This window comes from Zingiber officinale, chromosome 1A (assembly GCF_018446385.1).
Source record: "Zingiber officinale cultivar Zhangliang chromosome 1A, Zo_v1.1, whole genome shotgun sequence".
NCBI lineage: Eukaryota > Viridiplantae > Streptophyta > Magnoliopsida > Zingiberales > Zingiberaceae > Zingiber > Zingiber officinale.
Window position 1 is genome coordinate 138,069,574 of NC_055987.1, and position 70,867 is coordinate 138,140,440.

Here is a 70,867-nt window from a genome sequence, read left to right on the forward strand (position 1 = left end):
GAACCGATTCCAAAATAAAGCAATTTTGCTCATCCATTTTTCAGCTCGTTATTATCCAGAGGTAAGTCATTGCCATTTCTGACTATTCCCATAGAAAAGCTCTGAAGTAGCCATCAACTTTGATCAATGAGCTAGAGTTCTCTGCGGCCCACAAGTCGACGAGTTCCTCTCTGCTGAAATGGTGACCTTCTGAGAACAGAGATAAGAATGCGAAGCAATTGCAGAGTTTCTCAAATGGAAGACTATGTGGAGGGTCGGGGTAAGTCAATTTCTCGTATATCTGTTTCAGCTCCGAGGAAAGTCGAGGGAGGTCCATTTTCGACAGCTTCTGATCAAACGACATTGATCATGTTCGAAAGCGTGAAATTGGAAAGTTGGGAGGTGGCAGCTTCGCTGACCAGATGTGGACTCCGCTCCACTATGCAAAACAAACGACGTCAGTGCCGGGCCAGGGAAGGAGTCCTCGACATTGACCCTCTAATACTCAAGTCAATCACCAGAATGTGGAGAAAAGTGGACCAATAGTAGCTGATACGGATATGGCTAGAGGATAGAGAGGAATTAGGAGAGGGAAGGAGGCATTTTGGTCATTGTACTGTAACATCCCTTTTAGGGCACTGTTCACCGGTGGAAAAAGGGGCTTCTACGAGAGTTCTCTCCACCGCCAGAGGCACAGTGAAGGCAGGGGGTCTTCTTGGTCTCTCGCGGTCACCATCGAGCGATGGCCACCGCCGACGGCTGCCTCCTTCCTTCCCCACGCAAACGACGTCGGTCACCACCTCCTCCCTCCTACACGTCGACGTCATTCCTCTCGTCTTGCGGCCAACACCGTCGCCGATCATTTGTCAGCTCCTCTCATCGCACACACACAAGCAACCTCATCATCCTTGCCTCCTCATCTTCTCCCTCTCTCAAGTCCTCGCCGCCGCCGATCACACCGCTGCCCAGGGGAGGAGGCTGTCGCCTCCCTCTCCCACCTTCGCCATTGGCCTTCCTTTCTCCCCACCAATGCCGCTGCCTGGGGCTCTCTTCCTTGTGGGCGTCATTCACGCCGCACCTCCTTCCCCTGCAAAATGTCGCTGCTACAAAGACCTACATCACCTCCCTTGATGTGACACCACAACCCTCAACGTTGCCTTTGTCGCATCCACAGTGCATGATGCTTCGTCGGCCAGCATTACCCCGCTATGCTCCCCCTTTCTAGCGCTGCCTCTCTCCCTCACACCTGTCGGTAGCCCATACCCCTTCTCCCTCTTCGCAACACTGCCGATCGATACTGCCACCAACAGCTGACGTCGCTCACAGCCGATCGACGTCGTCCACAGTTGGGCAACACCGTCTCCAGCGGCTGACGATGTCCTTTGGACTATCCTCGTTAGTGCATGCCCCTCCGATCCATCCGGTCATACATGTCTGACAACGATCCAACATTCTACATGGTCCCTTTGATTTAGATTGTCTCCAGCTTGTGAGTCGTTGTTGTGTCTGGCCTTCGTGTCGTTATTGTGTTATGGCCTTTGTGCTGACCTGGCTTGTGCACTGTGTTACAACATATACGTTGATCTCGTCTATGTGTTGTGTTTTGGCCTACACGCCGATGTCTTATCCCGACCTGCGTGTCAATGTCTTATTCTGGCCTGCGTGCCAATGGCATATCTCGACCTACGTGTCGATGTCATATCCCGACCTGCGTACCGAGGTCTCATCCGATTTCGTGCCATCGTGTCCGACTCCACACAGTCAGATCTAGCTCTCCAGCCTGTTCAAAATCATCTACCCTTCCGGGTCAGGACAACGCAAGCAACATCCTGACCAGCTCACCGATCCATCCGAGAGCACCCCCTGGGCCAAGGTATGCCCTTCGTACTTACTCTACATTCATTTCATTATTATACGTCTTAGGTTGTTACTTATATATCGTTGGATCTGTCTCGAGACTCGGGGTATCATGGACCGGGATAACCCAGTCGCTAGCTGCAGATAGCGTTGACCAAAGGACTTTTGATGACTTTGTCAACGTAGAAGCCATCTCAGCATACCCCCTTGGGACATCGCGATTCGATCAACATTCCATCCACCTCACACGACGGTCCGTCTGACTCAGATTCCGGACACGATCAATTTGGCGCCGTCTGTGGCAATCTTCTCCACCTATTCTGGAATGTGAAGATGGGCGACGTCGGGAGGTTCTCTATCATTATCACAGTCCAGAGGATCCTAACAAACATACTATCTTCTCCCCTCGCTCCACGGGTATTCGGGACTCGAGGGATTGAGTTGGAGCTTCAACCGACCGACAAGTTAGTTTTTCCTTTATATTTTTTCCTTGACTCCACGGGTATTCGGGAGTCAAGGGACCGAGAAAAAATCCTCATCTGGTCAGCATGATTCCTCGATCAGGTCTGTTACAGGCTTTGCTCCCTTTTTACGGTTATAGGATCTGCTATAGCTCCCTGATAAAAGAGTAAGATCTTAGTTCCTTGATCAAAGACTAGGACCTTTGATCTTTGATAGGACACTAGGGGCCCAGCTCTCCGATCAGACATTAGGGGCACAGCTCCCCGATCAGACACTAGAGACACAACTTCCCAATTAGTGACTCATAGTACAGTTTCCCGATCAGGATCTAGGGGTCTCGCTCTTTGATTACAGGCTAGGGGCTTTACTCTCCAATCAGGGACTAGGGGCCTAGCTCCCCAGTTAGGTGTATTATAGACTCTGCACCCTTTACCATGAGGCTCTACATCCTCTTACTGTTATAGGATCTGCACCCTTCACCATGGGGCTCTGCATCTTCTTACTGCTATAGGTGCTGCACTTTATTACTACTATATGCTCTGCATCCTCCACCTCTTTTGCATCCTCTTACGTCTACAGGCTCTGCTCCCTTCACCCACGGTGCTCTGCTTCCTTCTATCACTATAGACTCTGCTCCCATATATTACCATGAGTTTCACTCCCTTTAACGGCTAGGGCTCAAATTATTATCTTCTCCCCTCGCTTCACGAGTATTCGAGAGTTGAGGGATTGACTTGGAGCTTCAGCTGGTCGACAGGTATGATAAAGGCTCTCCTCTCTCATATTGCTACGGGCTCCGCTTCTATGGATTTCAGGGCTTCACCTCCCCCATTCGGTGTTAAGCTATCGCCACTGGTCTCAGACCAGAGTATCGCCATCGGTCTTGGACCGGACTATCACCACTGGTCTTAGACCAGAGTATCGCCACCGGTCTAAGATCAGAATATCACTAACGACCTCTCGGTTGGGTTCCAGACTCTCGCCCCTGTGCGAGTTATAAGTGAGCATGCTCTCATGACCAATGACCTCCCGGTTAGGATTCTAGACTCTCACCCCAGCACGAGTTATAAGTGAGCATGCTCTCACACTTCCATACTCTCACCCCAGCGCAAGTTATAAGTGAGTATGCTCTCACGACCAACTACCTCCCGGTCAGGATTATAGACACTTGCCTCAGTGCTAGTTATAAGTGAGCATACTCTCACGCCTCCAGACTCTAGCCCCAACGTAAGTTATAACTGAGTATGCTCTCACGACCAATGACCTCTCGGTCGAGATTCCAGATTCTCGCCTCATCGCATGTTATAAGTAAGGATGCTCTCACACCTACAGACTCTCGCCCCAGCGCAAATTATAAGTGAGCATGCTCTCACGACTCCCAGACGCTCGCCTCAGCATGAGTTATAAGTGAGCATGCTCTCGTGATCAACGACCTCTCGGCCAGGATTCTAGACTCTAGCCCTAGTGCGAGTTATAAGTGAGCATACTCTCACGTCTCCAGACTCTCGCCCCAGCACGAGTTATAAGCGAGCATGCTCTCACGACCAACGACCTCTTGGTCGGGTCCCAGACTCTCGCCCCAGTGCGAGTTATAAGTGAGTATACTCTCACGACCAACAACCTCCCGGTCGGGATTCCAGATTCTCGCCCCAGCGCGAGTTATAAGTGAGCATGGTCTCACGCCTCCAGACTCTCGCCCCAACGTGAGTTATAAGTGAGCATGCTCTCATGACCAACGACCTCCCAGTCGGAATTCCAGACTCTCACCCAGTGTGACTTATAAGTGAGCATTCTCTCACGCCTCCAGACTCTCACCCCAGTGCGATTTATAAGTGAGCATGTTCTCGTGCCTCCAGATTCCCGCCCTAGCACGAGTTATAAGTGAGTATGTTCTCATGCCTAATGACCTTGTGGTCGGGATTCCAGACTCTCTCCCCAGTGCGAGTTATAAGTGAGCTTGCTCTCACGTCCAACGACCTCTCGGTCGGGTTCCAGACTCTCGTCCCAGTGCGAGTTATAAGAGACCATGCTCTAGTGACCAACGACCTCCTGGTCGAACTCCAGACTCTCGCCCTAGCGCAAGTTATAAGTGAACATGTTCTCGCACTCAACTACCTCTCGGTTGGGATTTTAGACTCTCACCCCAGGATGAGTTATAAGTGAGCATGCTTTCACGACCAACAACCTCCTGGTCAGGCTCTCGAGCACAACTAGTCGATCAGGTTTCCCTCCTGGTTGGTGTTAGGCACTCGCTTCACTCGTCGTTGTGCCCGACACTCACTATTCATGTTTCGCTCATCGCTATTGCTCGATCGACACTCACCGCTCACTCGGTGCTTTGCCCAACACTCATCACACTCGCTTCACTTGTCGCTTTGCCCGACACTCACCATTCACATTTCTCTCAATGCTGTTGCTCGGTCGACACTCACCGCTCACTCGCTGCTCTGCCCGACACTTATCACACTCGCTTCACTTGCCGCTCTGTCCGACACTCACCATTCGCATTTCGCTCATCGTTGTTGCTCGGTCGACACTCATCTCACTCACAGCATTGCTTGACACTTGAGTCTCACTCGCTGTTCGGCTCAAGGGCTCTGCTCCCGTTCACCTTCGATTTCATAGACTTTACGCTCGCTCTGCTCACGGGATCTGCTTCGCTCACGGGATTCGCTTCCGCTCACATGATCCGCTTTTGCTAACAGGATCTACTTCCGTTCACCATCGACCGCTTAGCTCAATCCGCTCGGCATACTCCCTATTGCCTGGTCAACATTTTTCGATCGCCCAATCGCAGTTATTGTCATTCGGTCAATGTTTTCTCAGTCGCGCGCTTGACACCGCTCGCCCATCGTCTTTCGACCCACTCGACATTCTCCTTATTTCCTAGTCAGCATTTTTGGGTCACTTGATCGCATTCTCCGATCACCCGGTCGACATTTTTCGATCTCCCTGTTGAAGGTTATTGTCGCTCGGTAGACATTTTCTCGGTCACGCGGTCTATACCCCGCGTCCATCGTCTTTCCACTCGCTCGACATTCTCCCGAGTGCTCAGTCGGCATTTCTAATTTTATCTCCCGCTCGATATTACTTGGTCTTTCGCTTTGTTCCGTTTATACACACGCTCGGCATCTTTTCGTTCGCTGGGCATTCGCTGGGTACCATTCGGAAGTCTGATCAAATTCTCTCGGTCGGCTTGCTAGACTCTCGCCCAAGAGCGAGTTATATGCGAATAGGGCTCTCGTGGCCAATGACCTCTCGGCTGGGCATAAGGATTAGCCAACCGGGTTCTCTCCTTGATCAGGTGTTGGTCTCAGTTGCCACTCTATTCGGCACTCATTGCCTGGTCGATATTCATCTCATTCAACTCTTGTGCCTCATTCATCGCTTTGCCATGCAGCCGCCGCTCATGCCTCACTCGTCGCTTTGCCCTGCATTTGTCGCTCGATTGGCACCTGGTTTTTACTTCTCGCTTGACATTCGCATAATCACCCGATCACCCTGCTTAGCGACGCCCAACCGTCTGCTCTATATCGCTTGATCTCCCGCTCGGCATCCAATTGATCGCTTGCTCGACATCCAATTGATCGCTTGCCCGACATTGCCGCAGCTTCTCATTCGATGTTATAAGACGAGACCAGTGATATGATTCTGCAGTGATTCTGTTTTACGATAGGCTTGGTCTAGTCAGTCGGAATTATACCTCCTTCGACTGGACTTGAGGGAGGGGTTTGTGATACGGATATGGCTAGAGGATAGAGGAGGAATTAGGAGAGGGAAGGGGGCATTTTGGTCATCATATTGTAGCATCCCTTTTAGGGCATTATTCAACCGTGGAAAAAGAGGCTTCTGCGAGAGCTCTCTCTGCCGCCAGAGGCATAGTGAAGGTGGGGGTCTTCTTGGTCTCTCGCGATCACCACCGAGCGACAGCCGCTGGCGACCACCGCCTCCTTCCTTCCCCACGCCAACGACGTCGGTCGCCACCTCCTCCCTCCTTGTAACGACCCACCTCCTACTGACTAGGCTGCGAGGCCGATCGCTACAGTTATGCTGTGCTAAATTACTATTACAGAAAATCTGGATTTATTAAAATTTTGCTAAACTAATTTCTGTAAAATCTGAACTTAACATTCTAAGTGTACCTAGGAGTTGTTCACATGCTAGGGAAGAGAATCTATGCCTCTCGGATGACCTGCTAGCTGTAATCAGGCATTTCAATCGATCCATGGATCGATTGGGCAGTCAGATCGATCCAGTGATCGATCCGCGATCTTGTCGCAAGCAACCCTACGGATCGTTGGTGGCCGATCCTCGCTTTGATCGCGCTTGTTCGGTCGACGACGCCGATCGCTTGGCCGATCGATGGTTGGAGCTCATCGATGGTCGGTGCTCAACCGGATGGGTCGATCGTGGCGCGGATCGGTATTGTGCTCGGCCGGTACACTGCCGATGATCAGAATCCATCCACTCGGTACGCTTCACTTGGGCGTGCCAAAATCTCACATTTCATATACAATCCATAGAATATATTCTAATGACATAAAGCTAGCATTCTAGCTGGATGTAAAGCATGGTTTTCTAGTTCATAGCATTTAACAATTAAAAGTACATGACAATAGAAATACTAAAGGTTCAATTGTTTAAGCTTGCTAGATCCCCTAAGGATCTTTTATTCCAGTTCCTGCCACACACATCTTGATCTGCATTGCCCTCCGGCCTCCACTAGTCCACTTTTCTTTTACCTGTATCTGCGGTATAAGAAAAGTAGCATCTATAAGCTAAAAAGCTTAGTAAGAAACCATCTACCTCACAAAAACATGCATACGATGCGGATATGATTTTCAAAGCATGCTATTTGCAATATACTGACTAGGCTAAACATGGCATGACATGTGATCATACAAGCATAGCAATCAAGAACTGAACACAAGCTATCATACTTGCGAAAATAGAGCTGAGCATGAAAACTGAAACTGAAAACAAATCATGGGCCCGAACTAAACTGATCATGATCATACTAAACTAAGCGGTGATCTTGAAATTGGTGAACTCACATGGCGATTGTGAATTTGAAAAGCTATACATATAATAAGTGAAAATACTAAACATCTTGCTTGGGCCACGACAAGCTGTACTTACTATCGCGCATCCCTATCAGGCTTAGGATTGCAAGTTCGAATCTAGTAGGGTTTACTAGGTTAGTTAAACCTAGGGCGACTATGAGTCCGGCCCGGTGAATATCTAATCGATGCAGTGCCGCTTCTTTGAAAGTAAAATCTTGAATGCTATATACTTATTTCTTTGAATCTATGTTATCTGAACCTAGAACTAGGTTATACGAACCTATGGGAGCCTACCCATTGGACTGTAGTCCTACATAAGTTGAAATAAACTAACTTGTTTAAATTCTTCTAGTGCATTTAATAAGTTCTTTAAAGCTGTCTATTCTTGAGCTAGACATTTAATCGAGCCCTAGGATGCTCTAACTCTTCTCCCCATTAGGAGACCACCTCTAGGCACCCGACAACGTCTAACCTCCTGCTCTGAAGAGGGTGCGTGCAGCCCATCTAGGGTGCTCAACTAAATCTATGAAGAGAGTTAAATACACCCTAGATATCGATAAAAATCCGCATACATCCTAACTAAAGCATAAAAACTCAAACGAAAGCTATTATACTGCAGGTGAGGGGTTTCTTACATTGTGTGCTAGATTTCTTACAAATCTAATCGCTAGAAATTCCGGTGGAGATGACTTCTCGACGATTCGCTCGCGTCCACGTGTTCTACTAGCAGAGGGGAACGTCCGTGTGCTGAAATCATCGCCGGAAAGTGACCTTGGGGCCCTAGGGAGAGAGCCCTAGGTCTTTTTGGTGTGGCGCCGAGAGAAGGAGGAAGAGAAGAGAGGTGTTCGGCATAAGGGTTTGGAGAAAGAAAGTGGCGTGAGGTTTTGTGAGGAGAGGGCTGCCGAAACAAATTAAACCAAACCCAACTTAAGTTCTTAATTTATATTAAGTGGATTATTGACCCAACTCTAATATAAATATAATTGGTTCCTCTTTCTTTCAGCACGACCCTGCTGGGTTCACCGGTTACTAAGGCTAACTAAAGGTTTAGCGGACCCGAGAGGTCCCGGGTTCGATTCCCACTTAAACCATTTTGCTTATCTAATTACTTGTGCTACTTCCGCTACTCGAAAAATTCCGAAAAAATATCTAAAAATTCTAGAAAAATCATAGAATAATTATAATGCAAGTTTGAGAATTTTCGGCCGTTACAATCCCATACCTTATAAAGTTCATCCTCGAACTTAGAACAATTCAAGGTACATCTGTCTCATTGGTTTTGTCTCCCAAGTTGCCTCTGCTTCTGTGTGACTTTGCCAAATGAATTTTACTAACGGTACTTCCTTGTTCCATGATGTCTTACTTTCGGTCTATTATCTGAATAGGTAGACATCTTGAGATCTTGCGGACTTGTACCTGTAGGCTTAATCACACAGGTGGCATGGGATATGCTTCTTGACATAGAGACATGAAATCGTTGTGTCTGGTGACATTTCACAGGGTAGCTCTAGCTCATATGCTACCTTGCCCACTCTTCTGCTAATAAGGTATGATCCCACATATCTGGGACTTAGCTTGCCCTTCTTCCCAAAACGCATTACCCCCTTCATGGGAGCTACCCTGAGGAACACTGAATCCCCAACTGAAAACTCTAAGGGTCTGCGCCGTGTATCAGCATAGCTTTTCTGGCGGCTTTGAGCTGTCTCTATCCTCTGGCGGATCTGCTGTATAGCTGCTTGTTAGGGTGTATACTAAAAGCCTAGCTTTTGGTATAAACATTTATCTAGTAATAAGAATCACATTGGTCAAATGTCTACATTTATGATAAATGTAGTTATTCAATTAATTTATATTGTAGATAACATGGTGTGTGGTGTCACACACAGAGGATCATGTTATCAGTACCTTATAAATTATAAACAGTAGCTCACGACCAAAATGGAAAGGAACAAACCATTAGAAGGTCGTAGTGTAATTAGGTATCAATTTATCTTGACTGTATAATTACACTAGTACACTTAGAGTGTATTGAGTAGGACCATTTGAGGTCGTTTCTTTTATACTGATTTTATAAAGAAACAAAGACCTCGGTTATTATGGAAGTATGTGCTCTTAATCCTAATATAATAACAAGCACATATATTTAATATTTATTTCTTTAATTTATCAATGGGTGAGATTTAGTTCGATGAATCAATAAGCCTGATAAGTTGGGAAATGGTATCACTTATAGTGTGTGTTGTTGATTATAGAAGGAAACTGTGTCCTAGAGATACTAGGTTGATAATGTCCTCAAGAGGAGCTCATAAGGATTGTCATGTTAAACCCTGCAGGTGGACATAGTGATAAGGTTGAGTGGTACTACTCTTGGACTAAGATATTAATTAAATGAGTTGTCAGTAACTCACTTAATTAGTGGACATTCGATATCTTAAACACAGGGAGACTAACACACTCATGATAAGAAGGAGCCCAAAATGTAATTTGGGATTGGTGCGGTAGTTCAATAATAGTTCTCTAGTGGAATGAATTATTATTGATAAAATTAAGTTGTGTGTTCGGGGCGAGCACGGGATGCTTAATTTTATCGGGAGACCAAAACCAATTCCTCCTCTCGGTCCCTATCGTAGCCTCTTGTATATAGAGATTTATACCCACCACATACCCACCTTCTTACCCAACCAATAGGGGCCGGCCAAGCTAAGCTTGAAGCTCAAGCTTAGGGCCGGCCAAGCCTAAAGGTTGGCCTTAAGGTGGTCGGCCAATAGCTTGAAGCCCAAGCTTAGGTGGCCGGCCACATCATATTAAAAAGGATTTTTTATTAAAATTATTTCTTATGTGGATATCATAGTTTTAAAAGAGAGTTTAAAAATTAAATCTTTCCTTTTAAAAGCTTTCTACAAAAGATTAAGAAAAGATTTGAAATCTTTCCTTATTTGTAGATTGAAAGGAGATTTTATTTTTAAGAAAAACTTTCCTTTTTAACCATGATAATAATTTAAAAGAGAAGTTTAAAAATTAAATATTCTCTTTTATTAGTTTCTACAAAAGATTAAGAAAAGATTTGATATCTTTCCTTATTTGTAGATTGAAAAGAGATTTTAATTTTTAGAGATAACTTTCCTTTTGGAAATTATCCACATGTTTAAAAGAAGAATTTTAATTTATAAAATTTCCTTAACCACCATGAAGGGAAAATTATTGGAGAAATTTTTTATAAATTTCTGGAGACAAATTAGGAAGTTTTAATTAATTAAAACTCTCCTTGTTTATAGCTTGATGGTGGCCGACCATGTAAATTGAGAATAGGAAAATTGTTTTTAATTAAATAAATTTTTCTTTTTCATGGCAAAAGAATTAAGGAAGTTTTTAATTAAATTTCCTTATTTGCCAAGACCAAGGATTATAAAGAGGGGGTAGAGGTGCCTTCATGGGTGATCAACTCTATTATTCTTCTCCTCTCTTTTCCTCCTTGGTGGCGGCCTAACTTCTTCCTCTTCTCTTCTTCTTATGGCGGCAACCTCTCTTTTGGAGCTCTTGATGGTGGCGGTTCTAGCTAGGAGAAGAAGGAGAGAAGGTGGTTTTGTTTCTTGCATCCCTTGGAGCTTGGTGGTGGTGGCGGACCTCTACTTCTCTTGGAGAATTGTGGTGGCGAAACTTGTAAGGAAGAAGAAGGTGCTTGGTGGTTCTCATCTCGGAAGATCGTTGTCCACTGGCGTCCAAGGTTAGAGAGGAATACGGTAGAAGATCAAGAGGTCTTTTAGAAGGTATAACTAGTAATTTTCCTTTCCGCATCATGCTAGTTATTTATGGAAATAATACCAAATACAAGAGCTTACGATTCTAGAATTTCGAATATGTTTTCGATGTTGTGTTCTTTTGTTTTTCTTTTCCTTGTGATTTGATTGTTCTTTTGGTTAACCTAAAGTTATTTTAGAAAATTAAATATTACCTTTCTATAAAGGTTTTGTCTAGTCGGTGGTGGTTGCTCCATATCCAAGAAGGTCATGTGCCTCGCCACGTCGATCTTGGGAACCAATTATGGAAATTAATATTTAATGGAATTAATAACTTAGGTGATTTGGATCAAGCGTGTTAAGTTCCGGAGATCCAAGTCTAAACCTTAAGAACAAATATATTAAGTTTTGGATCAAGCGTGTTAAGTTCGCAGGAGATCCAAATTTAATTTAAAAGAACACATGGTAGCTAGGAAAGGTTCAGACTTGTACAAAATTTTGTACAGTGGAACCTCTAGGTTTCAAGTAGCAACCAACACTGTGGTATCTGCTACTAGATGCATGCTGAAGCTCTAGTTCATACATTTACCACTCTCGTACATGATTGGAGATCTACACCTCCGCCCATAGAGAGCCTCGTGAGGTGCCATGCCGATAGTGGCACGATAGCTGTTGTTGTATGCAAATTATGCTAAGCTCGGATATTTGCACCAACTTCCCTTGAAATCTAGGGCACGCTCGGAGCATATCTTGATGCCTGGTTTACTCGCTCTGTCGACCATCATCTGCGGATGGAATCTTTGTGTTGAACTTTAACCCGTGCCCAATCTTGTTGTACACACTCCCGGAAGTGTGATGTAAATCTGCATCTCATGCGAAATAATGGTGCGTGGGACTCCATGAAGTCGCGATCTCACGGAGATACAAAGCTAGCTTCTCCATGGAGTAGGATATCTTGATAGCTAAAAGTGGGCTGATTTAGTCAACCTGTTGACTATTACCCAGATAGCATTCATGGTTACGGGTAGTCCTACTATGAAGTCCATAGAGATATCCTCCACTTCCATTCTGGAATTTGTATAGGCTGCAGAACTTCTCCTGGTCGTGATGTTCTGCCTTGACCCTCGGCGGTGAGGAGATGCTAACATATCTGGCGATGTCTCGCTTCATCCGGAGCCACCAAAAGCGTTTCTTGGTCTTGATACATTTGGTGGAACTGGATGCATCGCGTAAAGTCTGTGAGCCTCATCTAAAATCATCTCGGTTCCTCCTGATCTGGAACAGTCTATCACCAAAATACAACACCCTCCTATCGGACACTCTGAATTCTCTACTTTACGATTCTGCTAGGCTTGATTTTCTGAATTTCAGGGTCCTGCTCCTGGTGTTGAATATCACCAAGCAAGGTAGACTCTAAGGTCATAGTAGAGGCTGTCAACGATGAGCTCGAGACGAAATCTCGATCTCCTACTGTAGGGGCGGTGACATGACTGTAAGAGATAATAAGGTAGCCTGGATTTTCTGCTAAGTCGTCGGCTACCTTATTGGCTTTCACTGGATGGTAGAGGATGTCTATATCGTAGTCTTTGACCAGCTCAAGCCATCTGCTTGTCGCATGTTCGATCCTTCGGTGAAGAAGTACTTGACTCGATGATCTGTATACACTCTGCTGAGCTCCATATAAGTAATGTCTCCAATTTTGAGGGCGAACACTACTGCTGCAAGCTCAAGGTCATGAGTAGGATAATTCTTCTCATAATCCTTGAGTTGTTGGAGGCATAAGCGATCACCTTGCCGTTTGCATCAGCTTGCCCTAATCCCAACTTAGAGGCATCACTATAGATGTCAAAGCTGCTGGTGTTGTGCTGGTAGAGCCAAAATGGAACCTTGGTCAATCTCCTTTTTTTCAGCTATTCCTCATCCTCGGTCCATTGATACTTCTTTCTTTACGGTAAGAGGCATCGGTGGGAGACTATCTGGAGAAGTCCTCTGAATTTTGTAATAGCTGCTAATCCCGAGCTTGATCTCGCTAGCGTTCTTGGGTCTCTTCCAATTGCTCACGACTTCTATCTTCTTGGGGTCTACCATGATACCCTCCTTTGAGATGATGTGACCCGGGAAGGACACTGATCTAAACAAAATTCACATTTCGTGAACTTGGCGTATAGTCTTTCTTGAAGGCTGCAATACTAGTTTGAGTGCTCAGATGTTCTTCCTAAGTTCTGAATAGATAAGAATGTCATCGATAAACACAATAACAAACTTATCTAAATACTCACTGAATACTCTGTTCATGAGATCCATGAATGTGGCTGGAGCATTAGTCACGCCAAAGGCATGACTACGAACTCGTAGTGTCCGTATACAGTTCTGAATGCTATCTTGGGTATATCCCTTCTTTAACCTTCACGATGATAACTGATCGAGATCTATCTTGAGAACACTGCGCCCCTTAATTTGGTCGAGCAGGTCATCGATTACGGGAAGGGATACCTGTTCTTGATTGTGACTTGGTTCGGTGATCCGTAGTCTATGCACGATCGCATGCTTCCATCCTTCTTCTTCACGAACAATACGGGCGCTCCCCATGGTGAGTGACTCGGGCGTATGAAACCCTTGTCAAGCGGCTCCTGGTTGCTCACGAAGTTCCTTGATTCTGCTGGAGCCATGCGATAAGGCGCTTTGGAGATAGGATTTGTACCGGGAATGAGCTCTATCTCAAAGTCAATCTCCCTGTCTGGTGCTAAGCCTGGTAACTCTTCAGGGAAGACTGCTGGGTAGTCACATACGACTCGAACCTCTGCTAGCTGTTGGTTCTTGTCCTGACTGGCATTGACTATGTGTGCTAGGAATCCTGTACATCCTGAATCCAGTAGCTTCTGTGCTTTCATAGCTGAGAGAAACTTCTTGGCCTTTCTCTTTGGTTCCCCGCTGTATTCAAATTGCACTGCCGCTTCAGGTTGGAAGATAACTTTCTGTTTACGGCACTCTATGGTAGCACCGTATCTGATCAGAAAGTCCATTCCAAAGATAACGTCATAGTCGGTCATTTCTAGCACTATCAGATCACAAAAGAGCTCTCTGCCTGCTATGATGACCGGCACTGCTCTGAGCCAGTGCGTGGATGTCATGATCTCTCCTGAAGGTAGTGCCGTAAAAAACTGTCCACTGAATACCTCTGAGGGTATTTCTAATTTTTCGGCGAACATCCTGGCTATATATGAATGGGTTACCCCAGTATCAAATAGAATAGTAGCACTATACTATAAAATACTAATCTGACCTGTGACAACTGTCGAGGCATTGGCTACGTCCTCTCTGGTGAGTGAGTAGATCCTCGCATTCGCCATAGCTGGAGGGGCTTCTAATCTGCCCTGGCTGATAAGTGGACCTTCTAGAGCGGCCTGCATCTGATACAACTGAGCTGGCTGGCCTGCATACTGAATCTGCTGTGGCTGAGGAAGACCGGTCTTGTTTGGGCACTGTTTGGCCATGTGCCCTTCTTGTCCACATTCAAAGGATCCTCGTGTGTCCTTGCGACAAACCCCTGGGTGGAATTTCCCACAAGTAGCACACTTTGGATAGCTGGGTCGCTTGCTAAATGGTCCTCCTTTTGGGTCACTCCCTGATTTGCGCTTGCTGTTGGAGTTCCCTTTCCAATTAGAGCTGTGGCCTTGCTGTTTTTGAGTGTGAGAGTTTCCTTGGCCTTTGGACTCTGAGGAGACTTGCTTCTGCTGCTTTATACTGTTCTGGTAATGCTCTGTGGTCAAGGCACTGCTCACTAACTCCTCTGTGGTTTGTGGCCTATGTATGCCACCAGCCACGTTCACTGCTATCTCTGGCCTCAGCATCTTGAGCATCAACCGGATTCGTTCCTTTTCTGTGCTGACTAGCTCTGGGCATAGACGAGCCAACCTGTTGAATTTCTTCACGGCTTCCTCAACTGATAGGTTGCCCTGACGAAACTCAGTGAACTCGTCATAGTGGCGGTTTGTAACCCGTATGTGAAAGAACTCCTCGAAGAATTCTTTCTCGAAGTCAACCCATGACATCTGGTTCACTGGGTGCTTCGTTCTGATTCTTTCCCTCCACATGCGTGCGTCTCCTATCAGGCAGAAGGAGGCACACTTCACCTTCTCGTGTTCTGGCCAGTCCAGAAGCTCCATCGTGCTCTCCAGTGTTTTGAACCAGGCTTGTGCATCCTATGATTCACTAGTGCCTGAGAAGTTCTCTGGCTTGACTCGCTGCCACTGGATCAGATAGGCTTCCTTTCTTGGCTCAGCTGCTGGGGCTGCTGGTGCTGGTGCTGGTGCTGTAGGCTGAGCTGGTGGAACCTTTAAGACTACCGGAGTCGTCAAATTCGGTTTCGGGGTGACTGTGGGGGTATTCTGCTGGTTAGCCTTTAAGGTGGCTATTTCCTGTTGCTGTTCAGCTAGCTGCTGCTGTAACTGATCCACTAATGCTGTAAGGTCTGGAGGAGGCACTGAACTGCCTGCCTCTTGCTGGGGCTCAGTAGCTAGTGCCCTTCTAGCTGGGCGTCCTCGTGCCATTTCTAAAGAGATAGAGAACATAACATAACTAAGGTAATTACAGTTATATAACTACTGATATCATGTTTAAAACTATCACATACTAACAAGCAGTAGGCATATAAACATGAACTGTAACTAGAAATCAAGAACAATAAAGAGAGTAGAGGTATTCTTACTTGGAAGCTGCAGGTACAATGCTGATGTGTGTGTAGGAAGTATGGAACACGGCTCTGATACCACTCTGTAACGACCCGCCTCCTACTGACTAGGCTGCGAGGCTGATCGCTACAGTTATGTTGTGCTAAATTACTATTACAGAAAATCTGGATTTATTAAAATTTTGCTAAACTAATTTCTGTAAAATATGAACTTAACATTCTAAGTGTACCTAGGAGTTGTTCACATGCTAGGGAAGAGAATCTATGCCTCTCGGATGACCTGCTAGCTGTAATCAGGCATTTCAATCGATCCATGGATCGATTGGGCTGTCGGATCGATCCAGTGATCGATCCAGCTTGATGCTGGCACGGAAACAACCCTCTGGATCGGTCGGCTGACCGATCCATAAGCTGTCGCTCCTGTACACGGCTGGATCGGTCTGCCGACCGATCCAGGAGTACACTGATCGGTCGGCTTGACCGATCCAGTGGCTTACTGATCGGTCGGCTGACCGATCAGTAAGCTTCGGTGCTCACTGTTCGCAGGCGCTAACTCTCTGTTCGCGCATGGATCGGTCAGCTGACCGATCGAGTGGCACAACCCACTCTCTGATCGGTCTGTAAACCAATCAGAGTTCTGATTTCAGCCCGAAACTCTGATTTCAGCCTGAAACTCTGATTTCAGCCTGAAACTCTGATTTCAGCCTGAAACTCTGATTTCAGCACTTGGGCGTGCCAAAATCTCACATTTCACTTATACAATCCATAGAATATATTCTAATGACATAAAGCTAGCATTCTAACTGGATGTAAAGCATGGTTTTCTAGTTCATAGCATTTAACAATTAAAAGTACATGACAATAGAAATACTAAAGGTTCAATTGTTTAAGCTTGCTAGATCCCCTAAGGATCTTTTATTCCAGTTCCTGCCACACACATCTTGATCTGCATTGCCCTCCAGCCTCCACTAGTCCACTTTTCTTTTACCTGTATCTGCAGTATAAGAAAAGTAGCATCTGTAAGCTAAAAAGCTTAGTAAGAAACCATCTACCTCACAAAAACATGCATACGATGCAGATATGATTTTCAAAGCATGCTATTTGCAATATACTGACTAGGCTAAACATGGCATGGCATGTGATCATACAAGCATAGCAATCAAGAACTGAACACAAGCTATCATACTGTATCGAGCATGAAGAGCAAACTGAAACAAATCATGGAACTGAACTAAACTGATCATGATCTGTACTAAACTAACTGAGCTGGTACTGAAACTAAGCTGAACTCACATAACTGATTGTGAATTTGAAAAGCTATACATATAATAAGTGAAAATACTAAACATGCTGCTGATGGGCCCTGACAACTGTACTTACTATGCGCGCATCCCTATCCAAACCCGGGATTGCAAGTTCCGAATCTAGTAGGGTTTACTAGGTTAGCTAAACCTAGGGACGACTATGGGAGTCCAGCCCAGTGAATATCTAATCCAGTACAGTGCCACTGCTGAAAGTAAAATACTGAATGCTATATACTTATTTTGCTGAATCTAGGTTATCTGAACCTAGAACTAGGTTGTCTGAACCTAAAGGCGACTGTGGAGCCTACCCATTGGACTGTAGTCCTACATAAGTTGAAATAAACTAACTTGCTGTTTTAAATGCTTCTAGTGCATTTAATAAGTTCTTTAAACTGTCTATTACTGAGTTAGACATTTAATCGAGCCCCTAGGATGCTCTAACTCTTCTCCCCCATTAGGGAGACCACCTCTAGGCACCCGACAACGTCTAACCTCCTATCTGAAGAGGGTAGACGTGCCCGGCCCATCTAGAGGTGCTCAACTAAATCCCTAATCTGCGAAGAGAGTTAAATACACCCTAGATATCGATAAAAATCCGCATACATCCTAACTAAAGCATAAAAACTCAACCGGAAGCTATTATACTGCAGGTGAGGGGTTTCTTACCTTGTGTGCTAGATTTCTTACAAATCTAATCGCTAGAAATTCCGGTGGAGACGACTTCTCGACGATTCGCTCGCGTCCACGTGCTCTACTCGCGGAGGGGAACGTCCTTGTGCTGAAATCGTCGGCGAAAAGTGACCTTGGGGCCCTAGGGAGAGAACCCTAGGTCTTCTTGGTGTGGCGCCGAGAGAAGGAGGAAGAGAAGAGAGGTGTTCGGCGTGAGGGTTTGGAGAAAGAAAGTGGCGTGAGGTTTTGTGAGGAGAGGGCTGCCGAACCAAATTAAACCAAACCCAACTTAAGTTCTTAATTTATATTAAGTGGATTATTGAACCCAACTCTAATATAAATATAATTGGTTCCTCTTTCTTTCAGCACGGCCCTGCTGGGTTCACCGGTTACTAAGGCTAACTAAAGGTTTAGCGGACCCGAGAGGTCCCGGGTTCGATTCTCGCTTAAAACATTTTGCTTATCTAATTACTTTTGCTACTTCCGCTACTCGGAAAATTCCGAAAAAATATCTAAAAATTCCAGAAAAATCATAGAATAATTCTAATGCAAGTTTGAGAATTTTCGGGCGTTACACTCCTACACGCCGACGCCATCCCTCTCCTCTTCCTCTCTTCTTCACTGTGTCATCTGTCAGCTCCTCTCATCGCACACACACATGCAGCCTCATCATCCTTACCCCCCTCATCTTCTCCCTCTCTCAAGTCCTCGCTGCCAACGATCACACCACCGCCCAAGGGAGGAGGCTGCCACCTCCCTCTCTCACCTTCGCCGTCGGCCTTCCCTTCTCCCCGCCAATGGGCTCTCTTCCTTGCGGGCGTCGTTCACGCCGCATCTCCTTCCCCTGCAAAATGTCGTTGCCACAAAGACCCACATTGCCTCCCTTGCCGTGACACCGCTGCCTCCGCTAGCCAACACCCTCTAGAGTCGTTGCCAACCCTCGACGCCGCCTTCATCGCATCCACAGCGTATGACGCTTCGTCGGCCAGCATTGCCACGCTGCGCTCCCCCTTTCTAGCGCTGCCTCTCTCCCTCACACCCACCGGCAGCCCATACCCCTTCTCTCTCCTCGCGACACTGCCACTAGCGGCTGACGCCACTCACAGCCGGTCGATGCCGTCCACAGCTGGGCAACACCGTCTTCGGCAGTTGACGATGTCCTCCGGACCGTCCTCGTTAGCGCATGCCCCTCCGATCCATTCGGTCATACACGTCTTACAACGATCCAACATTCCGCATAGTCCCTTTAATTTAGATTGTCTCCAGCTTGTGAGTCGTTGTTGTTCTTGGCCTTCGTGCCATTATTGTGTTCCGGCATTCACGTCAATCTGGGTTGTGCACTGCGTTCCAACCTATGTGCTGATCCCGTCTATGAGTCGTGTTTTGGCCTGCTCGTCGATATCCTTCAAATTTGCCGTCTGTGAGTCGTGTTTCACCGTGGTTCACCATTTCAATCAGTTTCTTCTTGTCTTCGTCTCATCCTAAGAAATTTGCCGACATCACGTTGGGAACCACGTTGAAGGTGTTGGGCATTGAGAGGAGACCAAGGGGCGTTGCTTCCCCTTCACCTCCCCTTTGTGCAAACGTTAAGGAGACAAAGGGCGTCCTTTCCCCTTCGTCTTCCTCTTTCATCTTATAAAAGACGTCCAAGATAAGAGGTGAGCAAGAGAAAGGGAAGGTGATTAGAGAGGGCAAGCAAAAGTGTGAGGTGATCGTATGCGAGCGAAAGAGAACGTCCTGGGCTCTGGGATTTGGTTCGTGAAAAAGTTCGAGGAGGTTCCAAGCAGTGATCTTCTCGGTGACAACTGCAGCAACTTCTTCGCCGACATCTTTTGTGATTTCTTTCGGAGATCAATGTAAGTCATTTACAGTTTAGCATCTAGTTTTATTTCATGCTATCTAGATCGACAATGGTATCAGAGCCAAAATTATGGTTCTGAAAGCATGAAATTAACTGTGAAATGATGACATTGTGATTTCACAATAATCGTCAATGCTGTCGAAGTCGCGATTTCCTCTCGGATATATGACGGTAAAGGAGTGCCGACGATCGCGTTAAAATATCGGTGGAAGTCGGTTACGGGACGCCTCATGTTTATTGCGAGAAAGGTCGCGTTTTTTTTCTGTCGAGAAGAAGATGAATAGTACCTACTGTTGATTCGTCAATTGAGAAATTTTTTGATTGTACAAAATCAAAGAAAAAAAACTAAACGTTTTCATGCTATTTTGGAAAAACGTTGGTTTTTAATCGATTGAATTCTTAATCGATTAATGAATAGATTCGATTCAATTGAATCAATTAATGAATCGATTCGATTCAATTGAATCGATTGAAATGAATTTCAATCGATTAAAAAATGCGGTAAACGGTGAAAAAAATTTGTTCGTGCTTTGTTTTTGCAACATGCATGAACAGTGGTCTAAATTTTAATTAAATAATTTTATTAATTAATTAAATACATATAGATATACATTATTAATTAATTAATAAATATTTAATTAATTTATGGTTCAATTTACTGAAAATTGAACCAGACCAACTTGTCCAATCAAATCCAGGTCTGGTTTAAATTATTAGTTGATTTAAGCAGACCAGTTTGATTCAATGATACTTAGATCTGGTTCAAATTATTTGTTGGTTTAACCAGTTCGATTTATTATTGAATTAATTGGGGTGATTTTGATTACAAATGTTGGGCTGATCAAATATGACCAGATTAGTTCTATTGTGTTAGATTTGATAAAAAAAGATTAGATTTATTCTAATGAGTCAGACTTAATCCAATAGGCATTGGATGAATCAAACAGACCTAAGTTTGATCAATAAGTCTGAGAATGACTCAAATGAGCTTAAACAATAACAGAACATAAGTTTGAAATCTATGTCAAATTGGATTAGTTTTAATGGGGGTGATAGACTAAACTTAACATCCGGACTCCTGATCGACCGGTTCAATCTGTCAGTTGACTTAAACTCCTGAAAATCAAGAAGATTTGTTTTTCTTGATTTATAATGATGGTTGTATATCTATATAAATTGAATTAAACTGGTTTTGTATTGGTTAGTCAGTTTTGTACTAAATTATTTAAATTCAATTTTTCAGATAGCTTGGACGATTACCACATTGACTCGTCGCGAAGTGCATCGAAACCAGCTCCGGGAGGAGATTCAGGAGATAGAGTATAAGTCTATTTATGGAGTCGACGGACATGTTAGAAGGCTTGATAGACTATTCTAGAAATTTGAGCTTGAAGAGTTTTCAGTCCTGGACAGTTATAGGATCTGGGTATTGATGCATTCATTGCAAGAGTATCCTAGGGTAATAGTAGACTATGTATGGGGGGGCGTCATGAAGGACACGTCACATATTCAGAACTGTGTGAGGAACTACTTCACTATATGGGTGAAGAAGAGCCTGAAGAGGACCAGGACATGTTCGAGAAAATTCCAGAAATGGATCTGATGAAGAATCCTGAAGCTGCCCCATTTGAGATTATCCCAAATGAGTCCAGGTTAATAAGGATAATGTTAGCCGCTGCACTAGCATTTGTCTTAGTGGGAGCGGTATTGACCTATCTAATTTATTAGTGTTCTATTTACTGTCATTATGTACGAACAGTATTAGCCCATTTAGTTTTTCAGTTATGTAATAATTTCTGTCGTTATGTACGAACAGAATTATATAATGAAAAGTTATGTTATATGTTAACTAACTTGCTCATGATTAGTTCATGTGAATATGATTAGTTCATATATCCATATGATTAGTTCATATGAAAAATGATTAGTTCATTTTAATAATGATTCGTTCATTAGATGAGATATGTGTAATATGATTGATCAATGTTGATTAGATTAGAATATACAAATGATGAGTGGAAATAATATTATCACTTGATTTTGTAAACTAATTCTAATTTACACTGAATTAATAAATAATTGTATATATATGAATTACACCAAAATAATAAATAATGTGTTTATTTATATAGATCATGACAACTAAAAATATCATAGTTGAACCCAATAAGGGTGAGAAATTATATGGGGATAACTACAAAATTTGGCACCTCAAGATACAATATGTTCTTGAGTAACAAGAAATTCTAGAGGCTGTAAAATAAATCATGGAAAAACCAGCTTATGGTTCTACAACATAGCACAGACGTGACCTTGATGCCTATAAGGCATGGAAAAGGAAGGACTCTATTGCTAAGGGAATATTGATTAGTTCAATGGTGGATGACCTGGTCTTTGAGTATGAGCCATTACCGTCGGCTCATGCTGTCTGGGTAGCCCTTAGAGAAAAGTACAGTGGAGTTAGTCTTAGTAAGCTCCGTCAGCTAACAATTAAGTTTGATAGCTATAAAAAATGCTCGAATGTTGCCATGGCCCAACATCTCAGGGAGAAGGGTAACATGATTCGAGAGTTTAAGACTGTTGGTCATGCGTTGACCGATGAACAATAGGTTCAAGTGAGAGTATCAAGACTTTCACCGATGTCTCACGCCATGTTGAACTTGAGGCGGAGAGGATTGAATCCACAAGGATTTCTGGTCAAGCTTTTGTAGCTGAAGGTTCTGGTTCCAAGAATAAGAAAAGATGGTTTAAGAAAGGAAAGGGAAAAGGAAAGGAGGCTAGTGATGTTGTTGTTAAAAACCAAATCAAGAAGAAAGGAAAGAGATATGAACAAAGACCTATGAGTAAGTTGACATGCTTCAACTGTGGCAAGAAGGGCCATTTTGTTCGGGATTATATTGAGCCTAAAAAGGTAGATCTATTTTTATCTTCTTTCCACGAGCAATATGTTGCAAGTACAGTGTTGTTAGCTGATTCGTATCCTTTGTGGATTGTAGATTCAGGAGCAACGAACCACGTAGCACGTGATCGAGCTACATATGTGGAGTATAGTCGGGTACCAACTGGCAACAAATGGATATATGTAGGAAATAATGCAAGAATTGAAGTCAAAGGAATTGACACTTGCAAGCTCAACTTACGTGGTGGGCGTACCTTGTTTCTACATGATGTCCTGTATGCTCCTGAGATTCGATGAAATCTGGTTTCCGTCATTTGTCTTCTTGATTTAGGTTATAATGTAAATTTTTATAGCCATTGTGTGGAACTTCGAATTAACTCTGTATTAATTGGGTATGGTTATGTAACAAATGGTTTTATGGTTCTTGATGTAGAACCAAATAATAATGATGGTTGTTTTTCAAACATTGCTCTTACTAGTAATGCTGATGTTAATGATGAAATTTGGCATGCTACGCTAGGACATATAAGACAAGAACGAATGAATAGATTAGCTAAGGAGGTCATTTGGGCACTCATGCTAAGATTAACTTGTCTATATGTGAGCATTGTCTTGCTTGAAAGACGACTAGAAAACCATTTGGTAAGGCTATTAGGGCTGAATCATCATTGCAATTAATTTATTCGGACATTTGTGCTCTAATGAACATGAAGGCTAGAAATGAGAGTTCTTATTTCATTACATTTATTGATGACTTCACACGTTTTGGTCATGTGTATTTGATTTTTCACAAATCTGAAGCATTAGATTGCTTTATTCGAATGAAGTTGGGAATCAATTGGAACGTAAGGTTAAAACCTTGCGCACTGACCGTGGAGGTGAATATTTGTCTGATTAGTTCAAGACAATATGTAATGAGAAAGGGATTATTAGACAGCTAACTATCCCTGTAACTCCACAATAAAATGGGCTTGCTGATAGAAGAAATATGACTCTTTTTGAAATGGTTAGGTCTATGATGGCGCAGGCTAATTTGCCAATCTCCTATTAGGGAGATGCATTATTGATTACGGCTTATATACTCAACAAAGTGTCTTTAAAGTCAGTTCCATCTATCTCACATGAACGTTGGACATGCAGAAAGCCGGATTTAAGTAATCTGAGACCTTGAGGGTCAGCTGCCTACGTTCATGATAAGACTCACGTACATGGAAAATTATGACCCAGAGGTAAGAAGTGTATCTTTATAAGGTATTCTGAGACTTCTAAGGGTTATATTTTTATTGGTGAGCGACAAGATGGAATCATGTCTGAAATAGAGTCAAGAGATGCTACTTTTCTTGAAACTGAGTCCCCAACACGAGGTGAAGTTGATAAGACAATTTCTCTATATGAGATAGAGGAGAAAGATAATGTTCCTTTATCAACAAATCAGGAGATGCTTGAATCTAGTCAACCTAATGGGAGTAATTTGCCACTGACTGAGTCAGTTTCTCAAATGTCTAACCTTCGAAGAAGTAGTCGTCAGATTATTCCTCGGAGAACGTTTGATATTGAAAATGAGGCATTGATGATTCTCCCAGTTGATGATGAGGAGCCTCGAACAGTTGAGGAAGCTTTAAGAAGCTCAGTAAGAGAAAAATGGAAAATTGTAATGGATGAGGAAATGGAGTCAATGAGAAAGAATCAAGTTTGAGATTTAGTCAATCTTCCTCGGGCCGAAGGGCTATTGGGAATAAGTGGATTCTCAAAGTAAAGAGGAAAGCAGATGAATCGATTAATCGATACAAAGCTTGATTAGTTGCAAAAGGATATACCCAAATAGAGGGTATTGACTTTGAAGAGACATTCTCCCCAATTGTGAAGTTTGTATCAATACCTGTCATCCTAGCTATAGTAGCACAATATGACATGGAATTACATCAGATAGATGTAAAAATAGCTTTCCTTAATGGTAATCTTGACGAAAAAATCTATATGGTACAACTAGAAGGTTATGTTGCTGAAGGCCAAGAGAAAAGAGTATGTAGACTTAGGAAGTCTATATATGGGCTAAAGCAAACATTAAGACAATGGAACATAAGATTTAATGAAGTCATTTTGTTTTACGATTTCAAAATAATCAATGAGGATCATTGTGTTTACCTTAGAAAGGAAAAGGGAAAGTTTGTCATCTTATCATTATATGTTGATGATATGCTAATAACTGGAAGTGACATAAAGTGTGTGATAGAAGTCAAAAGTTGACTTTATCGCAATTTGACATAATAGATATGGGAGAAGCAAAGTACATCTTAAGAGTGAAGATCGTTAGAGATCGATCAAAAAAGCTTTTGGATTTGTCTCAAGAAGCTTATATCACTAAGATGCTACAACACTTCAATATGTCAAATTGCAACATTGAACAAACGCCTATAGCGAGAGGTATTGTTTTGAGCAAAAGTATGTATCCCAAGACTCCTGAGGAAATAGTCGAAATGAAGAAAAAATCATATGCCAATGCTATTGGTAGTTTGATGTACACTATATTGTGTACTCGTCCTGATATAAGCTATGTTGTTGGCTTAGTTGTTTCTAGTCAAACCCACGATTGAGACACTGGAAAGCGGTGAAGAGGATATTCAGATATCTCAAAGGAATAGCGGATTATTGCCTCTGTTTCCAAGGATCAGAAATGAGCCTAAGTGGCTACACAGATGCAGATTGGGCAGGGGACCTTGCTGACATAAAATCCACATTTGACTATGTCTTATTGCTGAATGGTGGCGCCATTTCATGGAACAGCAAGAAGCAGCCTTGTGTAGCCTTGTCGACAATAGAAGCTGAGTATGTGGCTTGTGCAGCGATTGTGCAAGAGGTTGTCTGGCTAAGAAGGTTCCTAAAGCATCTGAAGATTGCTGAGGATAGTGGGAGTCCTGTTATAGTGTATTGTGACAGTCAAGTTGCAATAACTTTTTCCAAGGATCCCAAATATCACAGCAAAGACAAGCATATAGAAATTAAGTATAATTTTGTAAGGGATATTGTTGATAAGAAAAAGATAATTCTTGAGTACATCCCTACACGAAATATACTTGCTGATCCTTTTACTAAGCCATTGACTAAAGAGTAATTTTATGGACATGTGAAGTCTTTGGGACTTCGAAGAATGTAACTTATTGTAAAAAAATTTTGATAAATGAAAAATGCTATGATCTATTCAGTGTATATGTCTTTGTTACATTCGAATAAAAGTCTCGATAAGCATGTTGGTAGATTGAGATTGGTCCACTCACATGGACAATCATCTCTATTTGTTAAGTACAAATAGAGGTAAGACCGTTGTTTATGGGACAACTTATGTAGCTGTGAATAGAGACATACCCATAAGTTAAGGTCACCTGATAATTGTGTCAAGATGAGATCATTTATGTAATGATTGAAGTAAATACACCCACCATTTACTGAATCTGTTTAAAGGTCATATTAGAATTCATATGTTGAATTCAGGATTAGACATTAGGTATGTCTAGATCGAAATCTGTACGATGTTAAATTTTGGGAAAAACATGTGCTCTTTTTAGTAAAGAGAATAACATCGTAGCATGTGATTCATACCACATGTGCTATGACGATAAGAAGGGTAGTAGGAGAATGAATCCATGCTTCTCTACTATGTGAGACCCTTGAGATTGTAAGTTAATCTCAATCTTACCCTAAGTGACTATTTAGCTGTCTACTTGAAGTTCTGATTAGTGTCTGTTACTTTAGTGTGTTTCCTATTGACTATGGATAATTCAGTCTATAGAGCATAAGTAGGAAAGCGCCTGATTAGAATGAATAGATTCTAGCTAAAAAGGAAGATTAAGATTGATTTACATCTATGACATTTATTCACTGATACCAGTTATATTTTTAGTTCAGTACATAAAATGTAATTGTGAATAATTTGTTTGATTGAAGATGTTGAACATGCTCTTGACATATAGTCAATATGAGGGATTAGAGATGTTCATATTGTTGTAAATAATTTAATCTGGGGTAAAGGTAAGTCATTGATGTCTCTGATTCGTTCAATGGAGCAGCTAAGTAAGGTGTGACAATCTTCTTAGCAATTGAATGCTTACTGTGCTGGCTGTCGCACGAACCATTTTCCCTAATATATGAAATGAATGTTCTTATATGGTATTTGTGATTAATTTATGCTCTGGTCTTCATGACTTGATCTTCATAAAGTCTATGTGACTTATTTGGTCTTTGTGACTAATTCTGCTCTGGTCTTTGTGACATGATCACCTTGTGGCCTATGTGACTGACATGGTCTATGTGACCCTATAACCTTATGGATTAACTTGGACCCTATAACCTCGCGCTTCAGCTGACAGCCCGCGGCGAAGTGGAGCACGGGGGAATGGAGAAGAAGAAATCGCGGTCGGTGTGCGTGGCCGCGAATGCCCTCCGCTTCCGTGGCAGGCGATGGAGCTTGATCAAGTCGAGCAGGTCGTCGACACGAAGGAACTCCTCGTGCAACTCCTTGAGCCAATTGCCTACCGAATCATCTAGCTGCTTCTCGACGCCGCTGCATGCCCCATTGGATGGTGCAGAGGATGTTGGACAGGGAGGTCAGCTTGTCGGAAAGGAACAAACGACGCATCAACTTGTCATGCGTGAGGGAGCTAGCCTTGCCCCGCAAGTGACGTGTCTTCGTCGCCAACACGGCCGTCGTTGACCTGTCCATGACGATGCTGGCGCAAGCAATGAGACTAAAGATGCAGTGGAGTGATTGATGCGGGGAGGAAGGAGGTCCTAAGTTATCAAGGTAGATGGACTTCGAGGGCGAGCCGGGCTGAGCTTGAGCCAGTCAGACTCGAGCTCAGGTTGATTATACTGGCTTGACTCAAATTTGCTTAGTAGGTAGTGTTGAGTTCGAGCTCAATATCTAATTATTGGTTCGAGCTCGATTTTATTATTATTATTTTTAATAAAAAATTAATATATTATATATTATAAATTATAAAAATATATATTATTATGAGTTGTTTGGTTGTCGAATCACCGAGTTAATAATAATTAAATTCAAATTTAACTTAATTTCTAATCAAATCGGCTTGAGCTCCACTTGTGCTCGATCAATATTAAACTCAAGTTAAATTTTCATCAAGTCGCTCACGAGCGGTTCACGAATGATATAACTCATTTACGCCCCAACTTTGAGACACTTGGAGTGACATAGAGGATTGGTATCCTACCCATGCATGGTGCAATCGTCAAGGATTTAGCTTTTCTTTACTAGTCTGACAAGGCGAGAATTGCACTGCATCATGAAACGTTGGCTGGCATATAATTGAAACCTTTTGCTGCTTGTTTTTCTTCTTCTGGGCAGTAGCCTTTGGCTATAAGTAGCAAAACGTGACATAAGAGTGCCTTGGGCACACATTTTCAATCGTCATTGGTTTGTCCACATCACCTTTTCTGCCATCTCTCTTTCTCCTAGTTTCCATCTCCAGTTGCTCTTTAAAGGGACCCACCGTTTTTTCCATTACCGATCACCTTCTTCAATCCTTTGAGGTGCCAATTCTCCGTTTTGTGACTTTTTTATTTTTCTTGTCGTGGAAGATTATGTTCTTCGGGATGTCCTGGAAGGCTCAAATTGGAGAGTCGAGTTTTTGCCGAAATCAACTCAGAAGTAAGAGTACTAGAGCAATAGGTGAATAGATAAATCATAAAAAAATATTTTACTTTAACGCAATGATCCTTTATGGAAAAAAATCAGGTACCCAACAAATTGTTTTACATCTGTTAAAAATTAACTCAAAAACTATTAAAACAAATACCTATATTGATATTAACTATGTCAACCCATGAGGTCAACTCAGAAATAAAAATATGTTCGATGTTCATGTGTTAGCTAAGAATAAATTTGACAAAAATAGTTATTCATGGTAGACTCTTAAAATTTATAGTAAAAAAAACATGATAGATCATATCATAAATTTATATTACAAATATATATTCATCACCATTCAATTTATACGACTCAAATCCCTCCAGAAGCAAGGAAAAGTTCAAGCTGAAATTGTACCCCAAAAATATTCCACTATTTGAAAGGAAACACATTCCTTTCTAATGCAATTTACAGCTTATTTATATTTCAAATTTAAGTGATCACGCGTTATGCTGATAAAAACAATGCACGTACCATGGTTTCAGGTGACAAATAAAGAGATAAACATGAGAATGAAATGATGAAGGGAGCATCTCCGGATACATTTTTGTGTTCTCATGCAGCACTTAGAAAATGAAGACCACACTATCATGGATTCTGGTCTTCTGATTCTGGGCTACGCATTCGGAGATCCACATTAGATTCCTTATCTCCTGTTCTTTCAATCTCATATAAGCAAAGAAAACGGCATAGTGAAACTGCAATGTCATTATGAGAATTTATTAGGCCTGGTGATGTTAGTTCATCGAAAATGTAGAATAAAAACATGCGGACAGCATTCTGCACGTCATTTAGTATTTTCCTAGAAGAAAACAAGAAGCCAATAGAATCATCTTATCCATGAGGATTTGTATACCGAAAATGTTGACTTAATGATAGATTGTTAGCAAAACCACATTAGTTGTATAAGCAATCTCTGAACATGTGTACACTGAAACAAGAGAGTTGGCATGTTGGACTAAATTTATCATTTAGTCGCATGATCAAGCGGTATTCCAGTCAGGGTTCTTCAAGCAGGACACAGTCTTTTAATGAATATTTAATTTATAGTGTCAAGCAGTTGATGAAGGATGTTTACCTGCTGTTCAAAAGCCAAGCAGAGTCTCTTTACTTCCTCTTCATAAAATGCTTTGTCCAGCATCTGACTCTCTCCATAGGATATCTTTGCAAAAATTGATTGATATGGTGGGTATTTCTCCATCGCACCACGGACCTGGACCAGAAATAACAGGTAAAATGGTGTTTAGGACTGCATACTTGGGAAGAAATAAGAGGCAAATTAATGTTCGAATATAATAAGAATATGCTTGATTGACTTTCAAACTATTATTTATTAATAACATATATTGTACATAGTAAATATTAAAATGAATAGAATTAAGATTAATAAGACATTGCATACATGATAATATCAATACATCGTATTATTATTCTTTGATAAAATAACATTTTCAAAATATCAAGTAACAGTAAAATATTAATTAAAATGTATATGTATTATATTATTAAATGATAACTCATTTGCTAATGTGGAAAAGAAGTGTATCATAATAATTTCATATTTGTTCCTATGAAATTAACAAATAGCATTAGCTTATCAGTATACTATTAATTAAAATTGGATTATCATATTATAAATCCAGCCCAACTGCTCATCACAACTGAGTAGTAGTGTCATATATCAAACAGTTGGAGTTTGGCCCAAAACTTGAGCGTAGGAACGAATTCCATCCAATCAATAATAAAACTTCAAAACTAGATAGATAATCTTCTTATATGTTTTTTCATGTAAAACCAATAAAACTAACTTACCTGGTCAATATCCTCACATACAGCAAGTTCCTCATGACCATACGGATATCTGTGAAGAAAAAGTTCCATAAGAAAAGTGAAAACAACCAATACAAGCTAAAATAACTATAAGATAAAAGGCCCAAAACCATACAAAAGCCCAAAATTTGAATAAAGCTTCCAGCGATCATCTCTAGTCAACTCAGTACCAATGCTGTAAAACCAAGCCCACAATTAATGAGTAAAAAATCACATTTTTTTAAAAAAATTCATCTGTCAACAAATGTTTTGTGTGGAACACTAAAATGAATAATATGACCACACCTTGAAAATCTCAGAATTTTAATTTGTCTAACCTATTTATAGTGATATTAACAGCCCTTCTATCAGCTTCAAATGCAAGAAGATCAGACATGATCTCAGCAGTTGCTCCACCTAGTTTCTGTTTTGACATAACAGTTTAAGCTAAAAGCAGTAGGAAAGGCTGTTCTTTTATTGAAATACATTATTGTTACCTGACAGAAGTTATAGAAATCTTCAAGGTAGGCCTTGTATAAAGTATTCCTCATGATTTCTATATTCATATCATCCAAATCCTGACAAAAATTGTTAACAAAAGATAAGCTTTGAAAGTCATCATAATTAGATGAGTATATGTTTGGCAATCATCCAGGTGTGCTGATTCTTCACACTTATCACACAAAAAACAATCTGATCATATGGAAACAATTCTTAGTAGTACCTCTGATGTGATGCACTCTGAGAAATATGATGCCAATGGTGTATCAACAAGAACCAATCTGTAAAGTTCCCGCATATTCTGGGCAACTGCAAGAGTTGCAATGCTGCAGAAAACATGCTCAAGGCCTCAACATGTTAACACAAAAGATAGACATAGAACAGAAAGGACAAACCTATCAAACATTCCCAGAGGATGACATTTTTCCAGCAGTTCCTGAACATCCCTCTCATGTAAGGTGCCAGTGACAATAAGGACAACATTATCGATCATGTAGCCGTACCTATAAGGAACAGAAAATGAGTCAATGTTTCCATCAATGTCTAAATAAAATCCATTATACTGAAAACTAGTTTGTAGAGCAGTAAACCATTACACTGTGAACCAGAGAACTGGAAACAAATAGAAATAAACATGTAAAACAGTGCTTACAGGAACACTTACGTTATATACTCCAAGAAGGTTGATAGAGGCTCTGTTGCCTGACACAACATATGCTTATACTCATCCAAAAGTTTAAGAGTACACTTCTCCACAATGGTGGTTGTATGTAAAGGAGATGGTTCTGCGAGCAATTACAGGCATATATAAGATAACACAAAACATCCATATCGATTAAAGGCTAATACAGAACTTGATCATAGATAATAAGCATGCAAAGTTAGTTGATATTTGTAAAATTTTATCAATCTGCTTAAGATAACTATATTATCTAGAAATTATCAGCTATACAAGAGTAGTGGTTCTTCAACAAAACCTTGTGTTCATGTCGCAAAATACGTCATAATGCACAGAAACTCTAGTCAACTTGTGCATTGTTGCATTCTCATATTGCATCTAGTCCCTGATGCATTCAGCAAAAACAAACTTTTCTAAGATACGAACTCACTAAGCTCACTAAACAGAATTTTTATTAACTTCATTATTTAGACAATGAATCAAGAGGCTAAAGATCCAATGTGCAAAAACTCACGGTAGATGTAACGGTTATGCAAGCAAAGATTCAACCATGAGTGGAAATTCTCCTATGAGAAGTTTTATCACAAATTGATAGTGAATTTTTCAAAGGAGAACGGGAGTTAACTTGCTCCCTTTTCCATAGGCTGATAGGCAATCCCACGACAGAGGAACGAATCAGGTTTCTGATCAGGTATATATGAAACCAGAACATGTCGACCACTATCTCGCAAATCCTATTCAATATCCAAAGTCTTTGATGCCCCCAAAACAAGCCCAAATTTGCAATTTTATAATGCAATAGATAAATCCAACAGCACAAATTCGAGAAACTGAATCGGAACCGCATCGGGAGCTAGAGTGGGATATCAACGCACCGTTCTGCAGGTATGTCCCGTACTCGGTGGCGGAGAGGTGCATCTTGATGTCGTCTAGGGTCTCGCACTGGCAGAGATTGTTGTAGTCGGCGGCGGTGAGGAGGCCAGAGCGGTAGCCTCGGACGATGGCCTCCAGGTACCCACCATGGATGTTGAACGTGAGCGCCTCGAATCCGTACATCGCTTCGCCTTCCTCCTCGCGGTGGATTCGACGGTCGAATGATCGGATCTCAGGAAGAACGTAACCTTGCTATGTTCGGGAAGACAGGTGGATCATACCACAGCTGTAATTACGAATCCGGTTACGACACTCAACGTGGCATTAAACCAGTCGCTACTACATTCGTGTTTCCGTAGCATTCGTTTCGTGAACGGCCCGCTAGATTGATGAACCGGCCCACGGCCCTCCTACAAGTCAACTCTATCAGGCTTCTCATCCTCCCTCTCATTCCAGTCCCTCTTGACTCGTCGTTCTCCCTCCCCTACCCTCTCGTCCCCTCCTTCTCGTGGCGGCGGCCTCGAGTCCAGTTCCCTACGGAATCTCTCCATTCCGTTCACTTGGTTTCTTATTCAATTGATTGCGGTAGTGATCCAATAAAGCTATTTATTGGCAGTGATTTCTCGTTCATCTCGATTCACTTCAGTTTATGGTTCTTATGATTGAATCAGGTTCTTGCTGATCAAGAGAACTTCGGTGCTCATTGATGAAAAAAATTCGTTGTTTTTAAATGTTTTTTTTTTGTCTTCAATTACAGACCAAGAAATTTCTTGTCAAATTGCATTAGTAAGCTGAAATGGGGAGTCGCAGAAGCAAAGCGGATAGTGAAGCAAGTGCTGAACAGTCTTCGTTAGTTCCAAGAAAGAAGCCACTGGTGATCGAAGGGTATCCAGTTGAGGGGTTGTCAATTGGAGGGCAGGAGACTTGTGTCATCTTCCCGTCACTTAAGTTGGCCTTTGACATTGGTAGATGCCCGCAGCGAGCCATTTCCCAGGAATTTCTGTTCATTACCCATGGCCATATGGATCACATAGTATGCAGTTTCCAATTTAGTACTTATGTACAACAGGCGAATTATTGCAGTCGTGATTTAACGTTATCTCAATAAGCATTCATACACAACCACGAACAAAATCCGTGCCGCTTGTTAAGTAGTTTCTACTCTGTGCATTATTTTGAGTTGACCTAAACCTCTCGAGAGTTGCACTCATTCTTAGGACTCATGCTAAGAGAAACCGTTAACCTCTTTAGTCTGAAACATTCAAGTTTTTCATCAGGGAGGACTTCCTATGTACGTTGCTACTAGAGGATTATATAGCATGAAGCCTCCAACTATCTTTGTCCCAGTGTCTATAAAAGAACATGTGGAAAAACTGTTTGAGGTGCACAGGGCGATTGACCAATCTGAACTGAAGCACAATTTAGTCGCCCTTAATGTAGGTATGTATCTATCAAGAAACATGTTAGAGATAGATGGATACCCTTTGTTCTAATAAACTTTATTTTTCAGGCGAAGAATTTCAATTGAGAAATGATCTTAAAGTTAGAGCATTCAAGACCTACCATGTTATACCTAGCCAGGCTAGAACATCTTCTATATCCTATTTACTTTTTGAAAGGTTTATAAGGATGAAAGATAAGTTTGCTTTTTAAAATATGTAGGGTTATTGTATCTACTCTGTCAAAAAAAAGCTTAAGGCAGAATTTTGTGGTCTTTCTGGAAATGAGATTAAGAGCTTGCGACTATCAGGTGTTGAGGTATTTTTTGCTGGATTCCAACGAGAGTGATATATGATTATTAAAAAAATGGTAGATATTGAATTTGGATATATTGTTGAGTTCATTCTAATTTTTTTCAGCCTAGGTTCTTTTTCTTTTGTTTTTTTTTCTCTTGATTAATATTGTCCTTGCAGATTACTGACACAATAACAACTCCTGAAATTGCCTTCACGGGAGATACGATGTCAGATTTTGTTGTTGACCCTGACAATTCTGATGTACTTAATGCAAGAATTCTTGTGATGGAGGTAATGGATTTGTATATTGGTTGGAATTACTCTTGTCAATTGTGGTGTGGACTATCATGGGCAAGTTTAATTTTAGCTTCAAACCAATCAGTATTTTTTCTATTATCATTATTATTATTATTTGTAGTGCATGCCAACTATTTAACTTTGATTCTGTTGGTTTTGTAACTACCATTTTAGTTTGGCTCTTGTTGGGATTCCTTGTTTGCTATTGTAACAACTGTTTTGTTTATAGATATATCTCTTGGTTTCCCTTTTACACATATAGGAATAGCATTGGTCCTGATAAGATTCTGCTTTTAAGAGGTATACTAGATCCTTTTGAAGGCCCCTGCTTCTTTCCCCAATTTTGTACTGCATTTCTTGTCTTGGTCAGTATTCCTTTGCGATACCTTCTGAATGCTGCCACAAAATGGAGCATAGTTCAGTGGCAGCTGTGCCTTTGCAGCCTTATTTGTTTGCATTCCATCCTGTCTTAAAGGAACATAATTTGTTTGTAGAATTCATATACAAGAATAAGGTCAAGTAAAAGAAAGTACTAGTCAATTAAGCAATTCGTTTGCTATACATACAGATAATCAAATAAAAAAGGTAGCCAGAAGGGAGTTGCACAATTAGTTGCTGCCTCTTAGCTCAAAAACGGTTTTGTATAAGAATTGTATGGTTTGCAGATGGGTACATGAATTGTATCTTTTATGATGCAGCTTTTCTTGCCAAAGAGTATGTACATATTTGAAGTTTTTTTTTTTTTGACTATTTTCCTCTTCAAGGGTCTAATGCAAAATCTGTTTCATTATTTGGCTACTGCCTCATTTCTAAAATCAAAAAGTATGTACAAAAATTTTGTCTATTTCAGATGTACCCAAGAAATTGAATATTTTATGGGGCAACTTTTCTTGATAAGGAGTTCTATAGATATCTGAATTTTTGGGCTATTTTTCTCTTCAAGGTCCTGTTTCCTTAACCCAAATCTGCTTGTGTCTTTATGTGAATGTTTTTTTATCTGTTGTCATTACTTACATTTGGTCATCAACATATAGGTTTTCTTTAATATATTTGACTGTCTTCTAATCATTCCATATCTTTTTAAGACATTTTTCACTTTACGGCTTTACTTGATTTTTTAGAGCACTTTTGTGAATGACTCAATGTCAGTTCAACATGCTAGGGATTACGGCCACACCCATTTGTTTGAGGTTAATATCAAGCTCTTGTGTGCCATTTTTGAGTAATTATTTTAGCTATTGATACTTAGATGTGTGTGCCTTTGCATATACTATTCTTTTAGATCGCAAGTTATGAGAACCGATTCCAAAATAAAGCAATTTTGCTCATCCATTTTTCAGCTCGTTATTATCCAGAGGTAAGTCATTGCCATTTCTGACTATTCAAATGCCAAAATCTATCTTGCTTAGGGATAAAATCTTATCACTTTGCATGCTTCCAATGTGTGATTGCAATCTCAATTCAATTCATGATTATCTTTTATTTTTAAAGATTGAATTTTTATTTTCATTTATCACATAGGACAAAAAATTCAGGATTCTTTTACTTATTTATGTGTCACTTGTCTTTGTCTCTCTCCCATATTTTCTGTTGAAGTAAATGGACTGAAGATACCATATCGGATGGCTCCTTGTTAGATTTTGCTTCTCACTTTTGGCTTCATGTTCTGTGTTGTAATTTTTAAATGTCGCCAAGAAAATCTCTCAAAAAAGTTTTCTTCATGATGTTTTATTTGCTCTAAACATGATGAATGATACATATCCAACTGAGGTTTGCATTCAGCCATATCCTCCAATTCGAGATGAAACCTTGACTTAATTCTTTGGTAATTGTTCTATATCTGTTGAACCAAATTGAAATTCATGTGTTTTCTTCAGTCTCTTCAGATTGAACCTCATAAGTAAATCAGTACCTTTTATTGAAAGGAGATTCAAAATCATTTCGTGAAGTCAAGTCCCAAAAGGATAAATTATATGTATATCCCATCTATTTCATGTACCTCTGATTTTCTTTTAAAATCCTCGCTTTAATCTGAATATGACTAATTTAATTTGAGCAAACATATTATATCATTTTAGCACTTGTCCTATGTTATTTACCATCATATGTATGGTCAAAATAATATAATTTCTATCAACTTATACCAATTTATTATGCAAAATAGTGATATTATCATTTTGTGAACCATGTGAGAAAATTTATTAGCATTTACGTTTCTTGGTTTCATGTTCTCCATCTGCATTTGATTTTGAGCTCAATGTTGCTTAGTTCATACTGACATTTTTTGCTGTTCTTGGTTTTCCAGGAAATCGAGGCTGCCATCGCCAAGATGCCTCCATCGTTTTCTGGTCGCCTCTTCGCCTTGACAAATGGTTTCTAATGATATTTTTGATCATTGTAGGGTATGACTATTGATGCTCTTACTAAGAGCGACAAGAAGCCTTCCCTTAAGAATAATCTGAAGAAACCTTCCATAGATTATTCCACAACAAGTGAAGCTGCCAATTCCACTCAACTTGCAGAACAAGTGGAAAATGAGACATCTTGTTGTGCAGTGGGGAGAAAAGTTCAGTGGACAGATAAATGTGGCAAAGAACTTGCTGAGATCAGAGAACTTGAACTCGAGTATATTTTTCTTCGATATTATAAATAAATTGACAATAGTTTTACTGCATTTATATGGTTAAACAGATAGTCTAAGGCAGGATGTTTATGCTTTTTTCATCTGATTCGTTTAATCGTCGCTTCTTTGTTTTAGCGTACATAATTACATATCATGAATCATTTTATCATTTGGTTGTCATATTGCTAAGGAAATATCAAATATGTTGAGCTGGATTTGAAGTGCTCGCTCGTTTAGCCTAATTAGTGGGATAAATTTAGCAAACAGATCTTAATGCCAATTACAGGTGTCACATTTTTATTACATCATTCAATTTTTATTTGTATTAATTAATCTTCTACATCTACCTTTATTTAGATTTGTCCTCTCTATTTGGATGTTTGAATAGTCTCTACTTAGACACTAATCTATTTTGAGATCTAAAATTATCTCCTCTTTTCTATCCATTAGAACTATTATTAGTCATTTCTTTCATGTATATATACACCTTCAATGAGTTTCTCCTCTTTCACAACCTTCTTTTTTCTTTTAATTTTGTAAAAACATCTTCCATTAAAATAAAAATAAAGGCAAAATGCCGGCTGTTGTAGTGTCAAGTGGTGGGGACAAGCAGTTTGAGGGAAAGATCACTGTTTACGTAGTGATTTGTGGGATAATTGCGGCCACGGGGGGCCTCATGTTTGGCTACGACATTGGGATTTCGGGTGATATATGCTATTTTGATTTCATAATTAGCCATTTATATACATGATTAGTTTTAATTGTGTTTTTTACGATCTAATTAATATCTGTAGGAGGAGTGACATCCATGGATGACTTCTTGGAGAGATTCTTTCCTAAAGTTTTTGAGAGGAAGCACATGGCCAAAGAAAACAACTATTGCAAGTTTGATAATCAAAATCTGCAGTTGTTCACTTCATCTCTCTACCTCGCTGCGTTGGTATCTAGCTTTATAGCTTCTAAAGTGTGCACCAAATGTGGAAGAAAGATCACGATGCAAGCTGCGTCCATCTTCTTCTTACTCGGAGTCATCTTTGATGCATTCGCTTTAAATATCGCCATGTTGATCATAGGAAGAATTCTTCTGGGAGTGGGCGTAGGATTTGCCAATCAAGTAATTAATTAAATTATTTATCGAATTTATTAGTAGAATTAGTTAAGTATTCATGTGATTAATTATATATATATATATATATATATATATATATATATATATATGCTTTAGGCGGTGCCATTGTTCTTGTCGGAGATTGCTCCAGTGCACCTTCGGGGAGCGCTGAACATCCTCTTCCAGCTTGATGTCACCATCGGCATCTTCGTGGCCAACATCGTGAACTACTTCGTCGCGAACATCCACCCATGGGGGTGGAGGCTCGCGCTCGGCCTCGCTGGAGTGCCGGCGATCATGCTCTGCTTTGGCTCCTTCATCATCGCCGAAACGCCGACGAGCTTGATCGAGCGCGAGATGTTAACAGAGGGCCTCGCCATGCTGAAGAAGATTCGCGGCGTTGACAATGTGCAAGCGGAGTACGAGGAGTTGCTGCACGCGAGCGAGATGGCACGACAGGTGGAGAATCCCTTCAAGAACCTCATGAAGCGATCGAGTCGGCCGCAGTTAGTGATCGCCATCTCCATGCAAATCTTCCAACAGTTCACGGGAATCAACGCCATCATGTTCTATGCTCCGGTTCTCTTCCAAACCATGGGGTTCAAGAATGATGCCTCCTTGCTCTCCGCCGTCATAACAGGGATCGTTAATGTTCTCTCCACCATCGTCTCTGTGGTCCTGGTGGACAAAGCTGGCAGGAGGTTTCTTCTTTTAGAAGCTTGTGTTCAGATGTTCATCACACAGGTATATACTAATATATATGTGCGTTTATTAATTTCTAATTAATTAATGGCCTGATCAAATTAATTTTGTTTAATATCCTCCTCAGGTGGCCATCGGAGGCATTCTTCTTGTGAACCTCAAGTCCACGAATGAGATCGATCACACTCTTGCAACTTGGGTGGTGGTTCTCGTATGCCTCTACGTGGCGAGCTTTGCCTGGTCATGGGGGCCGTTGGGATGGCTCATTCCCAGCGAAATCTTTCCCCTCTCCACTAGGACAGCTGGATTTGCCTTCGCTGTTAGCTCTAACATGTTTTTCACTTTCGTCATTGCCCAAGCTTTCCTCTCCATGATGTGTCATATGCGCGCGGGGATCTTCTTCTTTTTCGGTGCCTGGATCGTGGTCATGGGATTGTTCGTCATCTTTTTACTGCCCGAGACGAAGAACATTCCTATCGATGAAATGACCGAGGTGTGGAAGCAACATTGGTTTTGGAAAAGATTTATGGATGAAGATACCAAGGACGAGAAAGCTAAAAACTGATGTTCGACTAACACCCAACGCCTAAATATACCTAACCTGATTAATCAATTTTTTGTATACAGAAAAATACCTTAAAAATTTTCTTCAGATTATATATCGAACACATTATCTTTAAAATTAAGTGTTGAATGCATCTCCTTTGCGTTCATTAATTTGAACAATATGGTTAAAATCATCACTTTCTCTATCAAAATCTAATGTTGTTACCAAATTATCATGTATAATTTTAATTATGTAATATAAATAATAAAATGAGATTATAATGACGTCTCTTTTTTTTTTTGTTTTATTATAATGTATTTTCTTTTAGTTTTTAATTTCATATTTTTTTTTACATCCAAATTACGAGGAAATAAAAGATACTTTAATAATTTTAGATAATATAACAATTAACAAAAACTTATTTGTTTTGAGATTTTAATATATAATTTAATTTAATATTCTATTTTAAAAATAATAATAATATAATTCATAATTACTAATAAATAATTTTATATGAATATATAAAATTTATTAGATTTTTTCAAAAAAAAAAAAAGAATTTTTAAATATTTTAATGGGATAAGTCAATTAAGGTTTAGAAAACTATATTTGGCTGTAGCATTTAAATTGAAGGTTGATTGGAACTTAACCTAAGTTTAAAAAATTAAAATCTAAGTTTTCACCTAAATCAAAAAGATTTAAACAACATAAGTTATCAACGATTATCCTGAATCAAATGAGTATTCACATGTTGTTTAAATTCAACTTGAATTATGTATATTTTATTTTATTTTTATTTATTTTGGCATATAAATAAAATAAATAAATAAAGTGGAATTAGTTTTATCTGTACACGGGTTTGCCGGGTTGGATACTGATCGATCACAGTTGACTGCAACGGGTTTGTAGTGGCTTAGGGTTCTGGATCTTTACCCGATCCAATAACATTCTCACGACACCTAGTCTTCGCCCAAGCTCCTAACCAGAAGAAGAGAAAACCGACGATGGCGGAGGGACAGGTGAGGGATCTGTGGAGGGAGGCGCGAGAGCTCGGCTTGGGAATCTCCGGTGAGGTAGAGCGTCTTGAGTCTCCGCCGTCTCCGCTTGTCTTCCTTCGGGATTTCGTTGCCGCTAACAAACCCTGCATCATCTCCCGAGCCGCCACCCTTCACTGGCCCGCCGTTGCCCGCTCCCTCTGGTCCGATGATTCTTACCTATGCCAAGCCCTCGATGGATGCGACGTCTCCGTCCACCTCACCCCCCACGGCCGCGCTGATTCCCTTGTTCCGATCCCGCCCGGTGCTCCTGGCGACGCCCCCCGCGGTCTCTGCTTCGCCTCCGCCTTTGTCCGGACCATGGAGTTCCAGGAAGCGCTTCGAATTATCTATTCTACCGGATCTCCGTCATCCCCGGTCGTGGCGTACGCCCAGCAACAGAATGACTGCTTCAGGGCGGAGTATTCCGCACTGTCAGCAGATGTAGAACCGCACATCCCGTGGGCGACCGAGGCTCTCGGCTGCCTACCGGAGGCCGTCAACCTCTGGATCGGCAATGGGCGATCGGAGACGTCGTTCCACAAGGACCACTACGAAAACCTCTACGTTGTGGTAACAGGGGAGAAACACTTCCTCCTGCTCCCCCCAACTGAGGTCCATCGTCTCTATGTTCGCTCTTATCCGGCCGCCCAATACGTCACCTCCTCCTCCTCGGTAATCTCTTTCTTCTGCCATTAAATTCACTCTCCTCTGTGTTTTTTCTTCTCCAAGTATGATACCATGTGGCGTGCCGTAGGAAATGGGGGAGCTGAAGCTGGAAATGGTGGAACCGAAGATTCTTGTTCCTTGGTGTAGCGTCGACCCCTACCCTCCATCACCTGAGGTCATGGCTGACCAGAGAACGTCTTTCCCCCTATATTTCAATGGCCCGAAGCCATTTCAATGCACAGTTAAAGCCGGGGAGATCCTTTACCTGTAAGTTCCACCTATGACATCTGCAGTAAATCAAAAGCCGCTTCTTTAGTTAAATTTATTATTCTTTTGTTGTTTTTTTTAGTTTTCTTCTTGACAGTAACTAGGTAAACAGTATGCTCTTACGCTTCCAGTCTACTTACAAACTATCTTAAGAGAAACTTGCTTCATTGTTTGTGCATGTTAACATATTTACTATCCTGTTAGGCTGATGTCTAATGAGATTCTAGGCGAACTAATTTCACCACCTTTTTCCCAAATGGATACTGAAGTTGATTTATATCTGATTTTACAAAGAAAATGTCAATCATAATGCAGGCCAAGTATGTGGCTTCATCATGTCAGTCAAACACCTGACAGCAATGGACGGACAATTGCTATCAATTATTGTGAGTCACTGTACTAATGCTTGTATAACATACGCATCCCTGTAGCCCGACCAATTTCTGTTTTTGTTGCTCTATTGATTTTAAAAATGTTGTCTCATGGCTTTTCCTCTTCCACTTCAGGGTATGATATGGTGTTTGATATCAAATATGCATACTTCAATTTCTTGCAATCCATCAGTTTCTCTCATTGTACCAATGAGCCTTCCAGAATGATATGCAATTCTTGTGATGTATCTGATCTTTCAGAAGATTCAGAATTGGAATCCACAAGGAAAGGATGATAAATTATAGTTGATGAGCAATCAGCTTGCACCCAATTGTTGATGGTACCATCAATCAACAAACATTGGGCGAATGTTCGAGTATTGATTTGTGAGACATTAGTAAGGTTACCTATTTTATCTATTGAGGGTAGTAGATTCAAGACTGTTATGTTGGTCTATGAAGTCCATTGTTTTTAAGATTAGACTAGAGTTTCTCTGTAAGCATACATTCTCCAAACTAAAATTTTACAGGCTTTGTAGAGATAGCTCATTTTTCTTGTATAGAGACCCAATAATGGAATTTCTACCTTTTGATCCATTAAATTGTATTGGCTGTCAACATTTTGGAATGCAATGAAAGATGTTACTTGAAAAATCTATTCCTTTTCAAGGTGATTCAAAGATACTTTTTTTTTATTACAAACTATTTATTGATGGTTTGTCTATGAAATGATTGGAAACTAAAATTTGTTTGTGTTTTTGCAAGCAAAATAAACCCCTGATCTCCTTGTCACTATAGAAGTTTTAACAAGAATGTGACATAATGAGCTTTTGTTTTGCTTTGACTGTAGTCTTTATTAGCACTCTTCTCTTTTCTTGTGTCATCTCTACGGCCTGCTGATAATACCGTGGAAATACATAATAGCCCTTGCAGCCTTTCACCAGTGGATTAATATTTTGAGAATGATGGAGACTGTAGAGACACAATAAAACAATTTAGTAAATCTGCTCCTTTTCGACAAACTATTGCCACTTGATACACTTGATATATTCTGTCTTTGTTGCATGAATTTCTTGCACAGCTGCTAGAATTTCTGGCTGTATATGTTCTGGAATGAACGACATACTTCGTTGTTTTTTCATATTTAAAGAAAAAATAATCAACTACTTCTCAAAGTGATAAAGTGATCATAATATCATCATCATCATCATCATCATCAAATCTCCTTATCACTGTAGGAGCTTTTGGTAGGGATGTGAATTAGTGATTTTTTATTTTAACACTTTAGTCCCTTTTTTCACTCCTCACTCTTAACTTTTCCTGTGTGGCCTGTATGGTCAATTGAAATTGTAGTGGAAATGCAGAATGCTCTTTGATCATTGGTATCATATTTAGGTGGACACTCGAGAGAAATGATAAAGCCTTTTGGAGTGCATGCTTCTTTTCGACAAACTATGTACTTGAGATATCCTGGCTGTAACTTTAGTTGCGTGAACTTCTGTTGTCATGCATAAAATAATTCTAGCTTGCAGGCTTTTCCTTTTTTTTTTTTACATAAAAATAGATTAATTAATTAATTACATGTTAAGTCGAGAACCTGAAACAGTTTCAGTTTGTGTTTTCACTGGAGATGCTGCTCCAGGAAGGGCTCAGATAGAGACTCAGGTTTTCTGGTTCACATTCTGAACAAGAGGTAATCTTCTTGACATCATGAGATGCCCATATGTTGGGTTCTTTTTGCAAGTTAAAATATTGTACGAGTACCAGCATAAATTGGAATCACTTATAGCTTCTTTTCTCATTCTTTCTTACAATAACATATTTCTAATTGAAATTGAACTTTGAATTTTGATATATACATCATGCTTTAATTGTATGGTGAATTTTGTCTATTATTAGGATCTACTTATCTTCTCTTAATGCATTCTTGCTACTATATTACATTTTACCTCATTTTTATCAACATTTGAGGCAACATTTAATTCCTCATGGGCATTAAAGAAATATACTTTGCCAATGAGTAATCATATAAGTCCATTATTGTCTTTTTTTTAAAGGGTATATTAATTACCCATAATGCATATTATTTACCTGTTGATTACAATTTAGTTTTAATATATCTCATGCTCAACCATCTCTAATATTTCCATGAATGAGCCCCTAATAGCTCGCATCTTCAACACTCACCTTCAAACTAATCACAATTGACTTTTAATCCATGGGTATAAATTATTACCATACACCTAACACATCTTCTCGAAAAACAGCATTATTCTTTCCCTTATATATTATTCCATATCATAGTAAAGTTAGTTTTGTTACGTGTTTATATATGTTGGAATAGTCAGCTATTTAGCTTTGGGATCAAATAATGCAAGGAGCATAAGTTTGATGGATCACTTTAGTATCATATATATGAATATGGGAACCGTCACATGTATGACTAGTAAGTTAGAGAAAGTTGTTAGTTTTTTAGTTTTCTTGTCACCTTCACGAGGTTCAGGGGAGTAACATGAAGGCATACTTGAGGGGTTGGCTTCATTGCATGCATGGGTACGTTGCCGAAGATATTATTGGTGGAGTGGTAGTTCACTTTGTCTCCATTGGAGTGATATAGAAATGGGGTCCTTCATCCAAAAACCATAATTAACAATGTTGTAGTTCTGCTTGCAATTGGATAAGGTAAGGAGTAGCGGAATGGCAAGTGTTATTTTTGAGTTTGAAGGCATTAGTTTACATTGTAAAGAATTCCGAGTTTTCTCTTGGATAGGCCACCGTATTTGCAGTAATGGTCCTAAGAGAGGCACGCATTTTTGTTTTTTAAAGCTAGCACCAGTTATCTAGTCCTTTAGACTGACTAATTCTAAGGATGATTGATTCGGTCTGGTGGAAGTTTTTCACTAGCTATCAAGGTAAATCCAAGAAGTGTTTGCAATGGGCGGCTCAATAGTCCAACATTTTAGATTTATTATCTGGCTAGAGGAAAATGTACTGTGGTATGTCATAGTTGGAAATTGAACTATGAATACTTAAGAAATCTTATAAGCATCTTGTTATTGCACTGTAGTCCGAGGGATAGAGATTGTTATTCTAGTGGGCATCATAAGGAAGAGAGAGGTCATTAATCATGAATTTATAGGATGAAAGGTGCACAAGGAGGGATGCTAGGCAAGGGAGAGGGTTTTTATTATTATTATTATTATTTTTTAATTTGCACCAAAGGGGGAGCTTATGAATGGAGACTAAGTAGATGGTGAAGATTAAAGAGCAATGGAGATTTTTTTATTAGTATGACTTATGTCGTAAGTGCAGCGAAGGAAGATAGGTAGGGAAAAAATTGAGTATTTTTTATTATATATATATAACAAAGTAATTTAAAATCAAATTTCAGAAACGTATGGTTCAAAAAATGAATCATCTTTTGCTTGAAATATACCTTAATTAATGGACCAGCTTGGAAATATTAATGCAATTCTTGTCATCTTGTGTAGTGAGAACAGACTTGTAATTCCTCTCTCTTGTCATAGATTCCTCTGTTTTTCGACAAGAACAATGTCCTTTGACTTCACTTGATTTATTGATAGCCAAATAGAGCAACACCATGCAAAATGCATTCATGCAAAACTAAACCCAACTTTGGCCTGCATGCATATATTCCTTCCATCGCAAGCATTCTTTCCAACTCCATATTGCTCTTCAACATGTAAAGGAAATTGCTTTTACAGCTCACTCGTCCAAGGATTAGAGATCGATATAATACATGTAAAATTTTCACTTGTACTTTTCAAAGAATTGACCAGTGTCATGTCAAAACACTGATTACAAAGGGGGAAAATGGATATTGTCTTATTGTCTTAATTTGACCTCATAGTAGAATGTTTGTAGGACTCTAGTTGAGGCTTATTAGAGATGGAAGACTTACCTTAACTTTCTTCTGGAACAAGATTTTGTTAAATGGTCTAGTTCTATCTCTAATAATCTAGTTGAAAGTTATATATTTGTTAAAATTTATATCTTGGACTGACTAAATTTAATTTACATATATACTTCTATTATATATGAAAATGGTATATAGATATTTGAAGATAAAAGGTTTTTAAAGTAATATTTTTGTAAGACTTAATTTCTTAAATGTTGAAAAATAATATGATAAAAAAAAATATATGTCATAATTAATTAATTAGATTATTTTACTAATGGAAAGAAATAAATGCATAGACTGAAACAATAAGAAAATAAAAAGAAGATGAGAACACTATATATTGTGGCAAAAGATAATACGTTTATCTCTAGTGTCTCCATTAATTCGTTCCAGGTCAACACGGAGGAGGTAAATCATGGGCGGCATTAGCCTTTATAATAGTGACTAGCACATAAGAGAGGTATTTACCTTGATTTTACCGAGATTCGAATCCCAAATCTTATTATGATGACACTTTATGCGCTAATCATTATATTCATCCGAGGGGACAGTCTCACTACATGTACAACTTTACCTACCAGATGCCACAAATTAATAAATGTACGTAAGGATATGACGTATCTAGCAAAAATCAAGTCATAATTAATTAATTAGATTATTTTACTAATGGAAAGAAATAAATGCATAGACTGAAATAATAAGAAGAATAAAAAGATGGGAACACTGTATATAAACTTACAATCAATGAGACAGCATCACTAAATGTACAACTTTACCAACCAGATGCCACAAATTAATAAATGTACGTAAGCATATGACGTATCTAGCAAAAATCAAGGAAATATTGATAGGTACTGCATTTAATTAATCGGTAATGGGTGGGGTGCATAGAAAAGGGTATTCTCCTCACTGGCTGTTTAGCTATCCACAGATTTGAATAATAAGTTTATCATGAAATTAATGTTCTTGAGGTGAAGTAGATATATTTAATTTGGCGCATCCATTTTTAAACTAATATCCCATTTTAAATGCACTATAACAAATATACATTACATGTTTAATCCCGCATTGTCATTTTTGGGCAAGGGCACACTTTGATTTGTGTCTTAATACTAAGGTATATATGTGTTTAGATTGTGGTTAGTTAGGTTCGTTATGGTTGGACTAGATATAGATCAACTTGAGTTTGCATTGGCATTCACACTGCTTATAGATTAACTTGAGTTTGCATTGGCATTCACATTCCTTCCTCTAATGTGTTCAAGCTTTTCTTTTTACAAGAACCGCCTCTATCCTCTTCGTGACGGTCTAGTGGTTAGCACATGAGGTGTTATCATCATAAAGTTTGAGGTGTGAATTTTGCCAAAGTCGAGATAAATGTCTCCCTTATGTGTTAGTCACTATTCCAAAGACTAGTAGTCGCCCGTGATTTACCTCCTTCGTATTGACTTTGAGACGGGTTGGCGGGGGAGCTGGGGGCGAGCGTATTCGCCTTTTGCTACCAAGATCAACTACCATTTATAGGAGCGAGGTTCGAATCTTCCGGGGTTCATTCCTTAGGGTATAAATTTCTCTCACCTAGAAGGTCTTTCAGTACCGTAATTTATCTCCCTTTCACAAGGCTTGGGGTGGGCAGTGGAGGGGCACAGGGGTGAATGTTACCACCTTTTTACATCACAAGATCAACTACCATTCTCCATTTGTTATCATCATCACCTTCCTCCCACACTCATCAATGCCAAGGAATGCATGGGTAACTACTAGCATCCAAGTCGTTGATATCCACCACCCCCACTCGCCTCTTTACAATTAATATGCATTAATCATACACATGATGAATGGATACCATAGTAAGATATTTCTTGGTGTTTATGGCATTGTTGATGAACTTATTATACTGTTGTTGTTGAGAGTTACTTTATGCTTTAGTTCGTAACTTCATATGTCGTTACACATGTTCAGTTGCACATTTGTGTTCACTGTATTTTCTTCTCTCATCTCCAAATTAATATACCTATAGTGAGTTGATTGTGTTATACATGTACAATTGAATGTTATTTCTCATATGCTCTTTTTTTTTTTATCTTTTGTGATGACATCGCTTAGAATATCATGCATGTATATAAGTCCAGTGTTCAATGGATCGATCAACCTCAAATGGAACTTAACAAGTCCACTCATTCTGCTGTTACTTCAAAACATCGCTGAAGCTGATTCAGTAACTTGGCTTTCCTTATTATGCTCGCAGTGTGGGCCCCGGGACCGAAGGCAACACGCATCCCATCCCTCACAGGTACACAAGTAGACCCTTAAAAACTCCACCCTCTTCTCTGTGATGTATCAGTTTCAATCCCGATCACGTCTTGTTCTATTACCTCTTTTCGTGCTGCATGGCCCATGCATTATAGCAGACTGTTGGCGTGCTGACGTGCGTGACTGCAGCAGCTTCAAGAGGTGGCAATGCCACGTTTGGCATCGACTCCAAGTCAACTATTAAAAAAGACATTGTTGAATTGTTCTCTCGCAAGAGATGAACCCATGAGTAGCCATATATTCCATGTACAGCGGCTTATGTAATCTCATTTTTGCTTAATCCAGTTCCTAGCTAGAGCTTGTTAATTAATCTACCTTCATGTCACTCAGATTTGAATTTGTAAATTCAGATCGCGAGTAATTTCCTGTGTTTACTGTAATTTTGTGAAACTCTAGGGGTATTCTGAAATGAAAGTTAAATGCTATGGGCATTTTTGGCTCAAAAAGCAATACAACAACTGTGATGGGGAAAAAGTATATGTATATGTGAAAGGAAAATATAGGACATACTAATAACAATGCAAGAAACTTCAATTATTATTGAAGACTGGGAAGAAGATATAAAGATAAGAAAAATAATAACATAGAATGAAAACAAAGGAATTACATATAGAATTTAGAGTTGAAAACAAGGGGGGGAAAAGATGGATACTCTGAATTACATATAGTGTAGTTAAAGCTTGCTAATAAATATCCTTGTTGTTTTGCTACTACAAGAATGGCATCTCATGGACAAATAGAAAAAACTTACCACATTACTTGAATTCTGGCTCCCAATCTCTCTCCTAATAAGGGCTTCCACCCCGACTGTCAAATTGCCATGCTTACAAACTCCCCCATTTTGAGCTCTTCCTTGTGCACCAGCTCATTAAATTCCTTACAATGGCACCAACCTCTAACAGCACCATCCTTCTGCAGCCCCTGCTTCATTCGGTGGTTGGTGCCTCAGGAATAAGGTTAAGTTACATAGTACTGCTCTTCTCTCTCTCTCTCTCTTTCTCTTCCAATTCTTGAGGTTTAATATGTTGTGGATTTGGTAGGAGGAAGAAGAGGAGGAAGAAGAAGAAGAAGGAGAGAGAGGTCAGGACAAGTGCTGTGGGGGATCAAATTCAAGGAGTTGGCAACTAATTAGCAAGAGATGGGCCATCACTCATGCTGCAACAAACAAAAGGTGAGGAGGGGCCTTTGGTCTCCTGAGGAAGATGAGAAGCTCATCAAATATATTTCCACCTATGGCCATGGCTGCTGGAGCTCAGTCCCAAAACTTGCAGGTTATACATAAACTATATTAACTAGCTATAGCTACTTCATAAATTCATATGCTAGGATATATATGATCATAATTAACGTAGAAAATTATTGAGATTATATTAATGAAGTTCTTATAAAGGACCTATAGATCTTTGACATCTCTGCCGAGCTATGCATTCCAATGCGACAAACTAGTAGACAATTAAGTTCACTTGGTCATAAAGTCATTGTTTCTAAAAGCCAAACAAAAAAGAAAAAATTTATTTCGGTTTCTGTGAAAGCATAAAGCATAATTATATTTGTTTAAATAAGTGAATTTTAGAGGCGATTATGATGAAATACAAGTACCAAATAGCAGTTCCTATGTGTCTCTTGATAGATTCTTTTTTTTTTTTTTTCATTAAAGTTAATTTTTCTTATAGTTTTGTTCTGGACCAGGCATTAACTTAATTAATAATTAATAATAATGGAAACTGATTAAAACTTGTTTTCTTTTTGCCTGAATTGGTAAATCTATATTGGCACAGGGTTACAAAGATGTGGAAAGAGTTGCAGGCTTAGATGGATCAATTATCTCAGGCCTGACCTCAAGAGAGGGAGCTTCACTCCTCAAGAAGAATCTCTCATCATTGAACTCCACAGAATGTTAGGTAACAGGTAATTAATTCAAACTTCACACGAGTACTGTCTACGTATTTTCTATTCTTCGAAAGATTCTTAAAGAATTTTATAGGATGAATTGTTATCATAATCAAATTAACTAACAAAATTAATCCCGTGCAGATGGTCACAGATAGCCAAGCAACTCCCAGGAAGAACAGACAACGAGGTGAAGAATTTTTGGAACTCCACCATTAAGAAGAAGCTCATCTCTCATGCCATGGACAACCTCAATCCCATGCCGATGCCTTTAGGCGACGAACACCTCCTCTTAAACCCACTGCCCTCATTCCCAGTTCCAAACGAGCAGCTCTTATGCAACCCGGAGCAGCTCTACTTCCACCTCAATGCAATCAACAACATGCCAATCCTGCCTACTTATGAAAGCAGCAGCTCCACCGACTTCACCGGCATCGGCTGCTGCCAGAGCCCGGCCGGTTACATCATTGACTCAACCCTAATTGCACCGTCTCCCCAACAAGCATCAACTTCAACAGTAATACCCATGAACAACTTTTACAATCCCCTGGCGTTGGCATATATTAATGAAGCCATTCCTCTGTTGCACGCAAACAGTAGTAGGGCTGCTGCTGCTGCAGGCTTCTTGGTGAATAATTTTGATCCGAATACTTCGTCGGATCAGACACAGGTAGAATCAATTACTGTGGATGGTCAGCAGATGGATGAATTAATTGGTGACAGGGCTCCAGCTGCGTACAAGGATGTGGTCACCACCACATCACTAGCAGAAACAGCAGCAGTAATAGCTACTGACAGCAACAATGATGCCCTCGCTAAGGTTTCTGGCGTCCAGCAGTCACTTTGGATTCAGTAATTCATATACCGTCGACGTAAAAAAATAAATACGTGCATGATATAAAGCTAGGAGGAAATTAAGTGTATGTATTTCCTGTTTTATCATTTGATGGGGCAATTAATATATAACATATTTGTGTGTGTCCGTGTATAATACATTTTCTCCTATGCATACTGATCGAGTGAACCAGTACAAGGAATAGTCCAACGCAATTAAAGCAACAAAACCATAGCATGACGCAGGGCAACACCTCCACCAAAAACTAACTACAAGTACAATTACTCACACACTGCTAAATGCCAAATTGTGAACTTTCCTTCAGTTCATAAAGAACCACATTTGCTTGGGGCAGCTGTGTGTGGTCAAGTGAGCCCACTCAGATAATGTGGGAGCATATCAATGTGCAACTTCCTCGTCTACAACAAAGCCTAGATTCTATCTCCACCTTAATTCTTCCTCATCCCCCGTTCCTCTTAATTCCTAATCAAGTCCCAAATTCTTCCTTCGCCTCCATTCTTCCTAATTGCCACCTCTCCTCTTCACATTCTACCTCAATTATCCTCTAATGTATTCCTAGACATTAGAAACATGGTCGTAATAAAAGACTCCAACTACAATAGTTAAATATTTTTTAAAAATTAAGTAAGAGGATTAAAATTCAAACCCCATTTGAGCCAATATTCTATTGGTCGACTTCTGACTTCTGAATATATATAAATTGTACTTCAAATTTATCCAAATAAAGGGAAAAGTTACAGAGATGAGCAAAACTTAAATTCTATCAAAATATGGCCTGTATCAAACTAATTTAAAAATTCGATTCCATTTATTCAAAAGTTCAAAATTTCAAAAATATATATCCATTATTCTAATTAAATGGGTTCGATTTTGATTTAAATTTTTGAAAATTGAATAAATCAATTAAATCGATTTTTGTAAAATAATAAATAAAATTTTTATTAAACCCATTAAATTTTTATTAAAAAGTTTTAATATTTTTAAAAAAATACAAAATTGATTAATATTATCGACCGGATTTGGTGTAAGTTTGATTCCTTGAATTTTAATGATAAAATTTGATTAGTTCAATTGGTTAAAAATAATAATAATTTAATTTTGGATAGTTCAATTTAATCGAATCGGTGTTAACCTAATGCTCAATCATAAAAGATTGTATGCCTCGAAAATTAGTCGAAGCTGGATACTTAAAATTATTTTTAAAAATCATAATGAAAGAAAATATTAAATAAAACAACATTGAAAAATAATGATAAGGTTATTCTCACACCGTCTAGTCAGCGGTCGACTATAAATTGACTCTGTGAATTATCTCTCTTCATATAACTTGAGAACAAATTGGGAGAGGATGAGTGTAATCATCTTTTTGCTACGATAAGCTTACCTTGTTGATTTAGCAATTTAAACACTTCAATCTCAGCACCAAGCTATTGATAATTCTGGGTTAACACAGGTTCTTAAAATAGGGATCCAGGGAAAAAAAATCAAGAAGTTTAAATCCATTCTCAGTAAAAATTTTATTGATATATACACAACTTGTGTAGAAGGGAGCATATTTTAATTGAATCAAACATGATACAATTAAGGTGATGATAAGATCATATCCCCGTGAGCTCAAATTTTTCATAAAATTTTGAAATTAATTTTAAATATTAGCCTCTAATTTTCAAACCTCCAAAAAAAAAAATATTAATTAACAAATATTGAATATAAGAATGAGAAAAAAGTAACTTTAATTTTTATTTTTAGAGAAATAAGATTGATTAATCATCTAATCCACTATTTAATACAATCATGAATTTAATTTTCAGAAAATAAAAATGTAATATAAGTCTGCCTTTTTAGTTTTATAGAGATCGAGACTTCATGTGATAACACCCCATATTTTAATCATCGCACTGCTCCAAGGGAACCAGTTGATGTGTTATGATTAGTCAACTAGCGGTCTATAAATTGAGTACGGTAAGTTCAAAAATTAATTACAATTGTCTGTCTACGTAGCAATCGATTAATGTTGCATCATTGATCGATTGTTGATAAAAAAAAGTTGGGTTATTTCGGTAACCAATTGAATTAACTAATATTATATCAGCTCAATTTATTCGATTTTAATGATAAATTTCAATCAGTTCAATTTGTCTTAAAAAAATTAATTTATTCAATTTCAATTACTCTGATTTAATCGGTTCAATTTTAACCAATCCTAATTTTAATTTCAGCGTCAGCTTTAGGATAATATATTGAATTAAAAAGGTTAGAAAACTGGGTCATTTTTCAATTTCAAACTACTAAATTTCTTGGGCCTCTTTGTTTCTTTTTCAATATCTTCTCTATCAAACATTTCCTTAGCTATTCTATTATAGTCCTAGACAATAAAAATTATTGATTCACCTCAAAGTAAAATAAGCAACCCTGTAATATAATTTCTTATTATGGATTTGCACAAAGAAATTGAAAAACCAGAGCATTTTTCAGTTTTAAAGTCAGTATATATATTTCTTGAGTTTCTTCTTGGTGTCTTTTGCAATATCTGCTCCATATGAATTTTCCTAGATGTCATTCTATTGTATTCCTAGACAAGAGAAACCATTGATTCAATCAATCATTCTAATAAAAGGCTCCGATGGGTATGGTAAATATGAACAAAGCAAAGAATACAAATAGAGTGTAAAAGACAGCATAAAATGAAGGAGAGAGGTAACTGTAAAAGGAGGCTAGCAAATTATATTACCAAGAAACTTAGGTTTACAAAAGAAAAGAAAATATAAATAGATAATAAAAAATAATAAAAGACTAATCTACCCTTATATAATAATAATTTATCATATACTAACATTCCCTCTCAAATTCACGATGCACTAATAGAAAGCATTGAGAGTTTGTTGACTAGAAATTGAAACCGTACAGTAGAATGTGCCTTGGTGAGCAAGTCTGCAATTTAAATGGAAGATGAGATAAATGACAAAGTGATGATGTTATTCTGATAGTGATAGTGAGTGAAATGACAATCAATCTCAATATGCTTGGTCCGTTTATGAAAGATAGAATTGTTAGGATTGGTTGAGCTAGAGGGGGGGGGGGGGGGGTGAATGGCTCACTTCGCTTTCTTGATCTTGATTTTGCACAGCGGAAACTTGAAGCCAATGCTAACTCAGGTATTTAATTGGTATCCACCTCCTCAAGGAGGTGACTAGTCCAAGGATCCACACCACTCACCCTCTTTCACTATCAAAAACCCTCCTTCTCGGAATCACACCGAAGGTGGAGAAACCTTAACAGAAATACAACTCTCCATTCTCTCCAAAGTAAATATCACGGACACTTCAAACAAGAAGAAGAGAAGGATTACAAGCTTTAACCGGCTTCTTCTTTGCAGGCGAGACTTCAGTAAGTAGTGGAGAGGAGCTTGAACCCTTTTGTTGAATCTTGATCACTTGAGAGCTTTCAAAAGACTTAGAGAGCAATGGAACAGTATATCTTTCGTTACCTTTTTTTTTTTTTCCAGTTTCTTCCCGTGTTTTAAACGTTGAGAAAACTAGCCGTTTCTCACGCTGCCGTCGCCGTGGATCGATTGAGATTATATCCCAATCGATTCACAAGTATCCGTTGGAAGTTATCGCGTCAAAATCAACGGCGCAGATTCTGTCATTGAGCTTGGATCGATTGGAACAGATTTTGAATCGATCCAGACTTCTGCTTGTGAAATCGTAGCTTTATGAATCGATCGGCCGATCGATTCAATACCTTGAATCGATCGGCTGATCGATTCAGAACGATTCTGTTCTTCGCACAGAATGTTCATGGATCAATCGGTCGATCGATTCAATCCCTTGAATCGATTGGCTGATCGATTCAGAACATTCTGTGCTTCGCACAGAATGTTCACGGATCGATCGACCGATCGATTCAGTACCTTGAATCGATCGGCTGATCGATCCAGACGCATTTTGTGCTGCGCAGAACCTTACCAATCGATCAGCCAATCGATTGACTTACCTTCAATCGATCGGCTGATCGATTCAGAGGCAATCTGTTTCACATGCATGCCTGAATCGATTCACCAATTGATCTCTGATAGTGAGCCTAACACACATATAATCATGTGACCTACAGGAACTTCTTTTGCCAAGAATCCGGTCCCCGACCTTCTCGGACTTCTCTTGCATCTGGTCTTCTAAACCTGCAAGAAACCTTTTTACCAAGAATCCAGTCCTCGACCTTCTTGGACTTCTCTTGCATCTGGTCTTCCGACCTGCAAGAAACTCCTCCTGCAAACTCACAATGTATGTTAGTTCCAACGTATTAACCTAAACTTAAATAATTGTCAACACATTGAAACTTCCAGGGCATGATTGCACCAACAATCTCCCCCTTTTTGATGTTTGACAATCTATTTAAGTTTAGGCTAACTTCCAAAATATCATAATGATACAATGATAGATAATGATAGCAACAACACTGAAAATCATCTAAGTTTGGCATAAGCAATACACATGAACATATTTAAGTAGTAAGTTTTGATTTTAATTATCTTAAGCGTAAACTTCAACAATATCTCCCCCTTTGTCAAAAATAAAAAAAAACAGAACTCCCCCTCAATAAGTGCACGAGGCAAATACGATAAATCCGAGGGGTGCACCCCCTAAAACACATATAGCCGCATAATAGAACAACATTGAAATAGAGACATATATATATGTAAACAAAATGAAATACATCATAAGGAGTATATCATACATTCAAAAAGAGACGAAGTTCACACAGTGACTCCATAACAACAACTATCCATATAGCATACAATAACATGTCATAGCGGGACAAAGAACTCGATAAGATCATCGCCCGAAGGAGGGGGATCAGTAACAGCAGCAGGAGGAGGAGCCAAAGTAGTAGCTGGAGCAGGAACCGCCTCAGTGTCAGCACCAGCAGCATCCGCAGCCTGGGGAACGGGAGCAGTGGAGGGAGCAGACTGAGACGGATTACCCGTCACCCAGGAGCTCACCAAATCCACTAATGTATCCATGGTCGCCTGCATCGAAGTCTGTCGATGGACCATGGTCTCCATCATGGAACGCAGGTCGGCTACCTCCATGGACAGCTCCTCCAGTCGAGTGTCGACAGTCTCCTCGAATGTCGGAGAAGCCGGCTCGGGAATATCCTCCTCAGCATCATCCGTCGCAGGGACCAAGGCCTGGGCAGCCCCCCTGTGGCGAGCCCGGGGTCCCTCACCAAAAGCACGACCATCGATCCATCGAACTCCAGCTAGACCACTAATCAAGCCCGTCTTCTTGAAAGAGCGGGAAGAAATCCGAGAATAAGCCACTGTCATGTGCTCCAGCCGTCCCCGGGAGACATCTATCTTCTGGGACGCCAGCCAATCTGTGATAAGATGCCCGAAAGACATATGTATCGTCTGCTGCACGGGCTGGGTAAAATGAATGATGCAATGAAAGATGTTCAGAGCGATGTTGATGTCATGGGAATAACGAATGGCATAGAGAGCAAACATATGAGGCGGTCGTAGAGCGGCTAGGGCACGAGAGGCAATGGGGAAAAGGCAGTTGATGATCACTTTAAACAAAGCGGCATTTTCAGCCGATAACTCAAGAGAAGAAAACTTAGTGATATGAGCATCTGGCCCATCAGGACGAGGACGACCAAAGAAGAACTGATGCATGGATGCAATGCTAATATGCTCAAAAGGTGGAGGCAGCTCATCGTGAAGATTTGGATAAAAGACAAAATCATTGTTTGAAGGTAGACATTCGAGATAAGATTGAAGAATCTCATAAGAGAAGTCCAGACTCCGTTTTGCAACACGAGTGCGATAATTTACACCATCTGAAGTGTGTAAATTATTATAGAATTCGGAGACAAGACCTACATTGATGTCCCTCTCACAGGTCAACAAGGAGTCAAGTTTATAATGCTTGAACCTATTATAGGTATCAAAACAAGATGTCCTACAGTATTGCAAATCAACTGATCTAGGGGGTATAAGTTTGAAAGCGTTTTTGCTAAAAGCTTGTTGCATTGCAGCATTTGGAAATCTCGGATCAGTGGGAGGTTGAGGACGTGAGGAAGGTACAGACGATCCTTCGCCCGAATCACGAACCTTTTGTTTCTTTCTGTGGGATAGAAAACAAATGCAAGAGAGACACACGGTTTGACAGTGATCGGGAAGGATAAGCAAAAAGTTCAAGGGCAATGCAAGTAATGCAATGCATGAGGGATAATACAATGCACAAAGACACACAAGAACCATATAGATTAGGTCAAAATAGGAGCAAAAAGAGCAACAAGGAGTAGAGCAAATTGTTGGTGCGGGTAGCACTAACGGTCTAACCCAGGTTTTGATGAATGACAAATAGGTTAAGTTAGTTGTGTTGTTATCTGACACTTTGATCAAGTGTGCAGGAAAAGTCCAGACAGGTCGACGGGCTGACCGGATGTCTGGCACGAAGTCCAGCTAGGTCGATGGGCTGACCGGATAGCTGGCAAGAAGTCCAAGCGGGTCGACGGGCTGACCGGACGCTTGGCGAGAAGTCCAGCTAGGTCGACGGGCTGACCGGATAGCTGGCGAGAAGTCCAAGCGGGTCGACGGGCTGACCGGACGCTTGGCGAGAAGTCCAGCTAGGTCGACGGGCTGACCGGATAGCTGGCGAGAAGTCCAGACGGGTCGAAGGGCTGACCGGACGTCTGGCAGGTAAGTAAGGTAAGTCACTGGAGGGGAGTGACTGCGAGGACGCGTTCCCGGGAAGGGAACATTAGGCGTCGATCCGGCTTAGATCCATTTCGGATATCTAAGTCGAGATCGTGACTAGATTCCGGTCTCGGAAAGACGGAATCTAAGTCATACTCTTTCTTATCCATCTATTGAACTTTAACTGTGCTAACAATCTGTTTTACAGGATACATATTTGCCTCGGACTAACCCTGTTTTGCAGGAAAAAGGAGCTTTCTGAAACAAGGTGGTCCGGGCGCCCGGAGGGGATCCGGGCGCCCGGAGGTCCGGGCGCCCGGAAGGGATCCAGGCGCTCGGAAGGCAAATTTCATCCAGCCGAGTCGTCGCCACGTGGAGCATCATGGTTCGTGCAGCTACGTCACGTTCCAGGCGCCCGGAAGAGATCCAGGCGCCCGGGATAGCATATAAAAGAAGCCCCAGGTAGGAGCTTCAAAAAGATCAAGTCTGCACTGAAAACTTACTGCTTGCTCTGCTGCTCTACGCTCCTGCGACGCCACGAGGCTATTCCGACAAAGCGCTTTCTTAAAGTCTAACTCTTCTTCTCTTGTCGGTATTTTATTTCTATCAATTCTTGTACTTATTTGTAATCTTCATTCGAATTGATAGTGATTGCCCAACGAAAGTACTCACGGAGTACGGGCCTTCGAGTAGGAGTCGTCACAGGCTCCGAACGAAGTAAAAAACACCTGTGTCTATTTTAGTTTTCCGCTGCGTTTATACTCATCTTTATCGAATCGATATTCACCCCCCCTCTATCGAATCCAACGGTCTTACACAAATAACTTTACCTAGGGTTAGGGTTTGGAGTCCGCATTTTGTGTGAGGACGCGGAGACGAGGAAAGGAGCTGCCCAGTGCGTCGAGAGAGAACTGGAAGAGAAATGGAATAGCTCCCCTTCGCCGGAGAAGCACGTCGGAGTGACGATCGAGACAGACGAAAACGCCGCTTGGGAAGTCGCCTAGGGCAAGACCGCGTCGAGAGAGAGAAAAAGGAAGAAATAGAATGAGGGGATTGATTCAGATCTAAGGGTTTAAGACGGGTTTTGAGGTTTCGATCGATCGACCGATCGATCGACCGATCGATTGAGAGTAAGTGAATCGATCGGTCGATCGATTCACAATGCTTCTGTGAAAAAGTGAACAGGCGTCTCAATCGATCCAACGATCGATTCAAACGGGATGAATCGATCCATTGATCGATTAAAATGCCTTATGTGAAAATCGAATAACGATGTCCAATCGATCCATTGATCGATTGAGATGGTCTGAATCGATCCATTGATCGATTCAGATGCCTTCTGTGAAAATCGAATAACGTTGTTCAATCGATCCATCGATCGATTTAAATGGTCTGAATCGATCCATTGATCGATTCAGATGATTTGAATCGATCCATTGATCGATTCAAATGCTCTCTGGAGTGAAACGTGAACCTCCCAATCGATCGACGGATCGATTGGGAAGTCTGATATTTCTGCATTTCTGAAAACCTCTCAGAACCAAGATTTGGAAATGCACAAATAATTGTATATTCATCTAAAAATCATAAAATTTGGTGTAAATACTATTCATGTCTCATATTATCAAGGAAAAATAAAGGTTTACAAAAAGTGACACTCCCTAGATAAGATTTACACAAAATAAAAAATTGTTGAAAACATCAATGATTCGAGTGAGTCTTATAAAGGTTTCAAAAATAAGTATGGTGCCTAAGGTGATTTTAAAAATTTCCAATCATAATCATAGGGCAACGTACACATGATTTGTACACGTGCTTTCCCTATGATTGGACAAATGAATGTTTCATATGAAAACCATTTTTCTTGACCAAAATAATGCATCATAACAAGCATTATGATCAAAGTAAATGTCCCTAGCCTCTCACCCCCATCTAAATCACATTAAGAGGACAATCCTATGTTTTTGTGAGAGGCACAACTTAAGGTGAATAAAGCTTAAAGAGCTTTACTTATGAAGTGATCATGGAGGATATGATTTAATCGATACAACACATTCCCAATTCCCTTCTAAGAAAGCTAAATTCAACTTCGAGAAGAGGTTTGGTGAAGATATCGGCTAAGTTTGATTTTGATCCAACATAATTTAAAATGATATTACCTCGAGTTACATGATCACGAATAAAATGATGTTTAACCTCTATGTGTTTCGTTCTTGAATGATGAACGGGATTTTTGGTTAAGTTGATTGTACTCACATTATCACAAAGAACTTGAACATTGTTATAGGTAAGTTTATAGTCTTCTAGAGTATGAGTCATCCACAATAATTGTGGTACACACTCTCCCATGGCAATATATTCCGCTTCGGTTGTGGAGAGAGCTACACAATGTTGCTTTCTACTTGACTAACTTACCAAAGAGGACCCTAGAAATTGACAGCTACCACTAGTGCTTTTGAGATCCAACTTGCATCCGACATAATCGGAATCGGTATAGCCTACTAGGTCAAAAGTTTCGGTTCTAGGATACCAAAGACCAACATTTTGAGTCCCCTTGAGATAACGAAGAATTCGCTTAACGACACTCAAATGTGACTCCTTGGCACAAGATTGATACCTAGCACATATACCTACGGCGAAAAGTATATCCGGTCTACTAGCCGTGAGATAGAGAAGACTTCCTATAGCACTACGATACACTTTGGAGTCAACTTCTTTCCCCTCAATGTCTTTATCCAACTTAGTATTTGTGGCCATGGGGGTAGATATTTCCTTTGCATTTTCCATTCCAAATTTCTTAAATAGCTCTTTGACATATTTGGATTGATGAATGTAAATTCTTTCTTTTGTTTGCTTAATTTGTAATCCTAGGAAAAATGTCAACTCACCAACCAAACTCATTTCGAATTCACTCTCCATGTGATTAATGAATTCATTTAAAAAATCTTTATTTGTGGAACCACAAATAATGTCATCTACATATACTTGGGCCACAAACATATCATTACCATTATTTTTCAAGAATAAAGTAGGATCAATTTTTCCTCTATGAAACCCTTTTGATACTAGAAATGTTGACAATCGTTCATACCAAGCCCGAGGAGCTTGTTTTAGTCCATATAAGGCCTTTTTAAGTTTATATACATGGGTTGGACACTCCAAAGTCTCAAATCCCGGTGGTTGCTCAACATATACTTCTTCTTTTATTACACCATTTAAAAATGCTGATTTTACATCCATTTGGTACAATTTGAAACCCTTGTGGGCGGCAAAGGCCAACATCATTCTAATTGACTCCAATCTTGCTACGGGTGCATAAGTTTCATCATAGTCCAACCCTTCTACTTGATTGAAACCCCTAGTGACCAATCTAGCTTTGTTTCTCACCACTATCCCTTTATCATCAAGTTTGTTCCTAAAGACCCATTTTGTATCAATAATTGATTTGTTGTTAGGCCTAGGAACTAAATCCCAAACTTGATTTCTCTCAAATTGAGATAATTCATCTTGCATTGCTAAAATCCAATCCGGATCAAACAAGGCATCATCAATGGTTTTTGGTTCTATTTGAGATATTAAAGCAACTTGACTTCCTTCATTTCTAAAGTAAGATCGAGTTCTCACTCCTTGAGTAATGTCTCCTACTACTTGATCTAAGGGATGATTTACATGAGTCCTAGTAGGTCTTGAGTCTTGATTTGTTATAGTTTCGGGTTCAAGTGGCAAAGGTTCATTTTTCTCACCATCACTTGATTTTCTTCTCCTTGATGATTTACCTCATTTAGTGTTAGTTTCTCCAACTCAAATTGTAATTTTTCATCGTTTGTTCTTATAGAGTTTAAAGAGGGATTTTTTTCAAATACAACATTTAGTGATTCTTCAACTAGTTTTGATCTTTTGTTGTAAATTCGGTATGCCTTGCTATGACTTGAGTAGCCTACAAGAATTCCCTCATCCGCCTTAGCGGAAAACTTTCCCAAATGATCCTTGGTGTTTAGAATATAGACCTTACACCCAAATACTCTAAGATGCTTAATTGTAGGTTGTTTACCAAACCACAATTCATGAGGTGTTTTTCCTAGAAACTTATGTATTAAAGTTTGATTTTGAACATAACAAGCCGTATTAATTGCTTCGGCCCATAGGAAACTATGTAGTGAATATTCATTTAACATGCTCCTAGCGGCCTCTTGCAAAACCCTATTTTTCCTCTCAACAACTCCATTTTGTTGAGGTGTTCTAGGGGTTGAAAATTCATGTTTATATCCTTTTTCTATACAAAAATTAGTGAATCTATCATTTTCAAACTCACCTCCATGATCACTTCTTATTTTGTTTATCTTATGAGCCTTTTCATTTTCTACTCTATTACAAAAGGCAATCAAGGTATCTAGAGTTTGATCCTTATGTTTCAAGAAAAACACCCATGTATATCTAGTGTAATCATCCACAATCACAAAGCAATATCTACTACCATTTAAAGAAATATATCTACTACTATCAAATAAATCCATGTGAATGAGCTCCAAAGCATTTGAGGTACTTACAACATTTTTACCTTTATGAGTAGCTTTGGTTTGCTTACCCATTTGACATGCATCACATATTTTGTCTTTTTGAAACTTCAACTTTGGCAATCCGTGCACCAACTCCTTCTTTGAGAGGTTTTTGATATTCTTCATGTTTGTGTGAGCGAGTCTCCGGTGCCAAAGCCACGTCTCCTCTTCTTTGGACATGAGACACTTAGCAAACACATTAGTAGCACCAAATAGTTCAACTTGATAAATATTCTCTCTTCTATGGCCTATGAGAATATTGGTGTTTAGTTCACTATGCTTGATTAGGCATTGAGATGAGTTGAACTCCACTCCATAACCCGAATCACATAGTTGACTAACACTCAAAAGATTAAAAACCATGCCTTTCACTAATAACACATTTTTAATTACAAATTTTTCGGAAATTCTAATATCTCCAATTCCTATAACTTTTAACTCACCACTATTACCAAAAGAAACGGTACCTTTACTTTTGTGTCTAAATGATGAAAATTTTGATGAGTCCCCCGTCATATGCTTAGAGCATCCACTATCTACGAACCATGTTGTTGGATGCTCCCCCTTCGCGCATGCCTGTTTAAACACGATGAACCAAATGTTTTGGTACCCACACTTTGGGTCCGGTAGCATCAATAACAAATTGCTTGGGTACCCAAGCTTGAACAACCTTAACCCTTGAAGCATGGTTTCTACTAATTAGGGACATGAATTTAACTTCCTTATCTTGAGATTTAAAACCTAGTCCCGCTTTGTTGTACACACCTCTTTGAGCTCCTAGAATCATGTCTAAGTATTTTGAGCTTGAAGTAAATTTTACTAGAGCACATCTAAGATCATCAACTTGTGATTTCAATGATACATTTTCTTTTTCAAGATCATCAACATCATTTTTGTCATTTTCATGGAGCATGCAACTTTCACATGGCACAATTTCATTTTTGAGTGATTTCAATTCATTTTGCAATCTTTTAACCTTCCCTTTTGATTTAGCTAGTGCATTGGTTAAGCATGCAATGGTGGCATATATCTTATCAAGCTTGGGAGAAATTACCTCATCATCACTAGATGATGACTCACTTGAAGACTCCACATCTTCTCCATGACTATCTTCATCTTCACTATCTTCTACATGACTTAAGGCCATGAGAGCCATGTGCTTTGAGCTCTTCCTTTCATCTTCTTCCGATGAGCTTGATGATGAGTCTGTAGGACCGTTGGGCCGGCTAGAAGGGGGGGGGTTGAATAGCCCTGAATTAAACACAACCCTTTCTCGAACAATTAAGCTAACACTTGAAAAATAGATTAAGCAGAAAATAAAGCATAAAAACAAGGCACCGGATTTGACTTGGTTACAACCGGGAAGGTTGTTAATCCAAGGACGATGATTGCACTAAGAACTCCTTCAGGTGGAGAAGCCTCGTTTACAGTAGTGTAGGCACAAAAAGAAGGAAGCTAATCAAAGCAGTGGAAGCACACAAGTGTTGTTTACAATTTCTGAACTTGTTGAAAGCTTCTGGACCAAGGCTATATTTATAGCCTTGGTCGGGGCGCCTGGAAGGGTTCCGGGCGCCCTGGGGGGGATAAAATTTATCCCCCAACGTTCAGATCGAGATAATTCTCGATCTGGTCAAAATTACTGTTCCGGGCGCCCGGAAGGGTTCCGGGCGCCCCGGTCAGTTCCGGGCGCCCCGGACCCTGAAAGTCAACATAGTTGACTTTTTTATCCGGGACCGCTTCTCTGGTTTAGTCCCGCCTCGGTCCGGTTCTTCCGCTCCGGATCCGCTCGTTTGGGTGATCTCTGCCTTCCGGAAAAAGGGCTCACCCGAACCCAACTTCCGGTCTTCTCGAGCGTGCTTCCCTCCGGCTTCTCGTCCCTCAGAATTACCGCGTGTTTCCTTCTCGTCCACCAGAGTACTCATCCGCAGTCTTCGTCCCTCGGTCGTCGACCTTCTCGCTAGCTGCGTCTCTTGCTCCCCGAGCAATCTTCCGCTCCGGCTTTCGTACCTCGGAACCATCGCGCGCACTTCCTTCTCGTCCGCCGGTGTACTCTTCCGCAGCGCCTCGTCCCTCGGACGCACAGCGTGCCGTCCTTCTCGCTAGCTGCGTCTTCCGCTCGAGTACCTGTGCTCCTAAGCTCTTGCACACTTAGACACAAGGTTAGAAACAAACAGGACCTAACTTAACTTGTTGATCACACCAAAACAACCTTGGGGTTCCAACAATCTCCCCCTTTTTGGTGTGATCAACCCAAGTTAAGCTAGTGCTAAAAATAGACATTAAATAACATTAAGTAAATTAACTTAATTTTTAATTTAAGTGCAAAAAGATAGAGAAAGGAAAAAATCAAATTAAATCTATCTACCTCCCCCTAGACTTATACTTTCCCTTCTCCCCCTTTGATCACAAAAAATGGGGTTCCAAGAAAAACAATCTAAGGGTTAAATACTTAGAAAAAATAAAAAAAATTTCTAAGTTTTTAAGAAATTTAGAAAATTTTTCTAAGTCATTTAAGCTGAGATTTCTTGTTTAGAAAGATTCTTAACTTACAAAAATGATTTTTGAGAAAAAAAAAATTCTAAGTAAATTTCTAATTTGAAATAAAATGTTTTGAATAACCTTTTTCAAGCATTAATTAATTCTTGTATTAATGCTTCATTAGTAAGTTAATTAAACATTTATTTCAATATTTTGGCTTCCAGGTCGTGGCGAGACACTAGGCCTTCTTGGTTATTGGAGCAACAACCACTTCCTTAGACAAAGCCTCATAAAGAAATTATTTGTTTAATTCTCTCACTTAAAGCGCTAATTTTAATTTTAAAATTAATTTAAGCATGATTTAGGAACCCAATACAGGTTCCAACCTACTGGATTAACTAAAAGGTTTTTAGGGACATGTTTTCTTGAGATGTTCCTGATTTGTCCCGGGTGATATCTAAAGTACCAATTTAAATTATTAAATCTTCTAAAACTGGTTTTAGATGAACATGCATAGTTCTTTAAGTTATCTATTTGAATTTTCAAATTTTGATTTTCTAATTCCAATTTTTCATTTTTCAATTTTAATTTATCTAATTCTTCTAAGAGACAAGACTTAGCTAGAATTACTTTAAAATTTTTATTTTCACTTTCTAATTTGCAGCAGTCTTTTGTTAAAAGTTTAACGAACTTAAACATTTTATCGGGAGGAAGAGATCGTACCTGACTTACCTTGTCGATCTCGTTGTCTGTTTCTCCCCCTGAGCTGCTGCTTTCTTCCGACGTGTCTCCCCCTTCATCGATGCTCTCGATGCTCATTTCGGAAGAGCTTGAATCGTAGTCGCCGTCTTGATGGCTCGCCATCAGTGCGAGTCCGGAGAATGCTTCGACTTCCGATTCGGACGACGTATCGTCCCACGTCGCTTTCAGGGCCTTTCGTTTCTGGATAGGCTTCTTTCCCTTCTCCTTGTCTTTGTTCTTCAGCTTGGGGCAGTTGTCCTTGACGTGCCCTTCTTCGTCGCAGTGGTAGCAGCGGATCATCCTTTTCTTCTTTCCCTGCGGATGGTTAGCAGATCTAGATTTACAAAGTTTCTTGAATCTTCTTACCATCATTACCATTTCCTCGTCGTCGAGAGAGGATTCCGACTCAGGTTCGTCTCTCGAAGCTTTGAGGGCGACGTTGTTCTTGGGCTCCTTCATCCCTGCACATCTTGACTCATGGACTTCAAATGTTGAAAAAAATTCTTCTAATGAAATTTTTTCTAAGTCCTTAGAAATGTAAAAAGCATCTACTAGTGATGTCCATTTTGAATTTCTCGGAAATGAATTTAACGCGTACCTGAGCGAATCTCGGTTACTTACCTCTTCTCCGAGATTCGTGAGTCCGGTGATTATTTCTTTAATTCTGGAGTGCAGATGTGCGACTGTCTCATCTTCCCCAAGTCGCAGGTTTGTGAGCTGATTCCGAAGCAGATCTCTTCTGGAGAGCTTGGCTTCGGACGTCCCTTCGTGCAGCTCGAGGAACTTTTCCCAAAGTTCCTTTGCCGAGTTGTATTTACCGATCCTGTTGACTTCTTGAGGCGGAAGTACGCTTAGCAGATGGTACTCTGCTTTGCCGTTCGCCACGAAGTCAGCCTGCTCCTTTTTTGTCCATTTATCTATTTCCTTGTCCTCTGGAGCTTCAAAGCCAAATTTCATCATTAAAAATAGTTCAATATCGGTTTTAAGAAATACCTGCATCAGTTTTTTCCATGTGGTGAAATCCCCTTCGTATTTCGGCGGGTGGATGCTTGGTCCGGCCATTTCGTTGCTTCGTTCGGCGGTTAGTCCTCCTGAAGCGCCTCGGCTCTGATACCACTTGTAGGACCGTTGGGCCGGCTAGAAGGGGGGGGGTTGAATAGCCATAAATTAAACACAACCCTTTCTCGAACAATTAAGCTAACACTTGAAAAATAGATTAAGCAGAAAATAAAGCATAAAAACAAGGCACCGGATTTGACTTGGTTACAACCAGGAAGGTTGTTAATCCAAGGACGATGATTGCACTAAGAACTCCTTCAGGCGGAGAAGCCTCGTTTACAGCAGTGTAGGCACAAAAAGAAGGAAGCTAATCAAAGCAGTGGAAGCACACAAGTGTTGTTTACAATTTCTGAACTTGTTGAAAGCTTCTGGACCAAGGCTATATTTATAGCCTTGGTCGGGGCGCCTGGAAGGGTTCCGGGCGCCCTGGGGGGGATAAAATTTATCCCCCAACGTTCAGATCGAGATAATTCTTGATCTGGTCAAAATTACTGTTCCGGGCGCCCGGAAGGGTTCCGGGTGCCCCGGAGGGGTCCGGGCGCCCCGGTCAGTTCCGGGCGCCCCGGACCCCGAAAGTCAACACAGTTGAATTTTTTATCCGGGACCGCTTCTCTGGTTTAGTTCCGCCTCAGTCCGGTTCTTCCGCTCCGGATCCGCTCGTTTGGGTGATCTCTGCCTTCCGGAAAAAGGGCTCACCCGAACCCAACTTCCGGTCTTCTCGAGCGTGCTTCCCTCCGGCTTCTCGTCCCTCAGAATTACCGCGTGTTTCCTTCTCCACCAGTGTACTCATCCGCAGTTTTCGTCCCTCGGTCGTCGACCTTCTCGCTAGCTGTGTCTCTTGCTCCCCGAGCAATCTTCCGCTCCGGCTTTCGAACCTCGGAACCATCGCGCGCACTTCCTTCTCGTCCGCCGGTGTACTCTTCCGCAGGGCCTCGTCCCTCGGACGCACAGCGTGCCGTCCTTCTCGCTAGCTGCGTCTTCCGCTCGAGTACCTGTGCTCCTAAGCTCCTGCACACTTAGACACAAGGTTAGAAACAAACAGGACCTAACTTAACTTGTTGATCACACCAAAACAACCTTGGGGTTCCAACAGAGTCATCCCATGTGGCTTTCAACGCCTTCTTCTTTTTCTTGATCTTTTCCTCTTGCTTCTTCAATTTTGGACACTCCGTTTTGTAGTGCCCCTTTTTATTACATTCATAGCAAATTACATCAGTCTTATTCTTAGAATCCACAAGAGATTTACCTTTTCTTTTCTCATCATTGAAGATTTTCTTAACATCCTTCTTGTCAAACTTCCTTGAATGTCTTATCATTCTTCGAACGAAGTTTGCCATTTCACTTGATGATAGCTCTTCATCACTATCACTATCACTATCTTGTTCGGATTCTGAAGATGACTCCTTCTTCTCCTTTTTCTTTTCTTTGTGCTTCTTTTTGCTCTTTTCACCTGCAACCAAGGATATACCTTTCTCCTTATGGCTTGTGTTAGCTTGCTCATGCAATTCAAGTTCACAAAATAATTCATCCAATTTCACTATTGACAAATCCCTTGAAACCTTATAAGCATCCACCATGGATGACCATAAAGAGTTTCTTGGGAAAGATTTTAAAGCATACCTTATGAGATCTCGGTTCTCCACACTCTCTCCAACTGAATGAAGACCATTTAGGAGTTCCTTAAATCTCCTATGTAGTGAGCTTACCGTTTCTCCATCCTTCATGGAGAAGTTTTGAAGTTGATTTATCAACAAATCCCTCTTTGCAATTCTTGAATCCTTGGTGCCTTCATTTAGTTCAATAAGCTTATCCCACAAATCCTTGGCACTCTTAAAGGGTCCAACTTTGTTGAGTTGTTCCGAGCTTAATCCACATTGAAGAGTCACAATCGCCTTTGCATTTGCTTGAGCCTTCATTTTTTGTTCAATAGTCCACCTTGATGACTCAAGCATTTTTCCATTTTCAGTTGGCGCTATGAATCCCTCCGTGATTCAGAACCACATATCAATTTCGGTCATGAGATAGTGTTCCATGCGACTCTTCCAATAAGAAAAATTGCTGCCTTCATAGAATGGTGGTCGTGAAGTACTATGTCCCTCCTTCATTGACATCTTGTAGCTCTTTAACTTGTGCTTTCTTGACAATGAATCCTCAAAAGCAAACCAATGCTCTGATACCACTTGTTAGGATCGGTTGAGCTAGAGGGGGGGGGGGGGTGAATGGCTCACTTCATTTTCTTGATCTTGATTTTGTACAGCGGAAACTTGAAGCCAATGCTAACTCAGGTATTTACTTGGTATCCACCTCCTCAAGGAGGTGACTAGTCCAAGGATCCACACCACTCACCCTCTTTCACTATAAAAAACCCTCCTTCTCGGAATCACACCGAAGGTGGAGAAACCTTAACAGAAATACAACTCTCCATTCTCTCCAAAGTAAATATCACAGACACTTCAAAGAAGAAGAAGAGAAGGATTACAAGCTTTAACTGGCTTCTTCTTTGCAGGTGAGACTTCAGTAAGTAGTGGAGAGGAGCTTGAACCCTTTTGTTGAATCTTATCACTTGAGAGCTTTCAAAAGACTTAGAGAGCAATGGAACAGTATATCTTTCGTTACCTTTTTTTTTCCAGTTTCTTCCCGTGTTTTAAACGTTGAGAAAAACTAGCCGTTTCTCACGCTGCCGTTGCCGTGGATCGATTGAGATTATATCCCAATCGATTCACAAGTATCCGTTGGAAGTTATCGTGTCAAAATCAACGGCGCAGATTCTGTCATTGAGCTTGGATCGATTGGAACAGATTTTGAATCGATCCAGACTTCTGCTTGTGAAATCGCAGCTTTATGAATCAATCGGCCGATCGATTCAATACCTTGAATCGATCGGCTGATCAATTCAGAATGATTCTGTTCTTCGCACAGAATGTTCATGGATCGATCGGTCGATCGATTCAATCCCTTGAATCGATCGGCTGATCGATTCAGAACGATTCTGTGCTTCACACAGAATGTTCACGGATCGATTGTTAGTTCTAACGTATTAACCTAAACTTAAATAATTGTCAACACATTGAAACTTCCAGGGCATGATTGCACCAACAAGAATTGCGAGTAATTTGAATGACACTAGAGTTGTCACAATGCATAGGGATAGGGTTTAAGAGAAAAACACCCATATCAGCAAGTAGCCAACGTAACTAAACAATTTCAGCAGTAGTAGAGGTCATAGCACGATATTCTGCTTTGGTAGAAGAACGAGAGACAACATCTTACTTTTTACTCTTCCAAGAGATAAGCGAATCTTCCATGAAAACACAATATCCTATGGTAAACTTATGATCTTGAAGATAGCAAAGGATGCGAAACACAGCTCCCCAATGTACTGAAGTGGGAGAATTAACAAACTGGATGATAATATGTACAACATAAACAATGTCAGGTCTAGTGATGGTGAGATATACTAAACTACCAACTAAAGTGCGATATAAAGATGGATTTGGTAAGGGAACACTATCAATAGAAGAATACCGAGCATTAACTTCAAGCGAAGTATCAACAGTGTGAGTGTCAATTAGATGAGCTTGCTCAAGAATATCACCAATATATTTGGATTGCGAGAGAAGATAGCCACGAGGAGAATAAGCTATTTCAAATCCCAAAAAATAACACAGAGGAGCCAAATCTTTCATATCAAACTCATGAGCCAAATGCAATTTTAACTCTTCTATTCTACTTAAATTATCCTCTGTAATAATCATGTCATCAACATAAAGAAAGAGTAATATGTGACCTGACAAAGTACAACAAACAAAAAGAGCAGAGTTATGTTGGCTAGGAAGAAAGCCAAGAGATCCTATCACAATAGAGAATTTATCAAACCAAGTTCGAGGAGCTTGTTTAAGGCCATAAAGAGCCTTCTTTAGTCTGCAAACTTCACCAGGGTTGTGAGGGACACATGGTGGAGGCACCATATAGACTTCTTTTAGAAGATTTCCATTTAAAAAAGTATTTTTAACATCCACCTGGAAAATAGACCACTGATGAACTGATGTAACTGCAATGAGAGTACGAATAGTAACAAGTTTGGAACTAAAGCAAAGGTTTCCTCATAATCCATACCATACTGTTTATTTATCATTTGAGAATTGTTTTGAGTTCAATTGTATTTTTTCTCTTAATTCATAATATATTCCTCACAATTTGAATTTGATCTTGTAGGACTTTAAAATTGATACATGATTCAAGTGAAGTCAAACCAATTCAAGAGGAGGATTGGGTCATTCAACCAAGTGAAGAAGCCCAAAACCCTACTTGGGTTCGATTCAATTCCAACTCATCTCAAGGAGCAAACCCATTGAGCTTAATCCAAGTCCAATCCCTTAAAAAATCCCTAAAACCTCACTTAAACCAAACCCAATTCCACAATTGAACACGATTCAAACTTAAGCTTTACAACCCAAATTTCATGCAGATGAACACTGGCTCGGGTTACTGTTCATCCTCGATTTCTTCTCCGTAGCCCCTGATCTCTCCTTCCTTCCTTATTCGCAAGCTATAACATTAGAGTGGAAGTTCAAGGCAGATTCTGGATCACCTTCAATCATCTAGAAGCTCACCGAAGAGGGTTTTGACGACAAGTTTACTGAATTCTGGACTGTCCCTGCATTTTCCGCCTCATCTCAGCATCTTCTTCATTCCTTCATCAGTGATCATTAGAGGGAATCTTTGGTGATTCCTGATAGCTCTCTATTCATTCATAACATCCCATTTCATCCGGTCAGCTCAAAATTTCAGACTCTAGATCTAAATTTTTAGTTTCAATTTGTTCTTGTAAGCTTCATTGGAGAGGGTTTCTTCAAAGGAGATTGCAAGCTTCAGATTGATTCCAGAGTTTAGAGCTTACTTATGCTT

The 70,867-nt window shown here is 40.2% G+C and overlaps 6 protein-coding genes across 11 annotated transcripts in view; 5 read left to right on the forward strand and 1 right to left on the reverse strand.

Moving 5' to 3' along the window:
• LOC122034935 (nuclear ribonuclease Z-like) overlaps positions 1-82 on the forward strand; it is a 2,961-nt gene extending 2,879 nt beyond the window's left edge. For all 3 annotated transcript variants that reach the window (XM_042594295.1, XM_042594302.1, XM_042594309.1), the window contains exon 8: positions 1-82. This exon is cut by the window's left edge and continues 14 nt beyond it. In XM_042594295.1, coding sequence (XP_042450229.1) covers positions 1-82 — 82 coding nt within the window.
• A 28,470-nt stretch (positions 83-28,552) lies between these two features.
• LOC122034957 (V-type proton ATPase subunit d2-like) lies at positions 28,553-32,380 on the reverse strand. Its single transcript, XM_042594315.1, has 10 exons — positions 32,090-32,380; positions 31,200-31,320; positions 30,931-31,038; positions 30,759-30,861; positions 30,532-30,612; positions 30,373-30,458; positions 30,171-30,230; positions 30,038-30,086; positions 29,304-29,438; positions 28,553-28,923 (listed from the first exon to the last, which is right to left on the reverse strand). The coding sequence occupies exons 1-10, from the start codon at positions 32,268-32,270 to the stop codon at positions 28,792-28,794; spliced, it is 1,056 nt and encodes a 351-aa protein (XP_042450249.1). The 5' UTR covers positions 32,271-32,380; the 3' UTR covers positions 28,553-28,791.
• Positions 32,381-32,533: 153 nt separating this feature from the next.
• On the forward strand, positions 32,534-36,794 carry LOC122034979 (tRNase Z TRZ1-like). Of its 4 annotated transcripts, none has more exons than XM_042594337.1 (9): positions 32,534-32,758; positions 32,845-33,120; positions 33,365-33,527; positions 33,598-33,668; positions 33,750-33,845; positions 34,001-34,114; positions 35,242-35,310; positions 35,403-35,477; positions 36,426-36,794. In XM_042594337.1, the coding sequence occupies exons 2-9, from the start codon at positions 32,884-32,886 to the stop codon at positions 36,498-36,500; spliced, it is 900 nt and encodes a 299-aa protein (XP_042450271.1). In that variant the 5' UTR covers positions 32,534-32,758; positions 32,845-32,883; the 3' UTR covers positions 36,501-36,794. The 4 variants fall into 4 exon arrangements, with proteins under 4 accessions (XP_042450271.1, XP_042450294.1, XP_042450280.1 ...); XM_042594346.1 differs by having other exon boundaries at positions 32,543-32,672; positions 32,759-33,120; XM_042594353.1 differs by having other exon boundaries at positions 32,547-32,672.
• Positions 36,611-39,266, forward strand: LOC122034969 (sugar transport protein 8-like). Its single transcript, XM_042594325.1, has 5 exons — positions 36,611-36,745; positions 37,334-37,447; positions 37,538-37,857; positions 37,969-38,595; positions 38,681-39,266. The coding sequence occupies exons 1-5, from the start codon at positions 36,655-36,657 to the stop codon at positions 39,116-39,118; spliced, it is 1,590 nt and encodes a 529-aa protein (XP_042450259.1). The 5' UTR covers positions 36,611-36,654; the 3' UTR covers positions 39,119-39,266.
• A 793-nt stretch (positions 39,267-40,059) lies between these two features.
• LOC122035004 (bifunctional peptidase and (3S)-lysyl hydroxylase Jmjd7-like) lies at positions 40,060-41,981 on the forward strand. Its single transcript, XM_042594368.1, has 4 exons — positions 40,060-40,809; positions 40,892-41,070; positions 41,386-41,456; positions 41,577-41,981. The coding sequence occupies exons 1-4, from the start codon at positions 40,105-40,107 to the stop codon at positions 41,735-41,737; spliced, it is 1,116 nt and encodes a 371-aa protein (XP_042450302.1). The 5' UTR covers positions 40,060-40,104; the 3' UTR covers positions 41,738-41,981.
• A 6,833-nt stretch (positions 41,982-48,814) lies between these two features.
• LOC122003720 (transcription factor MYB86-like) lies at positions 48,815-50,422 on the forward strand. Its single transcript, XM_042558774.1, has 3 exons — positions 48,815-48,947; positions 49,455-49,584; positions 49,711-50,422. The coding sequence occupies exons 1-3, from the start codon at positions 48,815-48,817 to the stop codon at positions 50,420-50,422; spliced, it is 975 nt and encodes a 324-aa protein (XP_042414708.1).
• Positions 50,423-70,867: the final 20,445 nt, after the last annotated feature.

What these genes read in the sequence shown, in the direction of transcription:
- LOC122003720 (XM_042558774.1), top strand. Translation starts at nt 48,815, where the DNA reads ATGGGCCATCACTCATGCTGCAACAAACAAAAGGTGAGGAGGGGCCTT. An exon ending in CTCAGTCCCAAAACTTGCAG is followed by an intron (nt 48,948 to 49,454) that starts GTTATACATAAA and finishes ATATTGGCACAG; the next exon opens with GGTTACAAAGATGTGGAAAG. An exon ending in CACAGAATGTTAGGTAACAG is followed by an intron (nt 49,585 to 49,710) that starts GTAATTAATTCA and finishes AATCCCGTGCAG; the next exon opens with ATGGTCACAGATAGCCAAGC.
- LOC122034957 (XM_042594315.1), bottom strand. Translation starts at nt 32,270, where the DNA reads ATGTACGGATTCGAGGCGCTCACGTTCAACATCCATGGTGGGTACCTG. An exon ending in CCTCTGGGAATGTTTGATAG is followed by an intron (nt 30,862 to 30,930) that starts GTTTGTCCTTTC and finishes TGTTTTCTGCAG; the next exon opens with CATTGCAACTCTTGCAGTTG. An exon ending in CAGAGTGCATCACATCAGAG is followed by an intron (nt 30,613 to 30,758) that starts GTACTACTAAGA and finishes AATTTTTGTCAG; the next exon opens with GATTTGGATGATATGAATAT.
- LOC122034969 (XM_042594325.1), top strand. Translation starts at nt 36,655, where the DNA reads ATGAGACATCTTGTTGTGCAGTGGGGAGAAAAGTTCAGTGGACAGATA. An exon ending in ATCAGAGAACTTGAACTCGA is followed by an intron (nt 36,746 to 37,333) that starts GTATATTTTTCT and finishes CGGCTGTTGTAG; the next exon opens with TGTCAAGTGGTGGGGACAAG. An exon ending in GCGTAGGATTTGCCAATCAA is followed by an intron (nt 37,858 to 37,968) that starts GTAATTAATTAA and finishes TATATGCTTTAG; the next exon opens with GCGGTGCCATTGTTCTTGTC.
- LOC122034979 (XM_042594337.1), top strand. Translation starts at nt 32,884, where the DNA reads ATGGGGAGTCGCAGAAGCAAAGCGGATAGTGAAGCAAGTGCTGAACAG. An exon ending in ATGGCCATATGGATCACATA is followed by an intron (nt 33,121 to 33,364) that starts GTATGCAGTTTC and finishes GTTTTTCATCAG; the next exon opens with GGAGGACTTCCTATGTACGT. An exon ending in CAGCTCGTTATTATCCAGAG is followed by an intron (nt 35,478 to 36,425) that starts GTAAGTCATTGC and finishes TTGGTTTTCCAG; the next exon opens with GAAATCGAGGCTGCCATCGC.
- LOC122035004 (XM_042594368.1), top strand. Translation starts at nt 40,105, where the DNA reads ATGGCGGAGGGACAGGTGAGGGATCTGTGGAGGGAGGCGCGAGAGCTC. An exon ending in ACGTCACCTCCTCCTCCTCG is followed by an intron (nt 40,810 to 40,891) that starts GTAATCTCTTTC and finishes GGCGTGCCGTAG; the next exon opens with GAAATGGGGGAGCTGAAGCT. An exon ending in GACAATTGCTATCAATTATT is followed by an intron (nt 41,457 to 41,576) that starts GTGAGTCACTGT and finishes CTTCCACTTCAG; the next exon opens with GGTATGATATGGTGTTTGAT.